General features: G+C 44.2%; 1 protein-coding gene and 2 long non-coding RNA genes across 8 annotated transcripts; 1 reads left to right on the forward strand and 2 right to left on the reverse strand.

The window, feature by feature from the left end:
- Positions 1-6,976: 6,976 nt before the first annotated feature.
- Positions 6,977-16,340, reverse strand: LOC139361367 (uncharacterized). Of its 2 annotated transcripts, none has more exons than XR_011618931.1 (3): positions 15,867-16,340; positions 15,143-15,279; positions 6,977-7,450 (listed from the first exon to the last, which is right to left on the reverse strand). It is a non-coding gene; the product is annotated as an uncharacterized lncRNA (long non-coding RNA). The 2 variants fall into 2 exon arrangements; XR_011618930.1 differs by lacking the exon at positions 6,977-7,450 and adding an exon at positions 9,629-11,176.
- Positions 16,341-26,002: 9,662 nt separating this feature from the next.
- Positions 26,003-59,977, reverse strand: LOC139361370 (centromere protein I-like). 5 transcript variants are annotated; one of them, XM_071090003.1, is made up of 11 exons: positions 54,686-54,782; positions 52,254-52,407; positions 51,666-51,809; positions 48,148-48,262; positions 46,403-46,492; positions 45,654-45,725; positions 44,727-44,847; positions 37,775-37,908; positions 36,696-36,820; positions 30,532-30,617; positions 26,003-27,136 (listed from the first exon to the last, which is right to left on the reverse strand). In XM_071090003.1, the coding sequence occupies exons 4-11, from the start codon at positions 48,148-48,150 to the stop codon at positions 27,081-27,083; spliced, it is 687 nt and encodes a 228-aa protein (XP_070946104.1). In that variant the 5' UTR covers positions 48,151-48,262; positions 51,666-51,809; positions 52,254-52,407; positions 54,686-54,782; the 3' UTR covers positions 26,003-27,080. The 5 variants fall into 5 exon arrangements, with proteins under 5 accessions (XP_070946104.1, XP_070946102.1, XP_070946101.1 ...); XM_071090001.1 differs by lacking the exons at positions 26,003-27,136; positions 54,686-54,782 and adding an exon at positions 59,845-59,977 and having other exon boundaries at positions 30,413-30,617; XM_071090000.1 differs by lacking the exon at positions 26,003-27,136 and having other exon boundaries at positions 30,413-30,617.
- Positions 30,617-46,526, forward strand: LOC139361371 (uncharacterized). Its single transcript, XR_011618935.1, has 3 exons — positions 30,617-31,014; positions 32,591-32,710; positions 46,417-46,526. It is a non-coding gene; the product is annotated as an uncharacterized lncRNA (long non-coding RNA).
- Positions 59,978-71,942: the final 11,965 nt, after the last annotated feature.

The following is a 71,942-nucleotide window of genomic DNA, read 5'->3' on the forward strand; positions in this document are numbered from 1 at the left end:
ACAGCACAAAGTCTAGGCGCCTTGGGAGCAGGCTTCGCTTCTCCAAGGTCAGCACAGGGTCAGCAGAAATGACCAGGAGATATGCAGTGAAGGGACCAGATGGTAGGGGACACATGTCTTTGATGAATGTCTACCCAGCATCAGTGTCTTCATATACGGAGGGCATAGGCCTGGGAAGAAATTCAGTGATTCAGCCCCAGGTGGATGCCTTTCTCTGTCCTAGGTCCCCAGAGGGCCAGATTTGTCCTGTTGAGTCTCCAGAGGAGTTGGTAGGAAAGTGTGAATCCCTGTCTTGAACTTGCACCCACAGCAACCTCCCCTGATCAGCAGAGGGTGAACTAACTTGAATTACACTTGAATTTCTTAGGAGAGCAGGTCACAAATGGCAAATGGTGGTCCAGAGACTGGAGTATCCGACGGTCTAAAATGAGCCTGCCATATTACTTAGGGTACATGCCTTAACACAAATTTCACAAAGGGTCAAACCCTTGTTTAAAGATAAATGTCAGCTTGGTGTGGAGGCACATGTCTATAGTCCCAGCTACTCAGGAGGCTGAAGTGGCAGGATCCCTTGAGCTCAGGAGTTCAAGACCAGCCTGCGCAACATAGGAAGATCCTATCTCAATTTTTAAAAAGAAAAAAATAGATAAACTTAAGCATATTAAAATTTTAAAGAGGGCATTTGAACAAACAGAGTTTCCTGGATCAGGCAGCTCCAAACTGGAAGTGATTGGAGGATATACTAAAGGTGTTTGTAGGGAACGTTTTATAGGGTGAATGTAGAAGCAAACTAGAGAAATTATTTGATCGGCAAAAATTTGTGCAATTGCATTATTTGAACTATCCAGGTGGAAGGTCTCTCATCACAAAGCTAATACTCAGCTGGCCACTTGTGACGGGTGAAGCTTGGTTCATTTTGTCTATGTAGGAACCCAGGCCATGGGAGCTATCTCAGCCTAATGCTCTCCCATGAAGTTATTTTACACCTTCTCTCTGTGTCAGTGTAAGTGCGGGTCTTCCCCACGAGGGTTCTTACCACCCTATTTCCCTCAGCAAAGTGAAACTGTCCCTTTTGCCTCTGTAGGCAATCTTCTGAACAAGGTTTTCCTAATAATCTTAATTCATATTATTTTATCTTATCCTCTTCTCTGTACCTTGTTTACATGTTTCTGGAACACTTGTGTGTCTTGCACGCATTCCCTGCATTATTTAGGCAATCCTAAAACAAGACTTCTAGGATGGATTGGTAAAGAACTGCTGACATATTGAACCCTCTCTCTTTGTACCTGGAACTTTCATAATTATCTTAGTTCTCCAGGCCAATTTTGCAATTATCTTTGTTCTCCGCTTCAAAATACATTTATCTCTGACAGAAGTTGAGCACATAAAAGGGACATTGTCCAGTGGTACATATGAGGCAGGAGACATGATATACTTAAAATTATAAACTAAAAGTTTTCTGACACCAAAAGCATGGGCAACACTTGAATTTCGTAGGAGAGCAGATCACAAATGGCAAATGGTGGTCCAGAGATCAAATTGTCCGACGGTCTAAAATGAGCCTGCCATATCACTTAGAGTACATGCCTTAACACAAATAAATTTCAAAAAGGGGTCAAACCCTTGTTTAAAGATAAATGTAAGCTGGTGTGGAGGCACATATGTGCAGTCCCAGCTACTCAGGAGGCTTGAAAGTAAAGCCCATCCTCTGACCTGTCTTCTCCTGACCCTGGTTTTAACCCCATGACTCTTCCACCTGTTTCTTTCCCACAGTTCCTCTATTCCATAAAAATTCAACTGGTGTCTGTTTTTCTTTACTCAGAGTCAAGCCCTCTGGAGACGGCAATAATAAAGCATGGGAAGGGAGAAGAGCATGAAGGTTGGCTGTATGGTTACAACAAAAAGCAAACAAACAACAATTTACTTGAAAGTAAATTGGATTTCATCAAAATTTAAAACTTGTGTAATCAAAGGCAACTTGCAGAATGGAAAAAAAATTTCAAATGATATCTTTGATAAGGCATCAATATCCAGAATATATAAAACATTCCTACAGCTCAGCAATAAATAAACAACCCAACTAAAAAATAGGCAAAGGACTTACATAGACATTTTCCCAAAGAAGATACACAAATGGCCATGAAACACATGAAAGATGCTCAACATCACTGATTAAGGAAATGCAAATCAACACCACAATAAGATACCACTTCATACTCATTCAGACGGCAATCATCAAAAATCCAGGAAATAGTAAGTGTTGGTGAGGATGTAGCCAATCAGAACTCTTGTGCATTGCTAGTGGACTCTACATTGCTATAGTCATAATGGAAAAGAGTACAGTGGTTCCTAAATTTTTTTAAAAAAATAAGGAACCTAGGCTGGGTGCGGTGGCTCATGCCTGTAATCCCAGCACTTTGGGAGGCTGATGTGGGGAGATCACAAGGTCAGGAGTTCGAGACCAGCCTTACCAACAAAGTGAAATCCCGTCTTGACTCAAAATATAAAAATTAGCCACGCGTTGAGGTGTGTGCCTGTAATCCTAGCTACTCAGGAGGCTGAGGTAGCAGAATCACTTGAACCTGGGAGGCGCAGGTCTCAGTGAGCTGAGATCATGCCACTTCACTCTAGCCTGGGCAACAGAGAGAGATTCCATCTCAAAAATAAATTAAAAATGGAACCTAGAATTACCGTATGAGTCAGCAAGTCAACTTCTGGGTTTAAACCCACAAAACTTGAAAGCAGGGACTTCAACAGATATTTGCAAAGTTATGTGCATAACAACATTATTCATGATAGCCAAAAGGTGGAAGCAGTCATTGACAGGGAAATAGATGAACAAAATGTGGTACAGACATACAGTGGGATATTACTTAGCCTTAAAAAGGGACATTCTGACACATGCTACAACATGGATGAACCTTGACATAATGCTAAGTGAAAGAAACTGGATACAAAAAACTAATACTGCATGACTCCACTTATATGAGGTATCTAGAGTGTCATATTCATAGACACCAAAAGTAGAATGATGGTTCCCAGGTACTTGGAGGAGAGAGTAATGATGGGATATTGTTTAATGGGTACAGAGTTTCAGTTTCAGAAATTAAAAAGGAAAAAGCTCTAGAGATGATGGATGGTGGTGATGATTGTACAATCAGGTGACTGTATTTAGTGACATTGAACTATGCACTTAAAAATGGTTAAAATGGCAAATTTTATGTTACATATATTTTGCCACAATAAAAATTAAAACCTTTTTTAAAATTAAAAGCTTTACAATAATTAATTAAAATAAACGTAATTAAATCTATTTTAAAATTAAAGCTAAAATGAATTCTCCCTCAATCCCAATAACTATGTGCCAAAGGTGCTATTTCTGCTCTGATCTTTCCACCTACTGTCAATATCCATGTGTGACTGTTTGGTTAGCTCATAAAATAAACTTGAATGAACATTAAATTTTTCTAATTCTGTTACTCTATCCACCAGCTACATTCTACATCTTACAACTTGCAGACCACACCTGATACAGATGAATCACTTTTCTGCTCCCTCTCTCAATTTTCTCTAGTATCTGTGACTTATATACCACCTCCTGCTGCTCTAGGTCCAATCTCTGTGCAGTTGGCTGTCTTGGTATTGGTAACTCTTGACCTGGGTAAGCAAGAAACCCAATGAAATTGATATTTTCTCTTTGAAGGTGACCCTGGAATAGGAGAATCTTTGGGTGGTCCAGCCATGTCCATTCGTTCCTATTAACAATTTTAAATATTTTCTGGCTTAGGACTTTAAAAAAGGAGAATTTTATTTAATTTTTTATTTTTATTTTATTTATTTATTTGAGATGGAGTCTTGCTCTGTCACCCAGGCTGCAGTGCAGTTGTGCAATCTTGGCTCACTGCAACCTCCTCCTCCTTGGTTCAAGCAATTCTCCTGTCTCAGCCTCCAAAGTATCTGGGATTACAGGTGCGTGCCACCACGCCTGGCTAATTTTTTGCTTTTTTAGTAGAGACGGGATTTCACCGTGTTAGCCAGGATGGTCTCGACCTCCTGACCTCATGATCCGCTTGCCTCGGCCTCCCAAAGTGCTGGGATTGCAGGTGTGAGCCACCACACCCGGCCTAAAGAAAGAGAATTTTATTAATTTATCAGCTGAACCAGCATTTACAGGGGCTTAAGAAGCATTTGCCATTGTTTGGGGTTGCAGTGAGGAAAATGTGAAACACTTGATGAAAATCTTTCACGAAACCTGGTCTCTGTCCAACAGCTTGGCTATGTGAGAATAGCTTTTATAACACGACAACTCTAAAAATAAAACAATTTTCAAGTTAAAGCTGTCCTTCCAGTTGCTGTTTCAAACCTTATCCCAAGAACTGAGGTGTCATTCAGTAAAAGACAACTATAGGCTTCTCAACAATAAGGCTAAGTACTTGTTTTATGTTTTCTGATGATGAATTTATTTCTTGTCTTTGAGTTTACAATGACAGCTATAAAAGTGGTTGTCAATAATATTGCTATAATTTAATTTCTAATAGAATGAGTGTTCTGTGTATGTGTTAGAGCTATGATATTTTTAATAATACCAGAATGTATTTTGTACTCTATGATGATGATATTAGTGAACTGTATTCTCAGCAGTATTTTGCAATGCTTCAGACTATTAATACACCTCTCTGTGTTTTTGGCTGGATGCTGTGGCTCACGCCTGTAATCCCAGCACTTTCAGAGGCTGAGACAAGTGGATCACTCAAGCTCAGGAGGAGTTCGAGACCAGTACGGGCAATATTGCGAAGGCCTCTCTCTACTAAAAATACAAAAATTAGCTGGGCGTGGTGGCGGGCACCTGTAATCCCAGCTACTTGGGAGGCTGAGGCAGGAGAATCGTTTGAACCTAGGAGGCGGAGGTTGCAGTGATGGAGATAACACCATTGCAGCCTGGGCAACAAGAGGGAAATTCTATCTCAAAGGAAAAAAAAAAAAAGAAAAAAAAGTAAATCGTAAGATCAGGCACAGTGGCTCATGCCTGTAATCCTAGCACTTAGGGAGGCTGAGGTGAGAGGATCACCTGAGGTCGGGAGGTGGAGACCAGCCTGACCAACATGGAGAAACCCCATCTCTACTAAAAATACAAAATTAGCCGGGTGTGGTGATGCATGTCTGTAATTCCAGCTACTCAGGAGACTGAGGTAGGAGAATCTCGAACCAGGGAGATGGAGGTTGTGGTGAGCTGAGATTGTGCCTTTGCACTCCAGCCTGGGCAACAAGAGCGAAACTATGTATCAAAATAAAAATAAAAATAAAAGAGTGAATAGTATTCTCGTGTGTGTGTGTGTGTGTGTGTGTGTGTGTGTGTGTGTATCACATTTTCTTTATCCATTCACCCAATGCTGGCCTCCTAGGTTGCTTCCATACCTTAGCTATTATGAAGAATGCTGCAGTGAATATGGTAGTGCAGTTATCTCTTCTGTATGTTGATTTCAATTCCTTTAGCTATATACCCACAGGTAGGATTGCTGGAACATACAGTAGTTCTATTCTGTTTCTCTGATGAATCTCCATATTATTTTCCATAATGCCTACATTAATTTACAATAGGAAATGTTACTTTTGATGCTGTTGGGAATTAACTGATTTATTCAATAAATTGTGTAAGGTACATTGACTAATAGTGTGTAGGAGTGAAGTTATATTTACTGAATTCTGTTTTGACATATAGTCAAAACAGACTGAATAATTAAATCTAAAAATGATCTGGAGAAAACCTTGGTTTTTGTTTTGGTTTTTGCTTTTGTTTATTGAGATGGCATCTCACTCGTTGCCCAGGCTTGAGTGCAGTGGCACGGTCTCGACTCACTGCAACCTCTGTCTCCCGGGTTCAAATGACTCTCCTGCCTCAACTTCCCAAGTAGCTGGGATTACAGGTGCATGCCACCACACCTGACTAATTGTATGTATTTTAAAATATTAACTTAGGAATAGATTTTTCTAAGCTAAACTGAAGAGAAATGCTAAGGAAATAGTGAGATTTGACTTGATAATTATGTGTCTCAATGAATCAGCCAAATAAAAAAATGGAAACAGGCCAGGGGCAGTAGTGCATGCCTGTCATTTCAGCACTTTGTGAGACCAAGATGGGCAGATCGCTTGAGTCCAGGAGTTTGAGACCAGCCTGAACAACACATCAAAACCCCATCTCTAAAAAAAAAATACAAAAATTAGCCAGGCATGGTGGCTCTAACCTGTAGTCCCCGCTACTTGGGAGGCTGAGGCAGGAGGATCACCTGAGCCTGGAGATGTCGAGGCTGCAGTGACATGTGATCATGCCACTGCACTTCCAGCCTAGATGACAGAGTGAGACCCTGGCCCAAAGAAACTAAACTAAAATGAAATGAAAACAAATACAAGATAAAAATTGTTTGACTTATTTTAACACATAGTATGATGAACACACATAGTTTGTCAATCAAACTCATGGTCATTAGTCTAAAGGAAATAGAAATGACTATAAATTCAAAACCATTTACATTAGAAATACAAATCATCATCAGTTTATCAGACTCACAATTACTTGACCTTTTAAGAATTCATCCTGCTCTCCATAATGAATAAGAAAATATTGATAACTCTTTTTCCCTTAACTTAGCCCTTTGTGCTCCTGAATCTCTGAATTTGTGTTCACATCTTAATTTTTTGTAATTATTTTCTGTAGCATTTTCTCTTCAGTTGAAACATCTCCTATATTCTCTTTACACTTTTGCACAAATGACCCAATTTTTGGTAAGCATCATTGATGAGTTCCATCTGTGTAATGATAGTTTAATGATAAATTATCAATGTGGTTTCCCTCCTGTCTTGATCATTATCCAAGTGACTCTTCTTGGTTTAGCAACAGGCCAGGAGGTATCTATGACATTTTGTTCAGGTTAAACAGTAAGAAGAAAACAAAATCTGCATTTTTTTTTCATATTTTAAACACAAGTCAACAAATAATTTGAAAGGACCCATGATTAGACAGTGAGGATTTTATGCTCCCTCAAGAGTAATTGAGATTGTTTAATTATATGGAAGAATGAGCATATCTCAAAGGGAAGCAAGAAAACATAATATTTAGATGACAGAATCATTAAGAAATGGCTTTGCACCCTGGCTACACCACTGTACACAGGAAATATCAGGGTGCAGTGGTGCATGCCTGTAATCCCAGCACTTCGGGAGGCTGAGGCGGGTGGATCACCAGGTCAGGAGTTCAAGACCAGTCTGATGAACATGGTGAAACCCCATCTCTACTAAATACAAAAAATTAGCCAGGTGTGGTGGTGCATGCCTGCAATCCCAGCTACTTGTAAGGCTGCGGCAGGAGAATCACTTGAACCCATGAGGCAAATGTTGCAGTGAGATGAGGTCATGCCGTTGTACTTCAGCCCGGGCAACAAGAGCAAAACTCTGTCTAAAAAAAAAAAAAAAAAAAAAAAAAGTTACTGCCCCACAAACCTTTTACATAGGATGATGAAGGATTCCAGAGCCCATGCAACCTCTAGGGGCTCCTACCCCTGCCACACCACACATATATCTTGCCTGTTACAGAGAAGAAAATGCCCAGTAAATTAATATCACAATCATTGGCACATACCCACCAAAAGACTCAAATTAAAATTTTGACAAAATTAAGTGTCAACAAGAATGCGAAGATTTGGGAATTATCAGACCTTGGAAGACTGTCGCTTGGTGTGTTAACACTGGGATAAAACCAATAATACCAAGTAAAACTGAAGGTATGTTTATCCTGTGACCTATGGTTTCATCTATTGCTTTATAGTGTACATAAATACACACTAATGGTAGCCAAATAGAAATACAAAAGTGTTCGCAACAGCATCACTTGTAACTGACAAAAATGAATACGACCCACATGTCCATCAACAATGAAGGGATACACACTAGTGTACTGTATTTTTTAATATATATTTTTTGAGACAGAGTCTCGCTTAGTCTCCCAGGTTGGAGTGCAGTGGCGTGATCTCAGCTGACTGCAATCTCTGCCTCCCGAGTTCAAGTATTTCTCCTATCTTAGCCTCCTGAGTAGCTGGGATTACAGGTGCATGCTGCCACTTCTGGCAAAGTTTTGTATTTTTAGTGGAGACGTGGTTTCACCATGTTGGTGAGGCTGGTCTGAAACTCCTGACCTCAGGTGATCCACCTGCCTTGGCCTCCCAAAGTACTGGGATTACAGGTGTGAGCCACTTCGCCTAGCTTTTTTTTTTTTTTTTTTTTTTTTGAGACTGAGTCTCACTCTGTTGCCCAGGCTGGAGTAGAGGGCACAATCTGGGTTCACTACAACTTCCACCTCCCAGGTTCAAGTGATAATCCTGCCTCAGTCTCCCAAGTACCTGGGATTACAGGTACACATCACCACACCTAATTTTTTTTTTTTTAAAGACAGAGTCTTGCTTTGTCACCCATGTTGGAGTGCAGTGGCCTAATCTCAGCTCATTGCAACCTCCACCTTGCAGGTTCAAGGGATTCTCCTGCCTCAGCCTCCTGAGTAGCTGGGACTACAGGTGCATGCTGCCACGCCTGGCTAATTTTTGTATTTTTAGTAGAGGTGGGGTTTCTCCATGTTGGCTAGGCTGGCCTGGAACTCCTGATATCAAGTGATCTGCTTGCCTCGGCCTCCCAAAGTGCTGGGATTATAGGTGTCAGCCACCGTGCCTGGCTGGTGGTATACTGTTCTAATAGAATGCAGACACAATGCTAAGTGTGAATCTTAAAAACTTAATATTGAGTAAAAGAAGGCAGCTGCAGCAGGATACAGACTATTACTCCAATTATGTAAAAGAACCACCAGGCAAAATCAGACTTTATGCTTATTAAAAATATGTAATAAGGACACTGAGGTCAGGAGTTCAACACCAGCCTGGCCAACATGCAAAACCCCGTCTCTACTAAAAATACAACAATTATCCAGGAGTGGTGGCAGGTAGCCCGTGCCTGTAATCCCAGCTACACAGGAGACTGAGGCTGCAGTGAGCCAAGATCACATCATTGCACTCCAGCCTGGGTGAAACAGCGAGGCTCCATCTCAAAAAAAAAAAAAAAAAAAAAGAGCGAGAGAAAAGAAAAGAAAGAAAATACATAATAAAATTACAAAGAGAAGCAAGGAGAAGATGGCAGATATCCACCGCTGGAAGTGGTGGGTCAGGCCTGTAATTTCAGCACTTCGGGAGGCCAAGACGGGACGATCATGAGGTCAGGAGTTCAAATTCAGCCTGGCTAGCACGGTGAAACCCCAAGTCTAAAAACAAAAAGAAAAGAAAACACTTTGGCCAGGAGTGGGGGCTCACACCTCTACTTCCAGCACTTTGGAAGGTGGAGGCAGGAAGATTGCTTGAGCCCAGGAGTCCAAGGACAGCCTACAGTCTGAGTGACATAGTGAGACACTATCTCCATAAAAAAAGAAAAGGCCAGGAGGTGGACGTGGCAGTGAGCTGAGATCTCGCCATTGCACTCCAGCCTGGGCAACAGGCCGAGACTCCATCTCCAAAAAAAAAATAAGATAAAGCAAATAATTTATGAAAGTAGGCACAACATTTAAAATGAGCTACTGAATGGGGTGTGAGAGAGAAAAGGTTACTTACCATTTTTATACCTATTGAATTGTATAACCTATGTAAGCATTACAAATTTAAATGTGCAATAATGCAGATAACTGAAATGTGGGTATGCTTTGATGAGGACTTTGCATTTCCCATTTGCTCAAATTCCTCATGATTCTAGATGCAAATGAATAGAAATGCAAAATGTAAGGAGACACAGGACTTCTGATAGCCCTTTCTTCTTTCCACGTTTTGTGTCTCTGCCTGTAGTTTACCTTATGAGTCCATATGGCTAATGAGCAAAATATTTTTCTGATGGATACCTGTGAACAAGCATTACCAAGTTAAAGATATTTCTGAATCTTGCACATCTTATTCACAGGGAAGCCTACTCATGCATAATAAAGCAGAGATGAATGCAAAAGGTTGCCACATAGATAATCAATTTCTAGTGAGCAATAATTAGAGGTAATGTAAAATGAGACAATTACTGCTTTTCATCATATCTTGAAAGAACTCCTACAGTCAATGATTTTGAAAAAAAAAATCTAAGTTCACTCTTTTATTTTCTATAATGAGAAGATATTATCCAGTAAAAGTTCAAGAGTCAAATCTGAAGGCAGCTTATCTGACCTGGCCACATGGTCTTACCACTTATTAAACATAGCTTTCTACACACTAACCTCTCCAGACCTCGGATCTTCAACTCTCTACAATGGAAGCCTAGTAGTATTTACCTCTAGAACTGCAGCTGAACTGAGCATTTTAGGAAAGGAACAAATACACACATGATATAGTCAGATTGTGAACCCAGCATAGCCCAGAATACAAAAATTTCTCAGTAAGAGAGATCCTCAAGAGAAAAATGAGATGTAGCCTATCTCAGTGGTCTTTCATGTGGCAAATGAAAAGTGAAAGTCCATAATGAGAAAGACATGGGCAGCCAGGGACACCATCCATTCAATGTAGATTCTGCAGACTAGCCTGGTTTGGGTGGGGATGTGGCTGTGAGGCAGAAGGCGGTGCGGGGCCCTGGCTGGCCACTGCAGGTGTCACAAGCTCTCTGGCGTTGGAGGCCCTGTGCTTGGCCTTGGTTTGAAGAGCTAGAGTCATCAGACCTCTGCAGTGGTCAGGTTCACCCCCGCTCTGCAGGCTTTGGCACTTCGGAAGATACAGAGGCCTGGGACCTCTGGGTGGTGTGGTTTCTGCCTTTTTCAGAAGTATGTCACCCAGCCTGGAGGTGCTGTGACCCACAGCCTGCATGTGAGGCAGTGGGGTGGGAAGAACCTGGGGCTTGACCCTATAGCCCACAGAGGCTGTCAGTACTTAGCCCAGCTGGGGCACGCCAGCCTTCACCTGGGGAGCCCTGGCCATTCATACACACCTCCAGGGGCAAATGAGAGTACGTGGTAACCTCATAGGACTGGGACTGCATAGGCAGAAATGACAAGTGCATTGATGGATCTGAGGTCAGTGAAGCGGAGTTCAGACCTGTAGGGGACTTCAGGGATGGCAGAATTAACCAGTCTGTGAGAGCTGGAGATGAGCTGTGCTCGCAGCCCCGCATCTGTCCCGTTCACCTGGGAAGGAGCACACCAGTGAATGAGAATTTGAGCACAAGATGAGAAAACGTGTTGGCCCCCAAGTGCCGGCGGGCTGGGATGGTGGCCACAGCACACAGGGACACCCCCATTATGCAGGAACCACTGCAAAGGGAAGGACCTGAGGGTTTGGGCCAGGGAGAGAGAGGAGTGTCTAGGAAGCTGGTGGCAAACCCCATGGCGGGAAGGGTGACCAGCAAGGCCCAGGCAGGTTTGCTGAGGTGCTGTGAGGCTCAGCCCAGTGGGAAATGGTGGGGCTTTGGGGACACATCCTTAAGAACCAACCAAGTGTGACTGTGGCCAGGGACTCCATGGGGAACACGGCCCAGGACGGATGCAGAGCTGAGGGAGTTTAGCTCTGCAAACCTGTAAGAAAATAGCCTGAGAGAGTTCCACCTGATTGCCCGGGGCAGAGGCAGGCTCAGGGGCAGACAGTGAGCCCGCCAGACCCTTTGGAAGGACCAGGTGAGGTAAGGCAAGTGTGCCAGCAAGGTAAGGCAAGTTTCTAGTTCCCACGTGGAGGCTGTCCCCTCCCCTGAGCTGCAGGGACAATGTCGAGATTCAGGATCCCAGTCCAGGATCAGAGGGAGGGCCAGGGCTGAAACTGGAGAAGGACCCCGGTCTAACTTCCTACCCAGCTGGTGCCCCTGTAGTCGGGCGGTATAGGTACAGCTATTATATTCCATGTTTTTCTCCTTTTTATTATTCTTTTTCCTTTTAGAGGGGTCTCCCTCTGTCGCCCAGGCTGGAGTGCAGTGACACATCTTGGCTTATTGCAACCTCCACCTCCTGGGTTCAAGCAGTTCTCCCGCTTCAACCTCTTGAGTATCTGAGAGTACATGCGCATGCCACCACACCAGGCTAATTTTTGTATTTTTAGTAGAGACAGGTTTTCAACCTTTTTTGGCCAGGCTGGTCTCAAACTCCTGACCTCAAGTGATCTGCCTGCTTCAGCCTCCCAAAGTGCTGGGGGTTACCGGCGTGAACCACCGTGCCCAGCTCTTCCTTCCAAAACAACGTAAATTTGTTGCCCAAAGACTTGAAGATACAGATAACTAGAAGTAAACAGTCTGGCACGTGGCTCATGCCTGTAATTCCAGTGCTTTGGGAGGCTGACGTAGGCAGATTGCTTGAGCTCAGGAGTTTGAGGCCAGTCTGGGCAACAACGGCAAGACCTGTCTCTACAAAAAAAAAAAATACAAAAATTATCCAGGTGTGGTGGTGTGTGCCTGTGTTCCCAGCTACTCCAGAGGCTGAAGTGCAAGGATCCCTTGAGACCAGGAAGCAGAGGCTATGATGAGCCAAGATCACACCACCGCACTCCAGCCTGGGTGACAGACCTTGTCTCAAAAAGGAAAATGCCTCCCACCCCATAGCTCCATCCTCAGACTCAGCCACTGATCTGTGGGGCGCCACCTGGACCCGTGGGGACGTTTTCCTGACAGGGAGACTTGAGTGGATGGTGATGTGGGCAGTGTCCCTTGCGGGGTCTGCATCATCCCAGGATACACCCAGAAGCCGCGCCCTGCACCAGCCTCAGCAGCACAGATGTGTTGAGGCCCAAAGGGCTGGGGGACAAACGTGGAGAGGTGAGCATGTCCACTCAGACTCACAATCCTGCCCTTAGTACCCCATTCCCCTGCTCTCATCCACTGGATGCTCCCACCTGCCCTTACAATACTGAGCAACCAGAAGTCCATGGCCAGCAAAAAGGCTTTCCTCTCAGCCTCGCTCTCCAGGACCCTGCTTATAGGTTGCAAATGAAAAGTTTGGCCTACATGCTTGACTGTGCTCCTCTGAGGGTTTTCCTGACCACAAATCCATCGGCAACGGAGTGATGCCCAGGGCTGGACTGAGCCTTTGTCTGGCTGTGTCCAGGAAGAGTAGGAGGTGGAAAGAATTTGGGAGATAAGCGAAGCCACTGGGTTATTTTTGAACAAGGTCTTCCTATGTCACCCAGGCTGGAGTGCAGTGGCACGATCCTGGCTCACTGCAGTTGTGAACTCCTGGGTTCAAGTGATCCTCTCACCCTAGCCTCCTGAGTCACTAGGACTACAGGTGTGCACCACCACACCCAGCTCACTTTTAACAATTTGTTGTAGAGACAAGGTATCCCTGTATTACCCAGGCTAATTTCAAACTGCGGGCCTTGGTGATCTTCCTGCCTTTGCCTCCCAAAGTGCTGGAATTACACGTCTGAGGCACCGTGCCTGGGTTCCTTGTGCTTTCTGTACACATTCAGGAGGCCGGTGGGAGACCCTGGATCCAGAGATTGAGGATGATGCTGGCCTTCTCCTACCCTGGGGATCAAGCAGTGCCCAAGGGCACAGCCTGGAGAGCTGTGGCCTGTGTCACCCACTGCGGGTGCACAGCGGTGTAGAAGCAGGGCTAGGAGATCCCCTGCAGATGTGTGTCTTAGTGAGCCCCCTGCAGGGTGGGCTCTGTGGGTGTTGGGCCAAGTACTTCCGTATCACAAGCTGGTCATAGTTCAGACCAAGCAGTGCAAGGCACGTCCACTGAGTGCCAGGCACAGTGGTACCCCAGAGGGTGCTCCCACTCTTGGCCTGGCTCGTGCCTCCTGTGGGGAGGCAAAGCCACCAGCCCGGGGCGGGATGTGGTCAGACCTGGAGAATGAATGCTGTGGATCAGCAGCCCTTCCCAACCCTGACCCTTCCTCCTCCACCTAGCAGTGGTTCAGGCCCACTGAGGAGCACTGCTGGTGTGCCTGCTGCTGAAGCACCTGCATGCTTTCAGAAACAGCCTGAAGCCAGAGCAGACCTCACCCACTTCCATGCCACCAGGTCCCTGGAGGAGTTCAAAGGGTGGGTGACCCTTGTGGCTTCCCGCCACTTTTGTCTCCCCTGCTTTCCTCTCCTCAGCTATTGCCCACAAGGATCTCACCCCAGGGCATAGCGAACAGGGTAAGTCCTCTCCTGCTCACAGAGCACTTGAGGCCTCTGGAGGGCTAGGCATGTGCCTCATCACCCCGACCAGCGGGCTCCCAGAGCCTCTCTCTGGCCAGACTGGCCAGAGGCCTCATCATGCTGCCATCTCTAGCTCCTCCCTACTCCTATCAGAAGAGCTGGTGTGGCCCTGACTCCAGGCCCACCAAAGTGGGCTGTCTGTGTAGGACTGAGATGAGGAGCATGTGGGAGCTGCGCTGGCTCAGGCGCCTATGTGCTGTGTCTCCTTGGGATGTTCACTGGCCTCTCTGAACTTTGATTTCTTCCTCTGAGAAACAGGGGCTGAAGCCAACTCTGACCTCCTGGAGATCCCCAGTGCTCTCCCCTGGCAGAGCTGACCCTCCTTGATGGGAGCCCTGGGATCATCTGTGAGCAGGGCCTCCTTACCGGGCAAGCAGCAGGTGACCCTATTTCCTGCAAGGCCCCGTCCCAACGTTTGTCCAGCAAAAACTTGACCTTTTCATGCAGCATTGCTTTGGCCACTGGCCCCTGGACACATCGTTCAAAACTCTTGAGTATTGCCGTGTTACATACATGTCTGTGTTCTCTATGTATCCTAATGAGAGTGGTCCCGTGTGGCAAATGAGAACAAGTATAGAGGAGGTGGAGAAGAGGGGACTGTTGGAGGGCCACACGGTTCTTTTAGTTTCCAAAGCAAACCCTCAGGTACCGGAAAGCCCTGCCCTGTCCCAGCTTTCTGGTGCCAGGCAGGTTCCTACCCTTACCTGTCCAGGGAGCACTGAGCCCCTTGGGCTGGGAAAAACCCACCCATGGCCCTGGCTTCTAAACGGCCACCAACAGAGCCAAACATCACAGGGCTGTGCACATCTCTCCTGCACCCTCTGGGGGATGGAGGAAGAGCCAGCCCCACCCAGCTGCTAGCTGGGACAGGGACTCTAAGCCACCAGAGGATTTGGCCCCCAGCCACTGGGCCCTCAGCTCACGCCCCCTCCCACAGGTCCTGGAGATGTGGCTGACCTACCTGCAGCCATGGCAGCATACTCCAACAAGCAGGCTCCCGGCAGTGACAGTTCCATTGACTCCCGGTGCGTTGGAAAAATAAGCCTCAGCCTCTCTCCTCACAGTCATGCCACTGGCTCCTGGGGATGGATGTTGCTCCTGTGGGCCAGTAAACCAAGCCAGCCGCCTATCTTGGGGTCAGCCTGGCCCTGGCCCCAGTGGTCTCCTGTGGTCTTCTCCCAGGCCTTCCCTAGTGAAGCACAGACCAGCCCTTCCTAGACTCAACTTTGCCGGGTCCTGAAACTGCTTTCTCATGGAAGCAGTGCACCAGTGACCCATCCTGCCCTGTCCCCTCCCACTTCTGGTCCAGATAAACATTCAGCAACACCCAAACTATCCCTTGACCCTCACCCGCACAGAGGAGAGTACAGCAGTGGCCGTCTTGCCTTCATCCCCTGCTTGATCCTCATGGCAGACCTCCAGGCTAACGTGGCACCTGGGGTGCCCACTAACCTCTTCTCTTCTTGCCCAAGCCCTTCCCCTTTGGATCCTCTAGGGGATCGTCCATTGGCCCCCACAGGCTGAGCCAGCCTCTGCCATGGTGGCCTCATTCCTCTTGGAAACAGGCCTCAGCCTTGCCAAAAATACAGTGTCCTCAAAGGGCCTGGGTGTCACCTGCCCAGATCTGGCCTGCTCTCCGTGCCCACCCACAGCCCTCTAAGCTATCATCTATGACATGTTATCACCTTGGCCAGAGAGTCTGGAAGTCCAGGGACGAGCAGCGGTCTTATGGGCACGGAGTGGTGCAGCCCCTGCCCCCATCGAGAGGGCTGATCCCAAATTGCCACCTCAGTCCCCAGGGCACTCTCTGTCCAGGAGAATCTGCTGATGTACACAAAGCCGTTCGTGGTCTTCCTGAACCGCGAGCTCTGCACAGACTTGGTCAGCCCCAAACATGCACTCATGATGTTCCCAGTGGTCAAAGTCTTTGCCCAGCCCAACAGTGACCGAGATAATCCAGGTAAGTCCTCAGTCTGGACCCGTCTGGCAGACCCCGACCCAGCCAGACCAGGCCAGGACCTTAGCTGGTGGGTGGCAGGTCTGCAGAAGGGAACCACGTGCTCAGAGTGGGCCCCAGCAAAGGGTGCTGTGGAGACTCCTGGGACACATCTGCACCCTGAAGTGTGAGACTGGCTGCACCCCCGCCTGCCCTGCAACCACCAGGCACTGAGTGAGGGACTGCAGGTGTGCCCATAGTGGGGAGCTGCACAGTCCAAGCTGTGGCCCCACTTTCTTGCTGGTGACTTGTGGCAGCTGCCTCAGGTGGTGAGCCAGGTCTCTGCTATGTGTTCATCCTGACTGGATTGGGCATTGGCTTCTGTCACCACTCCTGGTGTTTGCCACCTGTAAACACTGCTGGGGGCTCGGTGAGCCACCAGCTACCCCACCCGCCCTCCCTATGTCAGCCACCTACTGCATGGGAGACACTACAACCCAGGGCCTCAGGATGACACCCCTGAGTCATGGCTCCCCAGACACCTCAGGGACCACCCAAAGTTTTGCAGGCAGCAGCTGGGTACTTGGTGCCCCTGGGTGGGCACCAGGTTCGTCTCCTGCCTTCCAGGTGAGCAGCTGTTCCTGGAGCCAGAGCTTGTCATCCCTCCACTACCAGCACTGACTCTTCACAGCCCTGTCACTGTGGCTGCCAGCAATCACTGATGCGTCCTTCGAGGTGAAGAGCCACGTTTACAGCCTGGAGGTCCAGGACTGTCAGTACACTCTGATATTTGTGCCAGAGGGCCACATCCTGGTGAGTGATCACCAGCGCCCATCCTCAGGGACCCTGGAGCCATGGGACTTAACAGTCCCCACAGAGTGCTGTGTTCTGGTGGGAAGGGTCAAGGCTGGGCTTAGGGTTAAGGCTGTATCTCCTTCCCCCTTTTCAGTAAAGTCTGGTTTTTCCTGATAACAAAGGCAGTGTTGTTCAGAATATTTAACATTTAGAAGATCATCCTTTAGTCTTTAAAAGTTCCCTGGCAGAAGCTGCTCCTCCTGGCACTCAGCGGTCTGGCTGCGGATTGGTCTTGCGGCCCCCGGGCTGCCTACCTGGGTGGCAGCACAAGCCAGTCTGTCAGTGACCTGCCTGCACCTCCCACATAGGCCCTGCGCCTTGCTCAGCTCATTATGCAGACCAAGCACACAGTCAAGTCCATCTTGGACCAGTGTGGAGAGTGCCCTACAGCTGCTCCTTCCTGTCCTGACTGGGCTTTGGCCCCATGAACCCCAACGGCTCTTACCCAGCCAATGACCTGGACAATATGGGGCAGGATGGTGTCCAGCAAACAGAGTACCACCTGGAAGTGGCCCTGGAATACCTGCGCCAGATATTTCAGGTACAAACTATGGCTGTTTTCCGGTACAAACAGCCATCAGGGTCCCCTTCCTCAAAGGATTCGTTCCCCCTCAGCCTGTGATCAGCCAAGTGCCAGACCCAGGCCCCACTCAGATGGAGCCAGTATTGTGGGAGGCAGGGCCACACCCCCATCGCCTTGTTGGCACTGTTAGAGGCCTGTGGGGTGAAGACCACTCCCCTCCCTTCACCTTGATGCTGAGGGCAGAGGCGCTTCTCTCTGGCAACTCAGTAAGTTCAGCCCACACACTTCACACTCGCCTGGGGCACCACCCAGAATGAGAATGAAAATAAGCAGCTCCTCGAGGGCATCACGGGTGAGGATGGACTCATTCTCCCAGACCTGGGTCAGTACCAGCTGAGAGGTCCCTGTCCCAGAGGTGCATGGGTTGGGCCCTGACCTGTCCCCAGCTCCCTCCTCCCCTGTGAGCAGAGGCAGCTCCGCTCCTCTGAGTTGTGTGTGAGCTGTGTTTTCTGACTTGTCCCTGCAGCCTGGGTTTCTAAATCATCAACGTGCTGTCAAGGTTTGAAATTTTAGTACCAGGGGAACCCAGAGCTGCAGTCCATCTTAGACTACGAGATTGCCAGCTTGGTCTGTGCACTCTTCTGGTGGTCGTCTGCCATCGACTGCAATGACTGGGCAGAACGAACCTCGCTTCTTCAGAGGATTCTGGATGCTCCTGTCCAGGGTGCAGTCCCAGGGTGGCCTGTGGGGGTGGGGCACTGTTGTCCTGTGATGCCACCATCCCAGGCCTCCCTGCCTTGATGCATCAGTTTGCAGGCCAGATGGTGGGTGACTCTGCATTCCTGGGACGACTTCCTCAGCAGTTTCTCTCTCTACCATCTCACGAGCTTGCGCTGGCCAGCAGGCACCTGGTAAGCCCCATGGGTAGAGACTGGCCACCAGCCACTCCCATGACCCCAGGTTCAGCCTGCACCTCCTGGGTAGCTACCAGATGATGCTCTGGCTGCTGCTGGCTGCCTTTGAGGCCTCCCTGTTCTGAGTTCGGCCCTCCCTGGCACTGCTCCTTGCCCTGGGCTATGTCCTTTATGCCTCAGCCATGAGGCTGCTGACTGAATGGGGAAGCTGCAGCAGCCCTGATGGTACTGGCTGCTGTGTTCAGAGCAGGCTGGGGGTACTTGCCACACAACCCTTGGGCTTGGGAGGTGATGGGAGCACACCCTCCAGTGACACTGCAGCCGCACCTATGAAAGCCCACCACACTTCAGCAGTGTGAAGTTCTCATCTGCCAGCTGTGGAATGTCAACATCCAGCAGGCCCAAGAGGTGAGGCCCTGGGTGGTGGGGGTGGCTGTGCTGATGTCCCCGTCTTTCAGCTGCAGTACCTCAAGTCCGAGTAATATTAGTACCAGGGGACCCAAAGCTGCAGCCCAAGGGAAAAGAGCCAGAGGCCCCAGGCGGCCCCAAAGGAGGCTGGATCTAGTTCTTCCAGGTGAGTGTCCAGTCACCCGTGCCTCATCCCTGGGGCCTGTTTAGGGCTCATTGCTGACTCTTCCTTCATCCAGGGACCAAAAAGCCATTCAGTTCCCCAAGGTCTCCACCAAGAGCCTCTCCAAGAAACGATAAGTCCCATGGATGTGGGAACAGCGGGGCAACCCTGCCACCTGGGCCGCAGACAGGGAGTGGTGGAGGGGTGGCAGCGCAGAAGCAGAGGCGGCCATGGCCTCACTGGGTCCCAGTGAGGGCCATACAGACCCTACTCCCAGCACGCTCCACTCCTGGGGACACTGAAGGTGACAGTCTCTCTATCCACCCCCAGCCTGCTTCTGAGCCCCAAGCCTGTGGCAGCATGTGCCATTCTGCCCACGCTGAAGCAGACCCTGAAGAACAACTTTGCCAAGTGGCAGAAGAGGCTGCAGGTTCTGCAGAACTGGCATTTGTAACGCTTGGTGCTTTGAGACGCCTGCATCTGTGCCCGCAGCTGGTGAGTGCCAGGCACACCTACCTGCAACTGGAGACTGGCTCTCTCTAGAATTTCCTGATAATTCCACTACTTTTAAACCCAGCTAAATTCCAAGACAGGTAACACTCAAGAAGAAAAAAGGACTTGATCTCTAAACTGACAAAACTGTTTACATTCTAATATTTTGCTATTTGCTATTCACACAAAAGCATATGATGAAGTATCACTCTACCTGTTGAAAACTGAAAATAAAGCTTGTTTCTTTCCAAGTCACATGTGTGCACCTTGTTCCTCACCGGCTATCAGGCATTTCTTCCCAGTCCCTGGCCCCTAGCCCAGCCCCTGCTGCTTCAGGGACCTTCCTGGGCAGCCAAGGACTCTTGCCCATCCTGGGACCTGGCAACTGCCCTGGAAGAGAGGCATTGGCAGAACCGCACACACCTCCCTGGCGGCGGGAGAGCCTCCTGGTCCCCTGGCTGGGCTGGAGTTGCCTTCGAAACACAAGATCACTCTGGGTCTCCTGCCCAGACTGCATGCTCCTGGGGGCAAGACACTGTCCTCTTGCCCTGACATAGCAGCCTTGACAGGGGTCCGGCCAGGCTCACCTTTCTCCTCAGAGAGCAATCTTTAGAGTGCCATGGCCACACCCACACCAACCCTCCCACCACAACACCGCTGTGTCTCGGAGTAGCCAGGTCAGTGCTACCCTCACCCAACAGCACAGTCCTCCCAGGCCCGTGGCCCCACTTCCTTGGCATTAATCTCAGCCTCTTCCTGCTTCAGGGAGCAGGAACTTTGCCAGGAAGCTGAAGGATGAACCAGGACAGTATGTGAGACAAGGATAACTGAGGTCTGGGCTGACCAGGGCCAGACTGGACAGTGCCAGCTCCAAGGCTGACAGCATTCAGACGACAGCAGGCCCAGGTTCATGGAGAAGTATACACAGTGACAACTACCGACAGAAACAATTATAATAATCACAGATGATGGGGTAGTCACCAGAAGGCTGCAGTACCTCAAGTACCTCCCATGCCCAGAGTGGCAGGCAGCACAGGGAGGCACTCACTGCCTGGCCCTGCCAGCCACCAGGCCCACTCTTGATGGGTGGTGCAGTGCAAGGTATTTTGAGGACACATGTCCTGAGGACCTTGCTCTTCATCCTTCACAGCGGGGACATGGGCCCCATGTGAGCAGCACAGGTATGCCTGCAGCAGGATCCCTGATGCCACGGCCCCCTGGGTGCCCTGCAGTGCTCAACAGGAATGCCACGAGGGCTGAGGCCCAGCTGGTGGTGGGAAGCCAGCAGTGCCCACAAGCCAGCCCTTCCTCTGAGGGGCAGCCTTTGTGTTATGGACTTGGGCTTCCCGGGGCGGGGGTGCCCCACTTACCCAAAGCAGCTCTGCCTGGACTCAGAACTGTGATGAGAAAATCACATGCATGTTTCAAGGGTTTCCTATGCCCTGTGTTCTCCTACATTTGAGTAGGGGCGTGTTGACCACACACAAGATGCTCTAACACCAACAAGTGCACCCTCACAGAGCTGAGATGAACCTGGACCGTGGACAGGCCGAGTGGCCCAAGGATCTGGCTCCCTGAAGGAAGTTACATGGAGAGCCTTCTCTAAGAACATGGCCAATGCCTCCCAGACAGCCTGCTCCACTGCCTCTGTTCCAGTTCTGTCCAAGTGTGGGATTTCGTTAAGCAGGAACTGGGCAGCCCCAGCAGTGCCCTCTACCCAAGAAAATCATGCTGTCCTGACCTGGTCATCAAGCAGACAGACCTGTCATCCATCACCTTTACTGGTTCCATTAACATATATATTAATAAGTCTGCTAATACACAATTCACCAACTTAATGCATGCCATGCATTGGTTTTTTGGTATTACATTCAGAATTGTGCAGCACTATCAAAATCAATTTTAGAACATTTTCTTTTTTTTTTCTTTTTCCTTTTTTTTTTTTTTTTTTGAGATGGAGTCTCACTGTGTGGCCAGGCTGGAGCGCAGTGGCATGATGTCAGCTCACTGCAACTTCCACCTCCCAGGTTCAAGCGATTCTCCTACCTCAGCCTCCTGAGTAGCTGGGACTACAGATGTGCACCACAGCTCCTAATTTTTGAATTTTTAGTAGAGGCAGGGTTTCACTATATTGGCCAGGCTGCTCTCAAACTCCTGACCTCAAGGGATCCACCCGCCCAGGCCTCCCAAAGTGCCAGGATTACAGACGTGAGCCACTATGTACAGCCCCATTTTAGAATATTTTCATCACGCCAAACGAAAACTCCATTTCCCCCACAGCATCTCTGGCCCTTGACAATCACTCATCAACTTTCTACCTGAAGTAGGCTAAATAACGGTACTTAGAGAGATCAGGTCCTATTCCTTGAAACCTGTAAATGTTACCTCATTTGGGAAAAGGGTCTTTGCAGGTGTGGTGAAGTTAAAGATCTTGAGACAGAGTGTTATAGAGGTGGACCCTAAGTGCAATTGCCACATAAGAGGGAGGCAGAAATTCACACACACACAGGAGAAGACGATGTGAAGATGGAATATAGAAAGAATCTACTCAGTGATGCTGGCCTTGAAAGACTGGAGTGATACAGCCACAAGGCAAGGAGTACCAGCAGTGACCAGAAGCTGAGAGATGTGAGAAACAGGTTCCTCTACTATAGCCTTCCTGCTGCCACTGTGATTTTTGCCCATGGTACTGACTTTGAGAACTTCTGGTCTTCAGAATTGTGAGAGATTAAATTTCTGTTCTTTTAAGCCATCAAGTTTGTAGGAACTTGTTAGAGCAGTCACAGGAAACATATGCATTTTTTTCCTACCAGGAGTGGGGTACCTAAAATGTGGCAGTGGCTTTGAAATTGGATAATAAAGTGGTGATGGTAGAATTGTGAGAAACCATGATAGAAAAGGCCTAGGTGGCCTTGAAGAGGCTGTTGGTAGATACGTGGATGTTAAAGACTCTGTCACCCACACTCTGCCTTAAACGAATTGAGGAAGTTAATAGAAAGCCTGTGTTATTTTCAAGAATACATATACTGTCACAAACAGAATGTTGGTAAACACATGAACATTAAAGGTGATTCTAAGGGCACAGAGGAAACAAGGAACATGTTACAGGAAACTAGAACAAAGATGTTCTTTGCTATAGAATAGCAAAAATTTAGTTGGATTGTGTCCTACAGCTGTGTGGAAGGCAGAATCACAAGCAATGAGCTTGCACATTTAGCTGAGCAGACTTGCAATCAGAGCACTCAAGACTCAAGCTTTGTTTCTTTTTCCCACTTATAGTAAATGTAAGAGGCAAGAGATAAATTGAGGTACTGTAAAGAATAAAAGTACAACAAAATAGATAAACTGAGGGAAGAACTGTTATGCCAAAAAGAACCTAGACTTGATGATTTGGGAAATTCTCAGGCTATTCACATTGGAAAAAACCAGAATACTAAAACTAGGAGATCCAGTTAGGAAAGCGTGTTCTGTAGAGAATGCCAACGGTGTGACATGCCTTGCAAATTTTCCTAGTGCCAAAGATATTAAACATGTGACTCATGAATCCCCTCAATCATCTCACAGAAGTGAGGCAAAGAAACTAAATTATCTAGGAAAGATCTGTGGAGAAACCTCATCTAACGCCATGAATTCCATCATATACGCAGAAATTCCACAAGGATTTTAGAATGTTCTATGAGAAGAAACACTGCCATCTTGGACTAGAAAGTTTAGAGACTAGACAAAATCATAGAAAGTTTAGAGACTAGACAAAATCAAAGAACTCCCAAAATTCAGAGGCAGAAAATAGGCTGATAAAACTACTCAGTCTCAAACACGTGCTACTCTTTAAGAAAAGGAAAGATGACCATGAGAGCAGTCATGGGGCTCAGAGGCCAAAGCCATGGACCCAGAGATAGAAGCCTCCAACTTTATGGTATCTTGTTATGGCAGCCATGGGAAACAAACATGCTATTATAGAGAGTATCCATCTTTGGCATTTTTTTTTTTTTAATGGAGTCTTGCTCTAAGCCCAGGCTGGAGTACAGTGGTGCAATCTTGGCTCACTGCAACCTCCACCTTCTGAGTTCCAGTGGTTCTTTTGCCTGAACCTCCTGAGTAGCTGGGATGACAACTGTGCACCACCATGCCCGGCTAATTTTTGTATTTTCAGTACAGATGGGGTTTTACCATATTGGCCAGTCTGGTCTCGAACTCCTGACCTCATCATCTGCCTGCCTTGGCCTCCCAAAGTGCTGGGATTACAGGTGTGAGCCACTGTGCCTGGCCTCTTTGGAAATTTTATAAAAACGCAATGTGGTCTTTTGTGACTGCTTCATTTACGTAATGCTTTAAAGCTTCATCCATGTTGTAGCATCTATCAGTCATACATTCCTTTGTGTGGCCATACGATTTTCCATTGTGTGGAAATTCCACACACTGTTCATCCATTCAACAGCTAGTAGACATTTGGATTGTTTCCACTTTGTGCTATTAGGAATGATGTTATGATGCTACAACAGTCTGTGTTATGTTTTTGTGTGGACTTGGTTTCTTTTCTCTTGAGTATATACCTAAGAGTAGAAAACGTCTGGGTCATACGGTAACTCTACATTTAATTTCTTGAAGAATTGTCATACTGTCTTCCACAGCAGCTGTACCATTTCACATTCTCTCCAGCAATGTATGAGAACTCCAGTTTCTCTGCTAGGTGTGGTGGTTCACACCTGTACTCCCAACACTTTGGGAGGCCGAGATGGGTGGATCACCCGAGGTCAAGAGTTCGAGATCAGCCTGGCAAACACGAAGAGGCCCCCCCCTCCCTGTCTCTAGGAAAAATACAAAATTAGCTAGGTGGTGTGGGCCTGTAGTCCTAGCTACTCGGGAGGCTGAGGCAGGAGACTCACTTGAAGCTGGGAGGTGGAAGCTGCAGTAAGCCAAGATTATGCCACTGCACTCCAGCCTGGGTGACAGAGAGGGGCTCCATCACGAGAAAAAAGAGAATTCCAATTTCTCTACATCTTTGTCAATACTTATTATTGTCTATCTTTTTTTAAATCACAGCCATTATAATGGGTACGAAGCGGCATCTCATTGTGGTTATTTGCAATCCCCTAATGATGCTGAGCGTCTTTTCATGTACTTCTTGGCCATTTTAATCTCATCTTTTTGGAGATACTTATTCAAATATGTTGCCCATTTTTCAGCTGCATTTTTTTTTTGGCGTTGAGTTGGAGAAGTTCTTTATGTATTCTGGATATTAAACCCTTACCTAATATATGAGTTGCCAATATATTCTTGTTTTCCTTATTTTGACAATGTCTTATGACGTACAAATTTTTAACTTTGATGAAGTCAAATTTATCTACGTTTTTTTTTGCATGTGCTTTTTTGGCATCACATCTAAGAAACTGCTGTTGCCTAATCCAAGGTCATGAAGATGTATGCCTTTGCTATCCTCTAACATATAGTTTTAGCTTGTAAATTTACATTTTTGACCCATTTTGAGTTAATTTTATGAAAAAAAGTTGAAAATAATTAGCCAGGCATTGTGGTGCACACCTATAGTCCCAGCTACTCAGGAGGCTGGGGTGGAAAGATCACTTGAATCCAGTAATTTGAGGCTGTAGTGAGCTATGATCACACCACTGTACTCCAGCCTGGGCAACAGAGCAACACCCTGACAAAAAAAATAAATAGATAAATAAAAAGCTGAAGGTAGAAAAATATCTCCAATCATCAGAGGCATGTGAGCATCTCTGTCCTCTCTTGCTCTCCTGGGGAACAGTTGGGCCTTTTTGTCCCTTGATTCTAGCTGGTTGGTGGCTCAGCCCAGGCCTTCCTCTCTGATAAATTCCAAAGTGGCTGCCCCGTTCTGATGCCGCCTCAGCCTCCCTAGTCCCTGAGTTTCACCTTTGTTCTCTAATCAGGGTTCAATTCTGTACAAATAGTTTCCAAACTGGAAACCAGAAACACATACTACTTTTCCATAATGCTATGTTAAGTGCAAAATAGATAGGTATTTAATTTTAAATGGCCAAGTAAGCAAATGTCCAGAAATACATCCAGTTCCAGTAAATATATCTCCACACTGTCCCTCTAGGTGCTGACACAGAGGTGTCATTCAATAGGTACCAAATCTTCTTGAACCTTCCCTTCAGGAAGTTGGCTGGAAAGTTTGGAGATGCCGTTATCAGTATCGCCTATCACCCCCAGGCATAGCTATTTTTGTATCCCTGAGTCTCCCTTAGACAGAGAGTAGTCCCACCCATAGAAATTAAGGTGTTTAGAAATTAAGGTGAGTGTTGGGTATCTTTTGCTTTCAAAGATTCAGGAGTCAGTAAGAGATGTGACTAAGAGCGTGGGCTCTGACATCATCAGCAAAGTGACATCCTGAGCAAAACAATTAGTATCTTCATGCCTGAGTTTTCTTGCCTGTAAACTGGAATGAATGGTATTGCAGCTGAGTAGGGATCAAATGAGTTCACACACATGAGGCATGCAGAACAGGGCCTTGCAGGCAGACATCACTGTAGATAGAGTGCACAAATGGGGTCCAGCTGTGAGAACTGGAGCCAGGCAATGAGAGGATAAGGAGGGCTTTAACTTGGGGTGCTAACACCCACACTGAAGGCATGAGCTCACTCCAGACAATTTGGTTAATTCCTTTAAGACAGGTACACGCAAAGCTTTCCTTGCTTTGGGGTATACACTAGACAGCCTGAGGTGCCCATTAGTGGCCTGGTTTCTTTTGTGATGGGCACCTCTGGACTCGGAAGCCTGCCAGGATTGCAATGGAGGGTCATCCTCCTCCTCCATGACCCACAACCTCCCAGAGTTTCTTGGGATCTGGAAACACAGAGAAATTACTCCTTCCTATCCTCTTCCCTGCTCACGGTTTCACGTTTTACATTCATTCACAGTTGTTACAACAGGGTCTCAGGGAGCAGGGGCACGTAACAAGTGTTCCCAGGCTGCATCTGACCCAGAGCGTGTCCTACCACAGTCCACCTGCTGAGCTGACCCTCACAGCACTAGCTGGCATTCCCTCCACGTGGAGCTTGAGCAGTAAGTATAAAGATGGCCACCAGACAACAATATCCCAGTAAGATGTCTGCCTCTGCAAAAATGATGTAGAACATTTCCAACACAGCTCTTATAAATATTTGTCTTCCAATTAGACATAGCTTCTTCCTGGAGTTAGGAATTTAGAACCAGCTTGATAAAAATGGACTAAAATCATTAAGGCACAGTGTGTGGGCTGCAGTAATTTGGGGGCCAAGGCAGAGCAAGCTGTCATGGAGAGGGGCAGGAGTTCTGCTGGACGCCTCCTTTGGGAGAGAAAGCTTAATCCTCAGGTGGTGGGAAGGTCTCTGTGGTAGCTAGTCTCCATGATGCTCCCAAGATGATCAACGGTCTGCCTGTACCTATAGGCTGCTGCTCTTATCAAAATGTGAAGGTGAGTTACCCTCCCCTGAATCTGCACTGGCCTTTGAACTTACTGTTTCCAAGTGTTGTTCTAGGAGCTGTGAGGACTGGCAGCTGCCATTTCTTCCTTCTCCTGGAAGCCAGCTGCCATGTTGTAGGAAAGTCCAGCTATGCTGCTAAAGATACCACGTGGAGGCCGTGTCAGGAAAGTTGACGTGCAGCCACTTGAGTGAAGGCTATATGGCCTTCCCGCCTGGCTGGAGGGAAAACAGCCACATGGGAAGTCACAAGTGAGACCGGGGGAACGGCCCAGCCATGTAATCCCAGCTGCCCCAACTCCTGACCCACAGATGCAGGAAAAATAGTAACTCACTGCTTTAAGCCCCTAAGTTGTGGGGTAGTTTGTTATGAAGTAAGTAACAATGCTCAATGAGTAAGTGTGCCTTTCAAAAATCTGAGATAGTTTAATAAGTCCTTATAAAAGTTCATTTAATTGTAAAAAAATACCAACTAACAAAAACAATTTAAAATGTTATTTTTTAAAAAAAACAGAGACAAAAAGACCAGAGTCAGTGTTTGCCAGGCATAGTGGTTCAAGCCTGTAATCCCAGCACTTTGGGAGGTCAAGGCAGGTGGATCAATTGAGGTCAGGAGTTCTCTACTAAAAATACAAAAATTAGACTGGCATGGTGGCGGGCACCTGTAATCTCAGATACTTGGGAGGCTGAGGCAGGACAATCACTTGAACCCAGGAGGCGGAGGGTGCAGTGAGCTGAGTTCTCACCACTGCCCTCCAGCCTGGGCAACAGAGCAAGACTCCGTCTCAAAAAAAGAAAAGTCAAGAGTGAAAGTCTCACTGTGTTGCCCAGGTTGGTCTTGAACTCATAGGCTCAAGCAATCCACCAGTCTTGGTCTCCTAAAGTTCTGGGATTACAGGAGTCAACCACTGCGCCTGGCCAAAAATTGTTAAATTTTTAAATTAAAAAATCCCTCAAAATAGGCCAGGCACAGTGGCTCACACCTGTAATCCCAGCACTTGGGGAGGTTGAAGAGGGTGGGTTCTTTGAGGCCAGGTCAACACCAGCCTGGCCAACATGGAAAAACCTCATCTCTACTAAAAATACAAAAATTAGCCAGGTGTGGTGCTGCAGTCCTGTAATCCCACCCATTCGGGAGGCTGAGGCAGGAGAATCGCTTGAACCTGGGAGACAGAGGTTGCAGTAAACTGAGATCACACCACTAAACTCCAGCCTGAGAAACAGAGCAATTCTGCCTAAATTTAAAGAAAAATTCCCTCAAATAATTGCAAATTATATATCTAATAAGAGACTTACATCCAAATGCATAAAGAACTATTACAACCCAACAATGAAAAGAGTAACAACCCAATTTAAAAATGGACAAAGGATCTGAATAGACACACTTCCAAGAAAATATACAAATGACCAAAAAGCACATGAAAAGATGCTCAACATCATTAGTCACTAGTCAAATACAAATGAAAGCAATGAAACACCAATTCAATGGCTACAGATAAATGGTAACAAATACTGCAGAGGATGAGGGGAAACTGGAACCTCATTTAAGCTGCTGGTGAGAATTCAGAATAGTGCAGTTACTTTGGGAAACACGTAGCAATTCCTCAAAAGGTTAAACACAGAGGTACCATATGACCCGGCAACACTACCCCAGGTATATACCCAAGAGAAGTGAAAACACAGCCCCCACAAACACTTACACATCAACTGTTATTCTGCTTATTCATAATAAGCAAAAAGTAGAGACAATCCATCTATCCACCAACTAATGAATGGCTATAATAAATGTGATATACACATCCATACATGGAATCTTTGACAATAAAAAGGAATAAAGTACATACCAAACATGCTTCACGGACCTTGAACCTTGAAAATATTATGTTAAGTGAAATAAGCCAGCTGTAAAATAAAAACATGGACTGTACAATTGTATTTACATGGAAAATTCAGAATAGGAAAATCCATGCCAGTGAAAAGTGTAAGTGGTGGCTGAGAGTTGAAGGAAAGGGGAGTGTGTGACTGCTAACAGTTACAAAGTTCCTTTAAAAAATGCAGACTGGGCCAGACGCAGTGGCTCTCTCATCTGTAATCCCAGCACTTTGGGAGGCCGAGGCAGTCAGATCACCTGAGGTCAGGAGTTTGAAACCAGTCTGCCCAACATGGTGAAACCCCATCTCTACTAAAAATACAAAAATTAGCCGGGCATGGTGGCATGTGCCTGTAATCTCAGCTAACCAGGAGGCTGAGGCAGAAGAAATGCTTGAACTTTGGAGGCAGAGGCTGCAGTGAGCCAAGATGGCGCCACTGCACTCCAGCCTGGGTGATAGAGCAAAACTTAGTCTCAAAAAAAAAAAAAAAAAAAAAAAAAATGCTGACTGGTCATGGTGGCTCACACTTGTAATCTCAGTACTTTGGGAGGCAGGAGGATAGATAAAACCTGGCAACATAGTGGGACTCTGTATCTACAAAAAAAAAAAAAAATTAGCCCGGTGTGGGGGTACATGCTGGTAGACCCAGGCCTGGGATCATGCCACTGCACTCCAGCCTGGGTTACAGGGACACTGTCACCAAAAAAAACAAAAAAAAAAAAAAAGTTGTAAACTTAGGCTGTGTGGCTCACACCTGTGACCCCAGCACTTTGGGATGCCTAGGCAAAAGGTCTGCCATGAGGCCAGCAGTTTGAGAACAGCCTGGGCAACACAGTGAAGCTGCACTTCTATTTATTTATTTATTAATGAATATTCCAAAATTAGATTTTGATGACAGATGCAGAACTCTGTGAATATCCTAAAGACCACAGACACGTAAACCTTGAAGTGTGAATTACATAATGCTCTTAAAGAAAAAGCTTATCACATGCATGCATAGACAGAGCCCACTCCACCCACCTCAGCCCCTGTGCTCTTGCAGCTCTATCTTGCACACACACGGGCACACAACTGCTTGTATGTTTCATTCATTTCTGGTAAAACGGTTCTGTTCCAGGGAGCACACACAGATGAAGGGAAGTGGTCACATCAGGCCCTCAGTGTGGTGCTGGCCCAGGGAGAGAGCCTATGTGGTAGAAACCCTTATCCTCTACTCCACCCGGGATGAATCCTTCTAGATAACTTAGCAAAAAGGGACAAGGATGCTTCTGGCTCATGCCTCAGGGCACTGTGGGGCTTCGGTAAGGACCCCTTGGAGGGGCTGAGAACAAACGAGATTCTTGCTCAGGACACTGATCCCTTCCACAGGAGCAACTGGGGGTCTAAGTGAGCTCTCTGTAGGATTCACAGGGGCTCACCACAGATGGAAGGTGCTGGCTGTGAGGTCTGGGGCCAGAGGCTGGGCCTGCATCCCAAGTGTCCTCCCTGTACCATGGACACACAGGAGCACCCAGAGTGCTGCAGGCAAAGCCAGCTGTGCCTGTGATCAATGAGCAACCACCCCACTCCGACTCCTGGTGATCAACCAATGTGCAACGCCCCCACCCCGACTTCCTGTGATCAATCAATGAGCAACCACCCCACCCACACTCCCTAGGACCCCCCAGAGAAGGATTCCAGAGTCTGTGACACTCTCCTTTCCAAGCCTCTCTGGCAGAGGGGCTCCACCCGCTAAGGTCTTACTTGGGGCTTGGCCTTCAGGAACATGGCTCTCCATATCGTTGCTGGATTTACTGTGCGCCACGCTAGCTTTCCTCATGGCATTCTCGCTGAAACACAAACAGAGAAGAGAGGTTTGGTTACACCAGCGAGTCCAATGCTGCGGGGCCCTGGCCAACAGGTCCTGCAGAGCAGCTGCTCCTGGTAACAAGGTGCTGTCCTCAGCACACCAGTCTGGCTGAGGTCCAAAAGAGGCATGAAGAAAGGGGCACTCAGCAAAGAGCAATGACAGGCCGCTGAGCCAGGGAGAGTGACCAGGATGATGAAACAGAAGGGACTGGAAAAGTGGTCACCATGGAGCAAAGAGGGAACCATGGCACGAAGGGGTGGGGGGCTAGTCCCTACATGATGAAGGAGGTATGCATTAGACTACGGCGGCAGCTGGTCTCTAGTTCCTAGTTCCTGTTCTCTTGAGTGGCCTGGATCCCCACCAACTCTGCCAGCATGGTAGGACCCAGATTTCTCCTCTGTAAAATAAAGGGGCCACGAGAAGTCATCATTCAGTCCCTCCCAAAGCAAGGGTTTGACCCTGTGTGGGACAACGCAGGTCCTATATGTGGGATCAGAGAGAAGCCCCAACTTCAACACCTTCTAGCTGGGAACAAGAGGAGAAAGAAGACAGAAACATGAAACGTTATCTTTAATAACATTTACCAACAATTCTGTACTGAGAGATGGAATCCTATGAAAGGTTTTTCATCACACTTCTGCTCCGCAGAGACAAAGAGCCACGTGCGTCAGTTAAGCTGGAGCCAGCTTGAATGCAGCCCACATTGCCCCTGACATTCACAGGGCAAGACGGGAACAGGAGTGCATCTGTTAGGAAGGCCTGGCCTGTGGCTCCCAGGGACTGGCTGCCCTGGTCTGCTCATGGCCTGCCTTCTTCCCAGGAGGAGAGGTCTCTTCCCTGCCTGGTCTCCGTGCAACAGCTTTGAGGTGGCGGGATGACCAGGTTGAAGAAATGTACTTGGTGAGCTGAAGGCAAGGCGGCACCAGACACCAGTGGATTTGCTGGTGGACAAGCGCTGTCCTCTCCTGGGTAACATCACAGATGACATACACACTGTGGGCACCAACTGTCAGCAACACTGGGCTTACTGATAAAGAAACAAGCGAGTGTGCCAGGGCTCGGGGGCCTTGTCTCGGAGTGAACTGAATAGGCCCAGTCCAGCTGGTGCTAGAAATAATTCTGATCACTCCAAACAGTAATCAACCAACCCCAGGAAACAGAAGGACTGTGCACACGGGGCTGCAGCAACACAACTGTGATTCCTCAAGACATCACAGAAAGGAGACTCAATGCTGAGACGCGCACACATCTGTCTTCATGTGAAAAGAAAAACAAAGCGACACTGTCCTACCCCTGCTCAATTCAAAAAGCATGCTTGCAGCTCCCACCTCCCTGGGTGCTTTCTGAAGCCTCAACTGAGGCGACAAGGCAGCAAGAGGTTCCTGCTCACCAGGCATCCATGGGTGAAACAGAAAAATAAGGGGAAAGGTCACTAGGGCCACAAGAGATGAGAATTATTAGTTCAGGAGGATGAGAACCAGCTCACACACAGTGCAGGGTCAGAGTCCTGGTGAAGCCAGGCAGGGTAGGCGGGGAGGACCCTGTGCACATGGTCTGGGGCTGGCAAGGGGCAGGCTCTCCAAACCCAGAGGCTGAGAAGGGAGCTGCTAGGCCCCAGGAGTCACTGAGCATTTCTGATAGAAGTGGCTGCACAGGCCTCTTTTCTGAAGGATGCCTCACCTGTGCCCCCCCCACCTCAAGAGCATACCTGTCTTTCTTCCCACCTTCCTTTTCTCTTTTGTTTTTTGAGACAAGGTCACAGGTACAGCACAATGGCACAAACAGCTCACTGCAGTTGTGAACTCCTGGGCTCAAGTATCCTTCCACCTCAGCCTCCCAAATAGTTGGGACTACAGGCATGCACTACCACGCCTGGCTAAGTTTTTTGGTTTATACTTTTTATTATTTATTATTATTATTTTGGTAAAGACAGGGTCTTGTTTTATTTTCCAGCCTGGTCTTGAACTCCTGGCCTTCAGTGATCCTCCCAACTTGGCCTCCCAAATCACTGGGACCAATAGCAAGACTCAGGAGAGAGCAGCAGAAACAGCAGCAAAGCGGGACAATATAAAGGTTGGCTGTGTGAGGAGTGGGGAGGCGGTGGGGCGCATGTGGCCAGGAGTCAGAGAGGGAGAGTGGTGCACAGGAGTCTGAGGGTGACATCCAGTTACACAGATTGGCTCTATGACCTACAGCAACAATCACGGAAGGCAAAGCCAGGCCTGATACAAAAGCAGTCTTTTCAAGCTGCTACTGGCTATTTTTGAGTGTGTCCGCACACTAGCAGTCCCCAGTCTTGGTGCAGCAGAGACGCCTGGCACAGTCACAGAGACAAGATCCAGAAACACGGCTTAGTGCAATAGCTTTGGGGTGGTGGAATGACCAGGTTGAAGAAACCGTGTTTGGTGAGCTGAAGACAAGCTGGCATCAGACACCAGGGGATGTGCTGGTGGATGAGCCCTGTCCGGTCCTGGGTAACGTCATAGATGACGTGGACACTGGGCACTTACTGTCAGCAAGTGAAAGCCTGAGGAGCATGGAACAAACTGGAGGCCGGAAACAGGCATGTCTTGACAGGCCAACACCAGGAAAACCCAGCTTATGTCAACGTCCAGTCCTGGCTGAGCTTCAGCGGGTTGGAGTGGGGCTGAGAAGCAATAGGTGATCATCCTGCAAGGCTGCGGCTCTAAACAGCAGCACCGTGCCATGTCACTCGCCAGCACCGTGCCATGTCACTCGCATGTCCTCTATGCAGCATTCACCCAAGAAGGCCCTGCAGGTTTGGTGGCTGGTAAACAGACACCCTGCACCATTTTCAATTCTGTGAATAATATTTTTGAAAATGTCTTTGCTCTTGTTTCTACTTTGAAGATCGTGTGCCACAAAATAGACACAGTGTAAAAAAAGCACCCAGATACCCTGCAGTGAAACCCCCACACTTCCCCGTGGAGGCTGCCCTCTCCTCTTCAGCTAGCCCAGCGCTTTCCAGAGGCATCCCTTGCCTGGACACTGACTCCACCAGGGCACTCATTTCACATTCCTGCTGAGATCCACTCCCCCACCTCCTTCCTTCCTCAGACCTAACATGCCTGCTGCAGGGGCCAACTTTCAGAACAGCACCAACTGCTCCCAAAGCCCCCTTCTGATCTCAATGAGCTGGGCTCTGCTGCCAACCCCAGAATGCCTTCCTGAACAGTGAGACCCGACTGGCCACTCCTCAGCCTCGGTCTTGTGAAGACAAATTCCCTTCGATTCACTGTCATGAAACGAAGGAAAACGATTGTACGAGACAGCTCCAAACACGGAGCAAGGAGTATAGCTTCAGACAAAGAACAGAGAACCAACCTGTCATGGTGAGCTTTACCTCCACCCAAGCAAGCTTGGAAAACGAGGGTCTGCCCAGCCAGGGGCGGGCAGCGAGCAGACTGGTGTCAAGCTCAATGGCTGTCCTGCCATAGTCCCATCCAACATAAGCAACAGGCTCGCAAACAGTAGGAGCCTATAAGGCAGCCACCAAGGAACCCCAGGATGCCTGGATAGTGCTTACACTAGCTGAGGAAGGGGGCTGGGGGATCACTCCCTGCTTGCGACCAACCAGACCTCTGGACACAAGGACTGTCACCTGCTCAGAGCACACAACCACTTGCCGTGACCTGGGCTCCAGTGCTCTGCCTAGGGCCATGCTCTAGCTGGCTGCCATGGGCATGTCTGTGCACCCAATCAGGGTTCAACTCGTATCTGGTTTAAAGTGAAGCCTCTCGAGGGACCTTACTGTCCAGAACTGTCCCCAGAACATGGTATGTCTCAAAGGCATTGCCTGACCCTTTCTGAGCAGCCTGCAGGGACACACTAAGAAAAGCTGTTGTATTTTCATTGCCCAGCACCAAGTGCCTATGCCAGAAATCTGCAAACCCCCTTTACTTTCTAACTGCCACCTCCAATTCCCCAAGTTCACATCTCTGCCACAGCTCCCACTGAATCTGTGGCAATTCCTCCCACTGGGCCTGTCTCCAGTTCCCCTTCCTACCCCCACACCCTTCCCAGCACCCCAAGTCACAGGACTGCCAGTGAGCGTGGGAAGCAAACTGGGCCATATCCCTGCCTGCCTCGAGGTCCTTGATCCTCACCTCTCACCAGGAGGGCAGGCAGCCTGTCCTGGACCCCACCAAGGCTGCTCCTATGCCTGCCTGCACACTGTCCCCAGGACCCTGGGGATGGTGACCTGCTGCCTCGCACACTGCCTGACCATCCCATGACTGCATAGAAACCCTGTAGCCACCTCACCCATGTCTGTGGCACCTCCTGGAGAGATCACTGGTTCTTGTGTACCAGTCCCACTATACTCTGAACACCCTGTGAGTAGAGACAATGGCTGTTCACCTTTGTGGGCAGCAGACAGGCATCACTGCCAGACAAAACTACTGGCTCTCTTTAGCACAAGGAGTGGAAACGCCATGCATTTTGATGAGACATGATGTGCAGAATGAAAAATCAGCATGGCAGCCATAGGAGCAAACCAGGCCTAAAACAGGCATCTCCTGGCAGTGAAGACCAGGGTGCCCAGGGAAGGTGTGTGCTGGGGCAGGCAGCTGGGCCTGGCAGGAAGCAGAGAAGGGAAGAAGGGCCTGGGCTTAAATTCCAAAGTGGCCGCTCACCAACTCTGGGTCCTGGGAGAGGCACTCCCTCCCCCAAAGCATGGCCCCTTCATAAAGGAGGACTCTGAGGGGCTGTGGCCAGGATGAAGGTTCACAGAGAGGACCAGGCAGTGAGGACAGAGCCGGCGTTGGCTGGGTCTACAGGGCTACTGTCCAGCAGGGGCTTGTGGTTCCTCACCTCCTTCCTGTACCCAAATTGGGAAACTCTTATCAACAGAAGTCCACTCTCAGTCTTTACAATCTGAATGAGACTAGGATAAACCAAAAACCTGGCAAACTGAGTACCCTAGGGAAGGAACACAGGGCATCAAATGCAAAGCCTGCTAAGGTCAGCGAGGCCCAAGGCAAGCTGCCCCGTCTGCCCTCACCCAACTGGCAGTGCCTCCCCGTCCTCCCTTTGCACACAGGGTGGGGACAGTGCTGACCTCACGCAGGGCTCTGAGGTTAATTATCACTTAATATTATAAGGCACTGGACACACAGGAAGTGCAAGAGATGCATTAAAGAAAGAAGTCAGGTAACAGCCTGCTGAACTGTGCAGTAGGACAGCATCCCAAAACACCTCTGCCACGCATTGAGGTTACTGTCACCCCCTCCACAGCAGATGATGGAGTGGTGAGCACCAGCAGCTTCCTGAGGCAGAGCCACCCTTCCACTGGAGCTCTGAGTCCCCTGCAGTGTACCGAGGGCCAGCTCTACAGCCCGCAGGAAGGACGTTCACACAAACGTGGAGGAGGCCTGAGCTGGCCTCCCCGCTCCCACTTCTGCTCCATGCCCTGACTCTTCCTTCCACAAACACCCTGGTTCCCACTGAGGACCCTCTCTCCTCTCAATGAGGCCTCTCCCCGGCCCCACCCTCTTCACCACTGTACCCCCGCCACACTGCCAGGCCCCTTCCCTGGTCAAACTGCTTTCCCTTTGCTGAATGAAGGCATGAATTCCCAGGACAGCCAACTCCTCCGTCCTCCTGTGGTGTCCTAAAGAAGGGGAGCTGCTTTCCTCCCTGGGTCACAGACTCACCCTCCTGACCTCAGGGGGACAGGATGATACCTCCCAGCTATATGTGGGACAGATTTATGTTCTGCTCAAAGGAAACTTCTGTGGGTTTCTTCTAATTTTGAGAGGCACAACACCCACTAATCAAGTGAACTCTCATGGTGCAATAGTACCACTGCACAACAGGTCCTTAACTATGATTTTTTTTTATTCTGTAGCCACACCAGTGGAGGATTTAAAAACACCACAGCTGTCATGGCCCCATATTGGAATCTCATGTCCAATAGCAAGCCTGATTTCCAGAGGCCCTGGCCAAAGACAAGTAGGAATATTTTTTGTATTACAGCTGAAAGATGAAGAGAAAATTATAATATACCATTTCATAAAATGGTAAAAAGGCTTTGTACCTGCTCATAATAAAACACCTCTGGTTCAGGATGTTGGCATCCAGGCTGAAGAGTACAGAATATAAGATCCCAGGAAAAGACACCACCACTAATGGAAGGTTATAATGTATATATGTGTCACACACCTTTGAGAAAGAACGATAACATCAGTATATAGACTATTCCCCAGAACTTCTCAACCAAGTTCACCCAAAGAATCATCAGTATAAGATAATAATGTAACATTAGCTTTGGACATGCCTGACTCCTAAACAAACAGATAACTATAAGCTTGCTTAACACAGACTTCACCAAATATCAGTCATACTACAGAGGATAATTTCTAAAAGACCATTACTTGAATCTTTCATTTCTTCTAGGGAAAGGTCTTACAGTTAGGGGGACAGGGTAAAGGAAGGAAGGAGTTCTTTCCCCTTAAGTCCCAAAATACTTATTTATCATATGAGTTAGCTGTCAACCTAGAAAACAAAGGAGCATGTTTCTAAGCAAATGCGTAACACAAGACAAATAGGTATTAGCAGAGGAAGCTGGGAAAAGTGAGACTATCATGGACACTTCATGGATATTAAGTTGCTGCAAAAGTAATTGCAGTTTTTGCCATTGAAAACAATAGCAAAAACCACAATTACTTTTGCATCACCCTATAGTTCTGCCCAGGTTATATACTGTAACACAATAAAAGGGTACTAGGTACCAAGAGACGTAAGGCAGTTGAAAAGTAGACATGGAGATCTGAAGAAACAACAAGAAATTTTTGGTTTCCACCAGGAGTTAGGAATGGAAGGAACAAAAAGTAATGCTAACAACAGACTTCTGTCTAGGACCAGTGTTAACACAGGGTAATGCTGTGGTGCCTGGACCTTAGGAAAAAAAAAAAAGCATTTGCTTTTCCACGTGGTTTATGAAAGTCAATTGTTCTGGAGAGAAAATAATCATGAACTTCAAAATGTAAGGTTACTTTAATGATGCTAATGAGATCACAGCCTACCTTAATATTTGTGCATAAAATTTAAATACTATGCCAATAAAGTGAATAGCCTTCACAAAAATCCCAATGGGGAAACTGAAACATGTTTTACCTTCTCATAGAAATCCAAAATAAAGTGCAGCAAGAAAGTTCTGTTGCTCTCCACGTGCACTGCAGTAGTGGACAGCCACCCTACATAGTGGAGCAGTTTAGACACAGAGCTCATGGATCCACCCAGTTCTCTCTCTGCAATAAGAAACCATAACATTCAGATACAGAGTAGCAAAAGTGTTCACAATTTCCAAGCTAAAGGTGAATAATATAAAGGAAAAAGGTGGTGAAGGTTTAAAAACTATCAGTGCTCCAATGTATAATTTACTTTTTAAAAAATCAGTGGTTAATCATAAAACTACACACAGCCTTCCAGGGAATCATTAAGACGAAATCACATAGAACATTCTAAACAACCAGACTCTACTAGTAAATAACAGATAAATACAGTATTAAGCTCCAAGCAGTTATGAAAATTCTCAAGTGAGAGATATAAAAACCACTAGAAATATAGGTATTTCATTAACAGTTAAGGGGAGAAAAAGGTTCACATAAAAGTGACATGAAAAATTCATGGCCAAGCACAGTGGCTCACATCTGTAATTCCAGTACTTAGGGTGGCCAAGGCAGGCAGAGTTCTTGAATCCAGGAATTTGAGACCAGCCTGGGCAACGTGGCAAAAGCTCTTTACAAAAAATACAAAAATTAGCTGGGGTGGCAGCACACACTTCTAGTTCCAGCTACTCAAGAGGCTGAGGTGGGAGGATTGCTTGACGCCCAGAGGCAAAGGTTGCAGTGAGTGAGACTGCACCACCGCACTCTAGCCTAAGTGACAGAGCAAGACTGTTCAAAAAAAAAAAAAAATCAGGCCATGTGCAGTGGCTTATGCCTGTAATCCCAGCACTCTGGGAGGCTGAGGTGGGCAGATCACTTGAGGTCGAGTCTGAGACCACAGTAGCCAACATGGTGAAACCCCGTCTCTACTAAAAATAAAAAAATTAGCAAGGCGTGATGGTGGGTCCCTGTAATCCCAGCTACTTGGGAGGCTGAGGCAGGAGAATACCTTGAACCCAGGAGGTGGAGTTTGCAGTGAGCCAAGATCATGACACTGCACTCCAGCCTGGGCAATATAACAAGACCCTGTTTCAAAAAAACAAAAAAAAATCAGGATGAAATGTGAAAATGGACAAAATGATACAGTAAACTAGAAAACAATGACAACTAATTTATTCGAACCAAATCAAATGTGGTTTAAAGGAATAAACATTAAAATGACTTTAGGAATCGTTTCCTATACTGTCAGTAACATTGTAACACAGATGCACAGAAACCTACCCTACACAAATCAAAACTCTGTTTTGCCTGAATTCCTGAGCTTTATAAAACGCTGTTAAACATATTTTCACTTGAATTTGGCGTGGCACAGTGACTCATGCCTGTAATCCCAGCACTTTGGGATGCTAAGGCAGGCGGATCACCTGAGGTTGGGAGTTTAAGACCAGCCTGGTCAACATGGTGAAACCCCACCTCTATTAAAAATAAAAAATTAGCCAGGTATGGTGGTGCAAGCCTGTAATCCCAGCTACTGGGGAGGCTGAGGCAAAAGAATCCCTTGAACCCAGGAGGTGGAGTTGGCAGTTAGCCAAGATCATGCCACTGTTAAACGGATTAGGAAAAGACTTACAAATGTGAATTCACAGCTTTACTCTCCTATCTAGGCAGTCAACAATGGTTATGCACAAGGAAAAGAACATGTATAATCTTAGAATTTCAGAGATGATGACGACTCTACTACTGCCCACCACCATGATAGTTCAGTGTCAGGACAATCAATGATCAGGAGACCATTCAAATATGCAAGCATCCACACATAGCCAGTTGGCTACTTGCAAAACTAAGTAGTTTTTTGTGGGTTTTTTTGTTTTTTTTTTTCCGAGATGGAGTCTTGCTCTGTCACCCAGGCTGGAGTACACAGGTGCGATCTCAAATCACTGCAACCTCCTTCTCTGGGGTCAACCAGTTTTCGTGCCTCAGGTTCCTGAGTAGCTGGGATTACAGGCGTGTGCCACCACATCCAACTAATTGTTATATTTTTATTAGAGACAAGGTTTCACCATGTTGGCCAGGCTCGTATGAAACTCTAGACCCTCAAGTGATCTGCTGGTCTCAGTCTCCCAATGTGCTGGAATTACAGGCGTAACCATATCTTAACTATGATTTTGGGTAGCACTTGGCAACTGTGTCAATTTGAAACAATGACGATTGCTTCAAACAGTCTCTTTTGAAGTGTTTTTCCACACCACACTATTGGCATTTTGGATCAAACAATTCACTGTTCAGGACTGGCTCTTACTACCCACGCAGCCCCTGAAGCACACTGAGCATCCCCACCTCCCACATATTAAATGACAGTCGCAACCTCTTCCCGGTCACCATGACACCAGAAATGCCCCCTCCCTTCAAGAACCACTGCTGAGTAGTTTTCTACCCTTCTCTTCTTATGATAGATAACTACAATTTACTCCCTTTTTGACAATGATATGGCATATGGTCACATGACAGAAATATGGCATTACACCTATATTTACTCAATTATTGAAAACTTGAGCTATACTATATAATGCCAAATATTGTTATGACAAGCAAAATTATCCACATGTCCATTAAATTTTAGAAAGCAGAATTCCTTTTTAAATTGTCTCCCTTATGATACTAATAAAAGGAAAGATAATACAGAAACTGTAAGGCAACTATTTCAAGGGTACCGGAGACTTACACTGCAACTTGGCCAAATATTGTAGATGCAAACATACTGTTTTGTTCAATCTTTTGCTCATCTGGGGAATAGAGAATGAATAAACATGGGTCCAGGCACAGCAGCTCGAAGAGGGGAATGCAGGTTAGGGATAACCACAAGTAAAAGAGAAGAATTTCAGGCTGGATGTGGTGGCTCATGCCTGTGATCCCAATACTTTGGGAGGCCAATGCAGGAGGATAGTTTGAGCCTAGGAGTTCAAGACCAACCCAGACAACACAGTGAGACCTTGTCTCTACAACAAAAATCAGCCTGGCATGTTATATTGGTGCACACTCTTGGTCACAGCTACTTGGGGGCTGAGGTGGATCGCTTGAGCCTGGGTGGTTGAGGCTGCAGTGAGCTGAGACTGCGTCACTGCACTCCTGGGAGACAGAGAAAGACCCTGTCTCACACAAAAGTGGAGAGGGGTAATTTCAAAGGTACAGTTGTTGATGTAATTTAGGTAGAAGAAGTTAAACATTTAAGTGGAGTTTCTTTTAAATAGTGGTTCTCAAACTTCAGCATGCACCAGAATTATAGTAGTGTTTAATTACAGAGCCCTAACTCCAGAGTTTAATTCAGTAGGTCTAGGCCAAGACCTAAGATTTGCATCTCTAACAAGTTTCCAGGTTATGCTGATGATCCAAGGACCGTATTTTGAGAAGCATAGCTTTACAAGATGTTTACTACCCACTAATGCTCCATTTCCTTCTAAAAGTGATCAGGTGTATCTGGAAACAATTTAATAACGAATATGAAGAATTAAAAACAATTTTCCAGGCCTAAGTAGCTTCTACTCTCTATTCTACCAAAGTAAGAAACCACTATAGGGATAAGAACATACAGAAAAATGAGTCTGGGCTCATCTGTTAACCAAGCTAACCACTAGCTATTTACAACTGAAGCTAAGGGGAATTTGAACATTGGTTAGATATTTAAAGATACTAAGAACTATTGGCTTGGCACGGTGGCTCACGCCTGTAATCCCAGCACTTTGGGAGGCCAAGGTGGGTGCATAATTTGAGGTCACAAGTTCAAGACCAGCCCTGGCCAACTCTGTGAAACCCTCTCTCTACTAAAAACACAAAAATTAGCTGGGTGTGGTGGCACATGCCTGTAGTCCCAGCTACTCGAAGGCTGAAATACGAGAATTATGTGAATCCAGGAGATGGAAGTTGCAGTGAACTTTCATCAACCCACTGCACTCCAGCCTGGGCAAGGGTGAGACTGTCTTTTAAAAAAAAAAAAAAGCTTCTAATTTTTTAGGTGTCATAATAGTACCATATTTTACAGTTGAAACGGGAGCTGAGTTTTGCTTTAAAATAATGGAAAGGAAAGGTGAAATGTATTATAGATGAAAAAAGGTTAACCAAGAGTTGCTAACTGTTGAAGATGGGTAATGGGCACAGACGCGGAATACTGCAGTATTTTCTCTACTTTTGATTGTATTCGTAATTTTCTATAATATGGTTTTTCAAATGCCAAAAAATTACGTGGCTGATAATAGAATTTACGAGAAGCAGCCAGGCACAGTGGCTCACACTGGTAATTCCAGCACTTTGGGAGGCCAAGGCGAACAGATCACCTGAGGTCAGGAGGTTGACACCAGCCTGGCAAAAATGGCAAAGCTCCATCTACAAAACAAAACAAAAACGTAGCTGGGTGTGGTGGCACATGCCTGTAATCCCAGCTACTTGGGAAGCTGAGGCAGGAGAATCATTTGAAGCTGGGAGGTGGAGGCTGCGGTGAGCCAACATTGTACCACTGCACTTCAGCCTGGGCAACACAGCGAGACTCAGTCTTAAGACAAAAAAAAAAAAAAAAAGAGTGTAAGAGAAGGCAAAAAACTTTAGGTAGAAAGAGTCAAAACAATCTGACTATGCAGTTCCTTGAAATTTAGTCTTTTACTTTGAAGGTAAAGCACACATATAACAAAAATTTAGGGTTCTTATTTTAAACTCCAAAGTTAAGATAAATTAATGCATATAACCAAAATAAAGGATACGAACATACTGTCCAGCTACCCTACCCTCTATTTTTTTTTAATCTTCTGATATCTCTGCTGTCTATCACTTGGAAGCTCATCCAGATTCACTGAGGAGCTTAGAACTCTGTATCATGTCCTGCCATCAACATCTCAGTTACACCAGTGTCCATGCAAATGATCCCAACATTTCAGTTTCAGTTTCTTGACTTTGAATCAAATAACCTTCACCTTCACTCCACCTTAGTTACCCAGTCCCACAGATACACACTAGATTCTGTCATAACCTGAACTGAACCACACTGGGCAATAACTGAAGGCTCCTTGATGGCGCTGATACCTAAGCTGCAGCTTAAAATACAACTCAGGGTTACCCAGACCAGAGTGTCCACTGGCTGGAATTTATTTGATGCTCAAAAAATGTTTGTTGATTAAAAGAATATAATAGTAGTGACCTTATGAAATTTACATTACTAATTCAATTACCTGAATACATTTAATTATATCTTCAGTTTGTCCTCCTAAACTACAGGTTTTTCCCTTTTATTTGCGTAATGTAACATATTCTTTCTTCAAATCCAACAGTGTAAAGATAAAACTCCAACTCAGCTCTCTTTATAAAGAGTTTCAAATTGAACAAATTGAACAAATATTATTTACAAATGATGTCAGGTACTTAAAAAACGTTTTTGTTGTTGTTTTTGAGACAGGATCTCACTTTGTCACCCAGGCTGCAGTGCAGTGGCACATCTACAGGTCACGGCACCCTCGACCTCCTGAGCTCAAATGATCCTTCTACGGCATCCTCCTGAGTAGCTGGGACAACAGATGCATGCCACCATGCCTGGCAAAGTTTTGTATTCTTTGTAGACATGGGGTTTTGCCATGTTGCCCAACCCGCCTCAGCCTCCAAACTGAAACTGCGGCAATTACAGGTGTGAACTACCACACTCGGCCAAGAAAAAGACTGTCAATGGATATCTAAATAAATTTTAGTAAAGAGTGGTGGAGTGTGGAAGAAGCAAGTGAAATCTTACTTGTAAGAAGGACTCTGCCCTCACAAAGTATCCAGGAAGTTGGTAAATTCTTTTCCATGTTTGTAATTATTCACCTTGTACCAAATACATTCTAGAGCAGGAACACTAAATATAAGCATCTAGCTGTACCACAATAAAAAAGTGCACAAAACAAAATTATCACCAAAGTTACAAATAAGTGACAAAGTAAAAAAGCCACTAGTCTCATACATCCTGACTAACTCATAATGTAGACGAGAACAGACAGATGGAGGTGACAGTGAGATGTTCCTCAACAACTTGGTAATCTAGGGAAAAGCTTATAGTGAAAAAACAAGTGGAGAGAATTCACATATAATGAATAAGATAAACTTTGTATCACAGTCATCCAAGCAAGTTATAAACATCTGAATTGAAAGTTTTAGAACACTCTAGACTTCAATTAGGGTAGGCTGGGTATAACGTAAAAAAGATTGAAATTTAGTAAGTGGAAATCTAATAAACTGTATCATATTCCATTTAAAAGATTCAGAGTAGAAGAAGAATTGGCCTGGAACCAATCAAAAGCAACTTTAACCACCAGAAGAATCGGAAGTTGCTTATCCAGTAAAGAAACACTTAATTTGGTCAAAAGAAATGCTATCTTCCCACTGCCCCCCACCACTGGAGGAATGAAATGCCCAGGCTTTACTATGGCCTGGATGAAAGACTTCTCACTGCCATTTCCTCTAATTCTATAATTAAGAAACCTTCTACTGACAAATCTTGTTCCCATATATGCAGATAGCACAGAGGGGATATTCTAGTTGGCAGATATGAGCATTACGCTTACCAGAAATCATTCATTTTATATTAAAACTGATATCCTGGCTTATACATTCATCTCCTCTGAGTTTCATTACCATTAACGGGATGACTCTGGGGGCCTAACAGCAAGTTTCTGGACATATAAAGATGAAAAATCCTTGGATTGTGATAGTCATCAATGTAGAGCCACCCAGTGAGTTTTGGTGGCCATCCAGTAGTGTTTCCTTAACATAATCCCTCTCCCTTCTTACTACCTTAAAATTACAACAGAAACATTCATGCTCTAAATATATGATTACCACAGACATAATTACAGCATACGAAGGCTCCTCTTATCTTGAATTTGGCACTCCCTTATAAAAGAAATTCATTTGTAAACTATCTTGTCCCTTCCTCCCTCAATTCTTACCTTCTTGTAATATTTGACTCAACCCGTAGTAAGACCTCAGCGAGACCGACTCATCTATGACACAGTCAATATACTGAAGCAGCAGAGAGTTGTTTAGCACTGAGCCCATCTGAGAACGCAGCTGCAGTAACAGAACCACCTATCAACTTCTGAAACTAAAGAAAATATGTAACAAAAAATAGGCTAGGCATGGTGGCTCATGCCTATAATTGCAACACTGTGGGATGCTGAAGCAGGAGGATCACTTGAGCCCAGGAGTTTGAGACCAACCCGGGCAACGTATTTTTAGATTTTTTTTTTTTTTTTGAGACAGTCTCACTCTGTCAACCAGGCTGGATGGAGAACAGTGGCGGGATCTTGGCTCACTCCAACTTCTTCTCCCAGGTTCAAGCAATTCTGATGCCTCAGCCTCCTGAGTAGCTGGAAGTACAGGTGTGCACCACCATGCTCAGCTAATTTCTGCATTTTTTGGTAGAGATAGGATTTCACCATGTTGGCCAGGCTGGTGGTCGTGGTCTTGAACTCCTGAAACCTCAAGTGATCTGCCCGCCTTGGCTTCCCAAAGTGTAGGGATTACCAGTGTAAGCCACCGAGGCTGGCCTGATGTAATTTTTTTGAAAAATTAGCCAGGCGTGGTGATTCACATCTATAGTCCCACGTACTTGGAAGGCTGAGGTGGAAGGATTACGTAAGCCCAGGAGTTCAAGGCAGCAGTGAATCATGACTGTGTTACTGCCTGGGTGACAGAGTAAGACCGTCTCAAAAAAACAAAAACAAAGGCCATACAGTTCAAACAGAAAATGCGAAGAAGCACATGGTCCAGTCACACACCTCTAAGCAATGGATATTCTGTAAAAGTTGGGGAAAGCTTTGAAGCTGTTGTAGTGGAAATGATCCACTTCTATTCAGACAATCAGAAAGACTCACCTCTTTTTTTCCATATTCTTTAGTGTAGCTACTGGAATTGAGCACTGGTATAACTGAGAGAGAATTCAATTTCTAAAGAAAGATAATAAAACAATCTATCAATGGACAAAACAAACTACAAAACACAAATATAAAAGCAGCTGTTAATGTGTTTCAATTAAATGGGAATATGGTTTACACAGAATCCTGGGTAACTGACATGTATTTAAATATCTATAATCTCCTCTAAGATCTGAATGGTTATTATTTGGATTTAACAAAAGAAAGCCATGCAACTTGTTTGAGCTTTAGATACTATTTTTAGAGGACGAACACTAGCTGGACCTAACATCAACTTCCGAGGTTCTGGAGAAAGTCCCTGTTTTCTTCACTTCATGGCAAGCAGAGCCATCTTCCATATATTCTCTGAATTCTTAAAATAGATCTATAAATTTGGATATAAAGTACAAGAGAGTAGGTACCCACAAATTGGAGTGATGTAAAGTCTAAAACTGCTCATTAATTGAATATATATTATGAATTCCTTTACATACAAATGCATTTATTTTTCTGATCAGCAATCTATTAAATGCACCAAACGGGATCAACACGAAGTGCCAATCCCTAAAAAAAACTTCCCCAGAGCAGTACCACAATACTAGATAGTAAAACAGTAGGCTGTAAGCATTTTAGTTGAAATCTGTAAGCTAACTTTAACAAAAATAACATATTTCAGTCTCAATATGATTTCTCTCTCCTTAATCCCTTACCTTTTTCCTAACAGGCAAAGATACAGAAATCAGAGCAGAAGCAAAGAACCTATACAGCGACAACAAAGCCTGAAGATGAAGCTGCATTCCCTGAAATAAAATAAGTTTTCCATTTTCAATTCTGTGGCTACTAAGAAACTGAGAAAACAAATACCAGTAAGAAGAAAGAAAGTATATTCAGACCATAATTTCACCATGAGATATAGCTATAGGAAGATGCTATCAAAAATCAAGGAAGGAGTAACCAGACATTTAAGTCAACCACCATAAAACAATCCGCTCCAAACTGTGATCTTCTCTCTTACTACCATTACTGACTTTAGTTCTTTCTCGTATTTTCTCTCCTCTTCCTGTACCTTAGGCTTAACAGTCATACTTACTAGCATTGCATAGCTTATTCTCACTGGTAGCATACTCAGGACTCAAAGTTTATTCATCCTTGATTTACACATCAAGGAGATACGACCAAAAGAGAAGCTAATACCTGATTATTATAGTTCTTGGAAAAGTATCTAGGAAATTACAATTGGCATGCCATTATCAAGCAGCTTTGACATAACTACAATCTTAACAAAGCACTAATTTCACAATGAAAGAAGTCATTACTGCTAGACACCTGCATCTGACTATGCACAGAAAGCACACCACTAAAACGAATTCCGAGGAAGTAACCAAATTGTTTTGTAATACTAAAATTTTATTATATCAAATACTGTACAAAGGCAGGCAGTAAATGAGGCTTAGAAATAATTATTTTTTCAGATGGAGCTTTGCTCTTTTTGCCCAGGCTAGAGTCAATGGCATGATCTCTGCTCACTGCAACCTCCCCTTCCCGGGTTCAAGCGATTCTCCTGCCTCAGCCTCTCCCAAGTAGCTGGGATTAAAAGCAGACACCACCACACCCAGATAATTTTGTATTTTTAGTAGAGACGTGGTTTCATGTTGGCTGGGCTGGTCTTGGACTCCTGACCTCCAGTAATACACCCGCCTTGGCTCAGAGAAGATGTCTATGACCTAGAATCAGGTACACGCTGGAAAGAATCTCAGAGCATGTGCCTATTACCTGGAATCAGGGCATAGGCTGGAAAAAAGCTGAGATGCAAAGGCAGGTGCTGCCTCTGGGGAGAACGGACAGAGTAGGAACCACTGTAGTTTCTTGCCTTTACAGTTGTGTACATATACTACTTTGATAAAATTTATATTAAAAAATTAAAAATTAAATGAGGTCGAATGTGATGACTCATGCTTAAGCCCAGGAATGCAGGACCAACCTGGGCAATATATTGAAACTCCATCTTTATAAAAAATACAAAAAATTAGCCACTCATAGTGGCATATGCCTGTAGTCCCAGCAACTTGTGCAGAGCATCTGCTATCAAATCTAATATACAGGCAGTGAGCTCCTGGGATATGAACCATTTTCTTTAAATTTACAGTTGTCTCTGCGTAGCTGGACTGTTTCCAGACTTTCCAGCAGTCCATGAGGCAGGAATCTTTAAACCCATGAGAAAGCCTGGCTCTTCCCTCCTCTTCTAACATTCCTTTTTTTTTTTTTTTTTTTTTTAAGACTAAGTCTCATTTTTGTCACCAAATCTGGCTGCAATGGTGCAATCTCGGCTCACTGCAACCTCTGCCTCTCAGGCTCAAGCGATTCTCCCGCCTCAGCCTCCCAAGTAGCTGGGATTACAGGAACCCACCACCACGCTCAGTTAATCTTTGTATTTTTAGTGGAGACAGGATTTTACCATGATGGGAAGGCTAGCCTCGAACTCCTGACTTCAGGTAATCCCTGCCACCTTGGCCTCCCCAATGTGCTGGCATTATAGGCGTGAGCCACTGCACCTGGCCTCTTCTAACATTCTAAAGAGAAAAAGAGAAAGCGATTTAGCTTAGCAGCCAAGGAAAGAAAAAACAACGTATACATTAAATTGCCCTTTAATTTTTTTCTTTTTTTTTAAATTATACTTTCAGTTCTAGGGTACATGCGCATAACGTGCAGGTTTGTTACATATGTGTACTTGTGCCATGTTGGTGTGCTGCACCCATCAACTCATCAGCACCCATCAACTCGTCATTTACATCAGGTATAACTCCCAATGCTATCCCTCCCCCCTCCCTCCTCCCCGTGATAGGCCCTGGTGTGTGATGTTCCCCTTCCCAAGTCCAAGTGATCTCATTGTTCAGTTCCCACCTATGAGTGAGAACATGCGGTGTTTGGTTTTCTGTTCTTGCGATAGTTTGCTGAGAATAATGGTTTCCAGCTGTATCCATGTCCCTACAAAGGACACAAACTCATCCTTTTTTATGGCTGCATAGTATTCCATGGTGTATAGGTGCCACATTTTCTTAATCCAGTCTGTCTCTGATGGACATTTGGGTTGATTCTAAGTCTTTGCTATTGTGAATAGTGCCGCAATAAACATACATGTGCATGTGTCTTTATAGCAGCATGATTTATAATCCTTTGGGTATATCCCCAGTAATGGGATGGCTGGGTCATATGGTACTTCTAGGCCCTTTAATTTTCTTTCTTTTTTTTTTTTTTTGAGACGGAGTCTCGCTCTGCCGCCCAGGCTGGAGTGCAGTGGCCGGATCTCAGCTCACTGCAAGCTCCGCCTCCCGGGTTCACGCTATTCTCCTGCCCCAGCCTCCCGAGTAGCTGGGACTACAGGCGCCCGCCACCGCGCCCGGCTAGTTTTTTGTATTTTTTAGTAGAGACGGGGTTTCACCGTGTTAGCCAGGATGGTCTCAATCTCCTGACCTCGCGATCCGCCCGTCTCGGCCTCCCAAAGTGCTGGGATTACAGGCTTGAGCCACCGCGCCCGGCCGGCCCTTTAATTTTCTACAGCTTGCTTGCAGTATGGTAACACTACTGGGGCTTTTAAATGCTTCATATCAGTGGTGATCACAAACATTTTAAAATTCCTCTATTTAAGGGTTTTTTCTTCTTTGTTGTTAGATATATTTGCTTTTGTTTCGTTTTCGCCTTTTTCTTGGACATGAAGCAGAGATATATTTTCATTTTTCCCTATTTTTTCAAGGGAGAAGCCCAACTGATATTCAGGAAAAGACCTGACCAATTCTCATTTAAAGTTACGCAAAACAGTGGCTTGTGCCTGTAATCCCAGCACTTTGAGAGGTCAAGGCAGGCAGATCACCCAAGGTCAGGAGTTTGAGACCAGCCTGGCCAACATGGTGAAACCTCATCTCTACTAAAAACACAAAAATTAGCTGGGCATGATGGCACATACCTGTAACCCCAACTACTTCGGAGACTGAGGCAGGAGAATCACTTGAACCCGGGAGGCGGAGGTTGCAGCAAGCTGAGAGCATGCCATTGCACTCTACCCTGGGCATGACAGAGAGACTCTGTCTCAAAAAAAAAAAAAAAAAAAAAAAAAAAAAAAAAAAAAAAAGATACCATGAAGGGACTTTAAGACTGGCCACTTCCCAAATCCCACAGGATAAGTATCCTGTAAAAATTTGCTTTTGTTGATAGGTACGTGAAAACTCCAGGATTCGACATATCTACTTTTCCTGTAATTTTTACTAAACAAAGGTGCCTTTAAAGGTTCTCTAACCTGCTATAATTGAACTCTCATGGAGCTTGAGACTGTGGAACACAAACTCTTTTAAGACTTAAATCTAGCTGCCGTGGAATTCTTTTATGCTTTCACAGCCCCACTATCCAGTACAGTAGCTACTAGTCACATGTGGCCATTTCAATCAGATTGAATTTAAACGAAGTAAAATTTAAAATGCCTTCTCAATCACATTAGCTATATACATGGCAGGTGCTCAAAAACAACCTGTGGCTCTGGCACTAGGCAGCACAGTTTTCTCCTCACTGCAAAAAGTTCAATTCCACAGCACACTGCTCTAGAGAAGCCCAGGAAATCTTCCCTTTTTGACCGATTTTTTAAAAAGACAGCTTTAGTGCAACATTATTGATATGATAAATTATGCATATTTAAAGCATACAACTTGATAAATTTGGACATTTGTGTATACTCATTGTTTCCTTTTTCTTCTTCTTTGTAATCTCTCAGTTTCTTCCCCAGATGATCATTTATTTGCTGCCTGCCACTAGAGATTAGTTTTATATAAATAAAATAACATAGTATGTGACCTAAGGAGAAGCGGCATTAAGTATTTTGAGATTATATACACACTGCTCTATGTAACAATAGTTCATTCCTTTTCATTGCTGATTAGAGTCTTTCCTTTGACTATATCACAATTTGTTTATCCATTCTCTTATTGATGAAGATTTAGTTTGTTTCCAGTTTGGGGCTCTTCTAACCCAAACTGTTATGAACATTAATATAAAAGTCTTTCTAAGAGCTATGCTTTCTTTTCTCTTGTGCAAATACCTAAAACTGAAATAGTTGGATCATATAGTAGGTCTACGTTTAACTTTTTAAAAAACAACCAAACTGTCTGCCAATGTCATAGTATTTCACATCCCAACTATCAGCGTATGAGAATTTCAGACCCATTTTGAACTGAGCTCTTGACCCATGGGGAAATTTACTCTAACCAGTTCCTATAAATCTACAAAGCAATTCTACAGCTATCTAAAATTTTGACTCCCAAGTCTTTCTCTTTTCACAGTTACATAATTCTCGCCAAAAATCATTGTCATAAAAGGAGTACTAGGAAAACAGTGTGGCGATTCCTCAAGGATCTAGAACTAGAAATACCATTCGACCCAGCCATCCTATTACTGGGGATATACCCAAAGGATTGTAAGTCATGCTGCTATAAAGACACATGCACACGTATGTTTATGGCGGCACCATTCACAACAGCAAAGACTTGGATCGACCCGAACGTCCATCAGTGACAGACTAGATTAAGAAAATGTGGCACCTATACACCATGGAATACTATGCAGCCATAAAAAAGGATGAGTTCGTGTCCTTTGTAGGGACATGGATGCAGCTGGAAACCATCATTCTCAGCAAACTGTCGCAAGAAAGAAAACCAAATACCGCATGTTCTCACTCATAGGTGAGAACTGAACAATGAGATCACTTGGACACAGGAAGGGGAACATCACACACTGGGTCCTACTGTGGGGATGGGGGAGGGGGAGGGATAGCATTAGGAGATATATCAACATAAATGATGAGTTAATGGGTGCAGCACACCAACATGGCTCATGTATACATATGTAACAAACCTGCATGTTGTGCACACGTACCCTAGAACTTCAAGTATTAAAAAAAAAAAAAAAAAAAAAGGAGTACTAGGCTCTCACCAGAAGAAAACAAGAAGAGGGTTCCTGAAAGGAAGCAGCATCCATTGCCTCTCATCAGGGAACAGCCTGCACTTCCGGTCTGGTGCACCACATGGGGAATAGCCCACCTCAGCAGAAAATGGACACTGGATTTCAAGCCACAAGCTGAAACATGAAACCATCATCATGCCTTCAATTATCTGAATGGTATGATAATTGAATGGTACTGTCAATTATCTGAATGGTATTATCTGAATGGTATGAGAGCCAAACTTAAAATTCTCTCTGAAATCATCTTTTTATAATCCTAGTCTGCCCTCCTTCACTAAAAAATGCTACTTAAGACGCAACATTATTTTACTTCATGCTGGAATGGAATACACCATTTATATTAGTTACTATTAGCTGGCAAGGATTGAGGAGACAAACTAAAATGGTAGGTTTTTAGTAGCATTATGTATCAGCATTTTTACAGCTGATTGAAAATGAACCCCTGCTAAACGACTGCAGTTAGTCTGCAAATCCAGTTTACTTCAGTGAAAGCAAACAGTTGCCCTGTGAAGCGGGTTGGCAAAAAAGCAGTTCACTTTGGCACACCAAGGATTGTACCTGGCTGGTATACAGTCCCAGCTGCATTAACTGAGGCATCAGGGTATCGACCATGATCTGAGTCTGCAACTTTCAATGCGTCACGGAGGTCAGCAAAACTGGAAGAAGGTGACCGAGCATAGTAGCCTTAGTAACTTCTTCCAAGCCTTTTAACCTACAGAAAGTTCAAGAAAAACACTCAGCCTAAGCAATGCCCAACCACCACATGAGAAGCAACTAATGTCATCTTTATCTGACAAATTCTCTTAAACTACATCTCCTTAAACTAGTTAAGCACTTTCAGCAATAGTAATTCAGCCCACAATTTCCCACCTTCTGCCACTGATGAAGAGGGAAAGAGCAGAAAGCTATTAATGGACAAGCTATTAATAGATACCATCTCACACCTATCAGAATGGCTATAATTAAGCAGAAAAAATAACAGATTCTGGAAAGGTCGTGGAGAAGATGGAATACTTACACAGTGCTAAAGATGTGAATTTGTTCAGTCAGTGTGGAAAACAGTGTAGGAATTTCTCAAAGATCTTACAAAAGAAGTACCATTTGACCCAGAAATCCCATTTTTGGCTGTATACCCAAAGGAAAATAAATCTTTCTACATGATTAATGCATGATTCAGATACATATATATGTGTGTTAATCACAGCACTATTCACATTGGCAAAGACTTGGAATCAACCGAAATGCCCATCGACAGTAGACTAGATAAACAAAAAGTGGTACACATACACCAATGCAGCCATAAAAAAAGAACAAGATCCTGTCCTTTGCAGCAACATGGATAAATCTGGAGGCCATTATCCTAAGCCAACAGTCATAGGAACAGAAAATCAAATACTGTACATTCTCACTTATTAGTGAGAGTTAAACACTGAGAACACATGGTCACAAAGAAGGCAGCAACAGACACTGGGGCCTACTTGAGGGTGGAGGATGGGAGGAAGGAGAGGATTAAAAAACCACCAATTGGGTACTATCCTTATTATCTGGGTGACAAAATAGTCTGTATGCCAAACCCTCATAACATGCAGTTTACCTATATTAACAAACCTGCACATGTACCCCTGAACCCAAAAGTTAAAAAATAAAAACCCCCCTCCAAAAAAGGAAGTGCCTTAAGTGCTTTAGAAATATTATCTTATTTGATCTAAACAATAACCCTGCAAGGTAGACTATTTTCCTCTTCACTTATGATGACCACAGAGATGTTAAGTAACTTGTCCAAGGCCACACAAGTTACCAATGGAGGAACAGTGTTGGGGGTTGAGTTCAGACAATGCAGTTCCAGAGTCCGTGTTCCTAATCATTAAGCTATGCTGTGCTGTTTCTCAAAAACTGTAACAGGTCACACACACATGGCATTTACTCCATGCCAGGAATTGCTCTATGCACTGACACATACATAACAATGTAACCCCCAAGGTCACCCATGGGAGGCAGTACAGTGCTCAGGAAGGCTCCCCCATTGAAGTTGGGAAAGGAAGGGGTGGGAGGAGCAGACTCTCAATCCCACACTGATGAACACCAGTTTCTTAGACACTCACTTCATTGTTTCTAAAACATTCAACTTCTTAATGGCACTATTTCTTGTTTTTTTTTTTAATTCCTATTTCGTCAGTTATGGAAGATTTAATGGTATTATCACAATGGTAAGTACCAGTTATAATTAACAAACCGGTTTGGGAGCAAGGCTGACTCCTGGTGAGCCTGCAGCTCTCCCCTGGTGAGAGCAGCAGTGCACAGATGTATCAAGCAGAGCCGACCAGCCCCGTGGGTTCAGTGGGCCATGGCACTGGCCTGGACATTTTATTGAGTGAATGGAGAGATCTAATCCATCTGGCAAGTCAGTTAAGAGAGCTTCTACCATTTTTGTTGACATGTAACACTGTAATAAAACTCACTTGTAATACTGTAAAGCTCTGTAAAAAAATTTTAAACTAGCCTATTTCTTTAAAGGAGATGTTAAGCAATTTGTGCTCCCTTGAACCTCTTCATTTTTGCTTTTAGAACAGTAGAGCTCAGTAACACAATCAGTTAGTAAACACAATCAATTACTAAAATAAATATTATCAACAGTAACCAAAAAATTCAACTTAAGGCTATCATACCCGAACTCAAATATCCAGAAGCCAATTTAAGTAATCCATGCCTCCTTGGCAAGAGTGTATGGATAATACCTTTTCTTTGTGATAGTAAAACCTACCTATTTTCTCACCTTACCCAGTATCAGGTTTTATGCATCTACAGATAAAGCAATCAACATACTGCATAGAAATCTTGAGCTCTTAATTGAAAGGTACACCAGAGTTATATCTAAATCATTGGCTACAATGATCTAAAACACAGTTACATCTAAATCTTTTGTAACTATGATCTAAAACCACTTCAGTTACATCCTAGTATTAATCACAGGATGAAAACTCTTACATTACCTTTACTTTCAGAACTATAGCCAGTGTTGCTATCTTGTGCAGGCAACATGTCTTCATAACCCCACAATACTATGTGTTTTCCCCCAAGTAAACAGGAGGGAGATCCAGACGTCCCTTCCAAAAGCAACAGCTTGGAGGAGAGAAGAAAAATCAGACACTTAGACCATTCAATTCAGCAAGAAGTGAACCTGCCACCCCAAAGGGCAGAAAACAAAATCTTAAAATTAGTATTTTATATATTCATCTCAAGTTATTGCAATATTTTTAAACAAAAAATTACAAAACCATGTTTCCAAAAATGTTACAATAAAACTATATCTGTGTGTAAAGTGTATAGATTTTATGTGTACATCTGTGTGTGTGAGAGAGGAGGTTATGAATTAGGAAGCATATGTACCAAAACATTAGAAATATTTGGGTAATGAGATTATGAATGATTTTGACTTTCTTCTTTACACCCTTAATATATCATCATCTCAAAATTTACAATCAGAATTCATTATAAGCTATTGTATTTTTATTTATGTATTTATCTCTTTATTTAAAGATACGTTGTCTTACTCTGTCAGCCAGGATAGAGAGTGCAGCTGCGCTCTCAGCTCACTGCAACCTCAGCCTCCCAGGCTCAAACAATCCTCCCACCTGAGCCTCCTGAGTAGCTGAGACCAAAGTTAAGTTTTCCTCGGTTTAAAGTAACTTGTTATACTTATGTTGTTTAGCCTCATGATAACCAGAAAACAAAAATCAATAAACACCCTAAACATAAAAAGTAAGGAATTAAAACACACACTACCAGAAAAATACTACTTCACTACAAATAAAGACAGGAAGGAAGGCAAAGAGGAAAGAAAAGAAAGGAAGAAAAAGAGATCAGAAAGAAGGGAAACAGGGAAGGGAGAAATAAAAGAAAAAAGAGTAGCAAAACCACCATAAAACAAGTAAAAAATGGCAGTAGTCTGTTTTTACCTGTGATAATCCTGAATATGAATGAATTAAATTAAGACACAGTGGCTGAATGGATTAAAAGACCCAGTTTTATACTGCCTACGAGAAACTCAGTTCACCTTTAAAGACATACACAGACTGAAAGTGAAGGGATGATAAAAGATACCCCATACAAATGGAAACAAAAAAAGCAGGAGTAGCTATACTTAGATAAAATAAACTTTAAGTCAAAAAATAGAAAATAAAAATTATATAATGAGAAAGAAGTAAACAGCTGCCTAACAATAAGTGCATGTGCAACCAACACTCAAGCACCTAAATACAGATGCAAATATTAACAGGCCTTAAAGGACAGATGGACTGCAATACAATAGAGTACCTCAACACTCCACTATCATCAGCACCCCACTACCGTCAATGGACAGATCATCCAGACAACAAAACGTCATCAGCTAAACTGTACTCTATACAGAATGGACCTAACAGACATTTTCACAGTTTTCCACTCCACAACTGCACAAAGCACATTCTACTGAGTAGCACGTGGAGTATTCCACAGGACAGATTATGTGTCAGGCCAAAAAACAAGTCCCAACACATTTTTAAAAACTGAATTCATATCAAGTATCTTTTCTGACCTGAGTGGAATCGTATTAGAAATCAGTAACAGGAAGAAACTTTAAAAACTGTACAAATACATGGAAATTGAAATACATGCTCATGAGCCAATAAACTAAAAAAAAGGAAATTAAGTATTTATTGAAACATAACAATAGAAACACAATAAATCCTGTGGGATGCAGCAAAGGCAATTCTAAGAGGAAAAGTGCATAGCTATAAATGCCCACATCAGAAAAATAGAAGGATCACAAATAGCCATCCTGACAGTACACCTCCAGTAATGAAAAAAACAAGAACAGTCGAATGCTAGAACTAGTGGAAAAAATACCATAAAGATTAGAGAAAAAATTTTAAAAATAGAAACAAAAAATACAAAAAGTCAATGGAACAAAGAGCTGGAGTGTTTTAGAAAAAATAAATTCAAAATTGACAAGCTTTGACTAGACTAAAGATATAAAGAAGAAAACAAAATCGTAGATAAAAAAGGAGACATTGCAATTGATAACGCAAAAGTATGAAGGACTGTGAGATTTAGAAGTGAATAAATTTCTAGACACAACGAATTCCCAAGATAGAATGATAAAAAAATAAAAATAAAAAAATCTGAATAGACCAATAATGAGTAATGCAATTAAAGCGGTCATAAAAAGCCTCCCGGCAAAGAAAAACGCTAGAATCATGGTTTCTCTGCTAAATTACCAAACATTTTAAAAAGAGATAATACCAATTTGACTCAAAATATTCCCCCTAAAATAAAGAGGAAGGATGGCTTCGAAACTTGTTCTATGAGGACAGCGTGACCCTGGTACAAAAACCAGACCGGGACACAACACAAAAAGAAAACCACAGGCAAATATCCCTGATAAACATAGGTGCAAGAAATTCTCAACAAAATAGTTGGAAATTGCATTTGACAACACAATAAACAGATAACCTGCCATGATCAAGTGGGTTTCATCCCAGGAATATGAGGACGATTCACTAAACACAAATAAATGTGCGACATCACATTCAGTAAATCAAGAACGAAAACCATATAATCATTTCAGTAGATGCTGAAAAAAATAAAAATCAACATTCCTTCATGATAAAAACAACATGAGTAACAGAAGGAACATATCTCAGCACAATATAAGCCATATATGAGAAACCCACAACTAACATAATCAATAGGGAAAAATTAAAAGCTCTTCCTCTAAGCTCTGGAACAAGCGTGGCTACCTTTACACCACTTTTATTCATCATAGTACTGGAAGTCCTAGCTAGAGCAATTAGGAGAATGCAATAAAAGGCATCCAAATTGGAAAAAAGGGGAGTCAAATTGTGTCTGTTTCCAGGTGACATGAACATATATAGAGAGGACCCTAAAGATTCCACAAAAAACCTACTAGAAATGAGAAATTTAGTCAAGTTCCAAGATACAATATCAATATACAAAAATGAGCAGCACGCCCATGCACCAGTAGTGAAATGTCTAAGAAAAAAATCAAGAAAGCTATTTTATTAGAAAAAAAGATATCTAGGGATAAAGTTACCCAAAAAGGCAAGAAATCCCAAAATGAAAACTATAAAACATAGACGAAAGAGATTAAAGCAGACAACACAAGTAAATGGAAAGATATCCATGTCCATGCACTGGAATAATGTTAAAATATCTGTATCACCCAATGTGATCTACAGAATCAATGCAATCTGTGTTCAATTACAAAACACTTTCTTCATTGAAATAGGAAAAAACAATCTTAAAATTCACATGGAAATTCAAAATGCCTCAGATAGACAAAAGTATCTGAAATAAAAAGAAAAGCTGGAGGCATCACACTACCTGATTCAAAATATACTACAAATCTATAGTAAGCATGGTACTATCAATAAAAGGGGTTGGGGTGAGAAAGAGACAAATGACAGATACAGACAAGTGAAACGGAATAGAGAAATCGGAAATCAACTCACACATTTACGGTCAACTCACTTTTAACAAAGGCACCAAGAACACACATTGGGGAAGGATAAAGGCTTCAATAAACTGTGCTAGGAAAGCCCAACACCCACATGAACAAAAATACATCTAGGCTGTTATCTTACCATATACAAAAATCTACTCAAAATGAAGATTTAAATGTAGGACCCGAAACTATGAAACTACCAAAAAAGAAAACATAGGATAAATGCTTCATGAAATTGGTTAGGACGACGAATTTTCAAGTAAACATCAAAAGCACAAGCAACAAAAGCAGAAATGTAATTACATTAAATTAAAAGTTTCTGCAAAGCAGAGGAAGCAATCAGTGGAATGAAGGAACCAGAGAATGGAAGTATTTGCAAACTATTCCTCAGGCAAGGGGTTAATACACAAAACACATAACTCAAACTACTCAAAAGCAAAAATACAAATAATCTTATTTTTATAAATCTACCCAAAACTTTCGTTCCCCACCATTATTTCCCCACCTTCTTTTCCCGACCGCATTTGGCCCCCTCCCTCTCGCCACCCTTTTTCTTCCCCCAACCACCCGCAAACTTTTTCACCATCATTTTTTCCCTACCGTCGCAAAGCTTTCTCTAGTCTCCTGCTCACCGTGCTATTCCCCATCCATCTACCCAACACTTTCACCACTGTTTTTTCCCACCGTATTTTCCCCTTCTCCCTGGCCACCCTCTTTTTCCCCCTCCCGCTCTCATCACCCCCTTTTGCTTCTTCATCTAAGCAAACACTTTTTCCCCGTCTTTTCCCAAAAACTTCTCCCCACTCCTACTGCTCACTACCCTCTTTTCCTCCTTCATCTACCCAAAAACTTTTCCTCATCGTCTTCCCTCGGCTCCTCCTTGCTATTCTCTTTCACTTCTCCAACCACCCAAAAACATTTCCCCAATCTTTTCTGAAAGTCTTCTTCCCATTCCTTCTCACCTCCCTCTTTTCCCCCTCCATCTACCCCCAAAATTTCCCCCAATGTCTTTTCATGAAGTCTTCCCCGCTTCTTACTCGTCCTCTTCTCTCCCCTATCCTGCTTGCCACCCTTTTTGCCCTCTACCAACCATAATTTTCCCATCTTTTCCCCAACCTTCTTTCTCGCTCCTTCTCGCCACCCTTTTTTCTCCTCCTCCTCGTCACCCTCTTTCCCCCCTCCATCTACCCGAACACTTTTTACCCACCGTCTTGTCTTTTCTTTCTTCACCATCTTTCTTTTCTGCCACTGTTTCTTCACTAAACCTTCTCTTCCTCCAGTTGGCTACCCTCTTTTTCCTTCCCCCATTTGCTACCTTCTTTTGCTTCTTTATCAACCCAAAAACTTTTCTCCCCACCATCTTTTCTCAGAATCTTCTCTCACTACTGCTCGCCCCCGTTTTCCACCCATCACCATCTCTCTTTTTCCTCTCCCATCTACCCATAAACTTTTTACTCAGTCTTTCTGCAAAACCTTCCCTCCCTCCCGCTCCCCATCCTGTTTTTCCGCCTCCATCTACCCAAAAACTTTTTTCCCCACTCTCTTTTTGCAATGTCTTCTCCTCACTATCCCTTTTTCCCTTTCTCACTAACCGCCCTCTTTGCCTCACTGCATGTATCTATCCCAAAACTTTTTTCCTCTTCCTACCGCTCCAGCCTCTCCGTCACCGCCACCATCAACCGCAGCGAGGCGAGCAGCCCCATAGGGTCGCGACTCAAGCCTCCAGCACGCGGCGTGCTGCTCCCTTCTCCTCGTCTTCTAAGTCGGGAACTGACCAGCTTCACAGGAAGACACGGAAACTAAAAAAGGCTGCGGCGCTTTCAGCATCATTTATATACTGACGTCATGGAGGTGGAGCTTCTTTGACTGCATGTTCTGATTGGATGAGAAAAAACCTCCAGGCTTACTCGGATTGGACTTTATTATCGTGTTCTGATTGGATGAGAGCAAGTCTGAAGACAACCAATCACAGCATGAAAATAAAGCCCAATCATAGTAAGCGTAGAGGTTTTCTCTCATCCAATCAGAACATGTATTCCAGCATCCGCATGTGCGCGACCTCAGTATATAAAGCATGTTGACGTGGTCTGAGGTTATTTCAGACTCCTGTTTGTCAGCGTGCTGAGCTGTTACGTCCCAGCTTAGAGAACTGGAGAACTGGAAGGGGCCGTCACTTGCTGCCCGCGGGAGCCTGGAGCCCAGAGCCGGGAGCCCAGAGCCTGAGGCCCTGCTTCGCTGCTGTTGGTGGTGGTGACAGAGCGGTAGGAGGGCAGCTAGCAGCGGGAGTTTCTCTTGCCTAGCTGGAAGACGAGAAGCAGCACCACTGCATGCTGGAGGCTGGAACCTGTGCCACCGCAGGTCGCCTCGCTGCAGTGGGTGGTGACATCGGAGACTGCAACTCGGCCAGAGTGGTAGAAATGTGGTGGGATAGGTGAGTTATCCAGGGCTGCACTGTCCTCCTGGGCAAAGGTTGGGTGACCTATTGGGGCTCACTGCCCAAGGCTAACTATCTGTGGCATTGGTCTGGTTGGGGGCACTCTCTGAGGTTACATTGCTGGTGGTGGAGTGGGGGCTACGGTGGTGGGGGTGGTCACGGGAGGCAGGTCGTGCACACTAACGTGTACTGACGGTGGCAGTGGATGGGTTAAGGGCACCATCTTCTGGTGCACTGCTCGTGGCAGGGGGCGGGTTCGGTGGAGCTATCTGGGGCTACAGTGCTGGCAGTGAGGGGTGGTTCAGGGGCATCATCAGGTGCTGCACTGCCCGTGAGTGGGGGTGCACTATTAGGAGCTGTGCTGCTCATGGTGGGGTGGGGGAGGGCAGGTTTGGGGCACTGTCTAGTGCAGTAACACCCGTGGGTGGGTCAGGTTGTGGGCACTATCGGGTGCTAACACTGCCTGCGGGCTCGGAGCCTGGGGGCGGGGAGGGTATTGGGGGTTACATTGCCTGCAGCTGTAGGGTGTGTTGAGTGTGCTATCCAGGGGCTACAGGGCTGGCAGCAGGGGGCAGGGTAGGGGTGCTATTGGGGGCTATACTGCCAGCGGGGTTGGCAGGCTGAGGAGGCAGTGACATTGGTGGCCTCCTTCTTTCTGGTGGACTCCAAAGAAGGGATCGTTCTGCTCTTCCCGGACTTAAAGCTCTAGAGGGTGATCTCCTCCTCCTGTTCGAGTACGCTTGAGCACTCTTGAGTTCAGCAGGGTCCCCACACCCACTGTGGTTCCCTGGCCTGGACACTCACGTTCTGTGTTGCAGAGACCACCTGGGACTAGCACACAGGGAATAGTGGGCACCACAGGGAGAGGGGGGAAAAAGGGCACTGTGTGTGGAGGCGTCAGGAATGGGAACCAGCACTTGGGTGGGGAGGGCTGGGCTCCGTCTGAGTTTCTCCTACTTGGGCTCCCCAAGGAGTGCAGTGCAGATGGGCCCAGCAATTCCTGGCCAGCTGGACCTTTTGCTAGAAGCAAAAGCTGGGATTTGGAGGGTAGGTTTGAGTGCCTTCACTGAAACTGGTCCCTGCCTCCCAGTGGCCAGCGTGACAAGGTGAAGCTTTAACACTTCCACTCAGTGCTTCGTGTTCTAGGCTTTTCTGGCTTGGGGAGCTTAGCCCTCCTTCAGGCTCTGTTGTGCGTCAGCTGAGGCTTGGGACAACCTAGGATATGTAGAGAGTTTATCAAGCCCACTATAGTAGCTTACATCCTGGAACTCCCTGGAAATTCCCTGGCTGTCACCTTGCTGTTTGCGTCAAACAGGATTTCAATCTCAGGCTAATACAACTGCTGGCCCTGCATGTTCATGTGTCACTGAGATCATCACTTTAACTGACAGTGCTTTAAGTGAGTCCCCACTAGCAATAGCAATTAGACTGCTAATTTGCAAGGTCTGCTCTTCCTGGTTGAACCCCTTTGCCAAAAAAGATGAGGTGTGGATAGGAACATCGTCAATAAAAATGCCACATGCTCTCACTGTTACTATTCAAAGTTTAGTCATTTTTGTGAATAAACACTCCTTGATTTGTTATGTACCTCTTTTATAGTTCCCAAACATTTAAGTGACTGTTTTTGACAGTTTTGTACAGCTTTGTAGTGATTTTCTATGGTGAGAATTTCTCAACCTCCTCCTTTCATCATGATAAAAGTGAATCAGGTTCGCTTTTATTTTCCTTAAGGACCATTCCTATAAAATTCATCAACGGGCAGTCTCTCTAATAACTGACTTAGTATTTTTTCTCAGTTTTGCCATGTTAATTCTACACATACAGTATCTTCACTGTGGAGATAAAAGCATTGACATTACCCTTTTGTGTTTAAGAATTTTTGATCATTAACTGTGGTTCCTTATTTGGTTTTAAGCAAGGAATATTTACACATCTGCTGCTTTGAAATTGATCTTTCTCTTTTCTCAGCTCATTTGTAATTTATACAAACCTTTCTCCTTCTTAGAAATATAATCAAAACTTTTATATGTTTCTATCACAATTTTTAAAAAGAAATTAAAATATATTGAAAGCAAATGGGAGACCACAGTATTTAGGAAGTATTACAGTTTATCACTCTGCCGTTTCCCTTTCTGAGGTTTAAATCTATAGAGGTTTTCTCTTTTATTTTCTTTTTTTTCCTTTTCAAGGAGGGGAGTGAATGATAATCAGAGTATTTTGGGGTATACATTGAAGGTAATTTATCCAAGTCTTTACATGATTTCTTGAGACAGAAAATTGTATGGTGACAACTACCACTGCTGAAATTAGTGTACCATTCTGCTAACATCTACTAAAATCAATTTTATTGGAGTCAGAGACTCCAAATATAGTTTCAATGATATTGTATAGCCATTCAGAGCTCTAATTTTTAATTTTTAATTTTGGGTTTATGCATATTTTTAAAGTGGTTAGATAATAGCTATAGTAATTTTAGAGAAATTGCATGAAAAAAGATCTGTTTATTAAATAAGTGTTTTTTTATTACTATTGTCTTAATGTAAAACAAATACACATTTTCTAATTACATAATTCATGAATTTGTACTTAATCTGCTTCCTAACAAAATTTCTAATGATGTAATTCGTGAATTTCTACTTAACCTGCTTCATAGCAAAAGATTCAGAAGAGAAATAAAAAATGAGAACAATTGCTTAAAGTATATACAATAATATCTATTGATTTAGACTAAAAAGTTATTTTATTCAAAATAAGAACGTGAAAGGCCAAAGACTATTTTTGCGAACTTCAGTTTTAATATTTAAAAATACTTTAGAATAGATTGTCGCAAATAGTACAAGTAGAATTCTGATTTATTTTAATTAAAATAGTTAAGTGTATTATGCATTGAAATTTATTATTGAAAATAATATATTATTTTTATTCAGTAATTTCAATAATGTATTCAATAATACATTAATGTAATGTATTCAATATATTACATTAATATTTGTTAATATACATATATTTTCAATAATATATTCAATATTTATACATTATTGAAAATAGATGTATATTAACAAATATTAATGTAATATATAAATGTATACAATGTATATGATAGACAAATATGTATATATACACATTAAATTGGTAGCTCACTACAGGGTTGACATGTGTCTTTCTTTCAAATGACATCAAATTATGATTTTTAAAATGAGGGAGATTTTATAACATAGCAAATAGTTTTGGCTGAGATGTCAATGATAATCTTTCTGATTCAATGTAAATCACCATTTACCCATTATATTTTGATTTTTCCTCAGGATTTTTATAAACATTTGCTCTAGAATAGGATTTTTACAGAAAATTATAATCCTGCTGGCTATCCAGCATGTTAGAAGCATCTACTCCACTAATCTTAAATTTACCCTTTTTCACCAAGTCACATTTACATGCCAAACTTGACAAATACCTCTGTAAAAGTTTTCTTTTAACTTGCAATAGTAGCACTACACTGAGTTGTTTAAAAGTAAATGACTATGAATTTACTAACAAAGAAAGAGTGGACTTAATATTTTATAAGTGCCATTATTTCTATTAAAGCCAGTTCATGCTCCTTTTGCACTAAACTTGGCTCCCATAGTTCTTTGGACAATTGGAAGCATTAAATCTACCATCAGAGGGCAAAGAGCTAGAATCATTAAGGATATTCAAAAGCATATGCCAAGACGCTAAAGGCAATTCAACACCAATTCAGAAAATTTCGACACTGGTATTGTTTTGATTCTGCAACACTCTTTCAGTTACGTACATATAATACATTTCAGGTATGTACATATAATACATTTTTAATGAACCCATTTCTACATTTTAATGTCCTGTATTTACATTAAGGTGTAAGAATTAATCAGCATGAAATACTTGGGAAGCAAATGGGGGCTGGAATATTTGATACTTGAGTCCATGACAATATGTGTCCAGGAAGAATTTTATAATATAGAACAAATGATGTACCATCTGTCTTTAAAAATGAAATTGTTCTTTTACATGTTAAAAGTAAATGGGATATTAGGAAGTGATTATTATGCTGTTTTTGTGTTACTGTTGTTTCTTTTCCAAAAGAGGAAAGGAGGTCTGGAAAAAAATGCTGATGCTAATGCATATTTGACAATTAAAAGTACACACAATATAGTATCTGAAAATTAAAAGATGCTTGTTACAAGCACTTTACCATTAACAAACTATTACTTTCATCACCCCAAAGCATCAACATAAAACTGAGCATCAACAAAAATGGAGTAAAAGCTATCCAAAGATTAGTCTAACACCCCAACTGTTAATTCATTGCTGCCGTTTAATCTTCAGTAATTTGCTCTGCTGTGGGTTTTTATCACTGGTATGAGTTTGAAATGAGTTTCAAAGTACGATTTAATAATCTATTAACTTAAAGTTTGAAATAAAACTCATAGGATGAAATAAACTAACATAAAAGATACTGCACCATAGCAAAAACTTTTAAATGGCTTGATGTTAGGGCTGTGCCTATAAAAATTTATTAGCAAATATTCTTTTTTAAATTTTTTTTATTTTTTTATTTTTTAAAATTATTATTATACTTTAAGTTCTAGGGTACATGTGCATAACGTGCAGGTTTGTTACAGATGTATACTTGTGCCATGTTGCTGTGCTGCACCCATCAACTCGTCAGCACCCATCAACTCGTCATTTACATCAGGTATAACTCCCAATGCTATCCCTCCCCCCTCTCCCCTCCCCCCTCCCCATGATAGGCCCCGGTGTGTGATGTTCCCCTTCCCGAGTCCAAGTGATCTCATTGTTCAGTTCCCACCTATGAGTGAGAACATGCGGTGTTTGGTTTTCTGTTCTTGTGATAGTTTGCTAAGAATGATGGTTTCCAGCTGCATCCATGTCCCTACAAAGGACACAAACTCATCCTTTTTTATGGCTGCATAGTATTCCATGGTGTATATGTGCCACATTTTCTTAATCCAATCTGTCACTGATGGACATTTGGGTTGATTCCAAGTCTTTGCTATTGTGAATAGTGCTGCAATAAACATACGTGTGCATGTGTCTTTATAGCAGCATGATTTATAATCCTTTGGGTATATCCCCAGTAATGGGATGGCTGGGTCATATGGTACATCTAGTTCTAGATCCTTGAGGAATCGCCATACTGTTTTCCATAATGGTTGAACTAGTTTACAATCCCACCAACAGTGTAAAAGTGTTCCTATTTCTCCACATCCTCTCCAGCACCTGTTGTTTCCTGACTTTTTAATGATCGCCATTCTAACTGGTGTGAGATGGTATCTCATTGTGGTTTTGATTTGCATTTCTCTGATGGCCAGTGATGATGAGCATTTTTTCATGTGTCTGTTGGCTGTATGAATGTCTTCTTTTGAGAACTGTCTGTTCATATCCTTTGCCCACTTTTTGATGGGGCTGTTTGTTTTTTTTGTTTGTTTATTTGTTTTTTAATTTATTTATTATTATTATACTTTAAGTTGTAGGGTACATGTGCATAACGTACAGGTTTGTTACATATGTATACTTGTGCCATGTTGGTGTGCTGCACCCATCAACTCATCATTTACATCAGGTATAACTCCCAATGCAATCCCTCCCCCCTCCCCCCTCCCCATGATAGGCCCCTGTGTGTGATGTTCCCCTTCCTGAGTCCAAGTGATCTTATTGTTCAGTTCCCACGTATGAATGAGAACATGCGGTGTTTGGTTTTCTGTTCTTGTGATAGTTTGCTAAGAATGATGGTTTCCAGCTGCATCCATGTCCCTACAAAGGACGCAAACTCATCCTTTTTGATGGCTGCATAGTATTCCATGGTGTATATGTGCCACATTTTCTTAATCCAATCTGTCACTGATGGACATTTGGGTTGATTCCAAGTCTTTGCTATTGTGAATAGTGCTGCAATAAACATACGTGTGCATGTGTCTTTATAGCAGCATAATTTATAATCCTTTGGGTATATACCCAGTAATGGGATGGCTGGGTCATATGGTACATCTAGTTCTAGATCCTTGAGGAATCGCCATACTGTTTTCCATAATGGTTGAACTAGTTTACAATCCCACCAACAGTGTAAAAGTGTTCCTATTTCTCCATGTCCTCTCCAGCACCTGTTGTTTCCTGACTTTTTAATGATTGCCATTCTAACTGGTGTGAGATGGTATCTCATTGTGGTTTTGATTTGCATTTCTCTGATGGCCAGCGATGATGAGCATTTTTTCATGTGTCTGTTGGCTGTATGAATGTCTTCTTTTGAGAAGTTTCTGTTCATACCCTTTGCCCACTTTTTGATGGGGTTGTTTGTTTTTTTCTTGTAAATTTGATTGAGTTCTTTGTAGTTTCTGGATATTAGCCCTTTGTCAGATGAGTAGATTGCAAAAATTTTCTCCCATTCTGTAGGTTGCTGGTTGCTATGAAACCAAGTCTTTTTCCTGGGCAAACCTACACCTCCACAGGGTCCCTCAAAATTCTATTTTTCCCATGTTATGTTCTCAGCTGTGGATGGGGAAAGGTCCAACTTAAATTAGCTAGCAGTGGACAGTAGCAACTAAGTTTTGGCTTATGAATTAGTCAACCTGATTGGCTACTCAGCAGGGTGATGGGCCAAGCAGTCTTTATTTCAGAATATATGAGATGCTGTGCCAACAGTATTTGGGAATTGCTTCTATATAGTGCATTTTAGTATTTGTTGAGCTACCTCATGCACTGGAAATTATCATATGTAGAAAAGAATTAAATATGTAATTAATTTTAAAATTAATTTTAAAATTACCTTTTTTTTTTTTTTCAGATGGATCTCTCTCTGTTGCCCAGGCTGGAGTGCAGTGCTGCAATCTCAGCTCACGGCAACCTCCACCTCCACCTCCCTGATTCAAGCAATTCTCTTGCCTCAGCCTCCCAAGTGGCTGGGATTACAGGTGCCCAACACCATGCCCAGCTAACTTTTGTGTTTTTAGTAGAGACCGGGTTTCACCATGTTGGCCAGGGTGGTCTTGAAATCCTGACCTCAGGTGATCCACCAGCCTTGGCCTCCCAAAATACTGGGATTACAGGTGTGAGCCACTGTGCCTGGCCAAAAATTACCTTTTGATTAAAAAACATATACATGGCACACAGTCTATACATCAATGTAGTTCTCCTTCTTTTAAGTATTTTTTTTTTGGCAATTTGCATGCATATTTTATATGTAAAGCAGTAAAATGCTATAATCATTCTGATTGGGAAATTTTATGTGACGGCATAGTTATTTTACTGCTTTTCTCTTCTGTTGTAGAACAAGGCAATACATCTGCAATAGTTACTAGGGCTGCCATATCACAGCACCACAAATGAGTAGCTTAAAACAACAGAAACTTACGATTTCTGAGTTCAGGAGGCCAGCAGTCCAAACTCTGGGTAATTGCAGGCCTGCACTCTGGGTAAAATCCCCCTGGTCTTCTCCTGTCTCTGGTGTCTCCGGCACTCCTAGGCATTCCTCGGCTTGCAGATGCAGCTCTCTGCTCCCACAACCGCTTCCCCTCATGTCTTCATATTGTCTTCCCTCTCTTCTTTCTGTGCCCATCAGTGTCTGTTTTCTCTTCTTATGAGGGTGCCAGTTGTGTGAGTTTGCTGGGCTGCTGCAACAGCATACTCAGATAGGGTGGCTCAGACAGAAACTCACTCAGTTCTGGGGTTGCAGATGTGAGATCAGGTGTTACAGGGCAGCTACTCCTGAGACTGTGAAGAACACCTGCTTCCAGCTGTCCCTACTCCTGGCGGTCTGTGGGGCACGCCCATGTGCTGAAAGTCAGGGCACTGTAGGTGAGATGAGGCATGGAAGTCCTAGACTCCTGGACATTTTCGCAGGAGGAAGAGATCAGGACCCAGGTTCTCAATCAAATCATCTGAGTCCCCTTGCATTGCACTGTATTTTAGAGGGAAATAATATCAGGGAGGAAGACAGAGATACTCTGGCAATCATTCTTCCTTTGAAAGTCATGATATCTTCTTGTGTCTCATCAAGGTGTGTCACATACAAGGCATTGTCACAGCAAGTGGGCTCCAGAGGGAAACTTTCACTCAGCAGATGTCTCTCACTCACCGATCAATGGTCTGCACACCCACCCATCTTCAAGTTCATGGTGGCAACTCAGAAGCAAATTGATGTGCTGAGTGAAATTTCAGGATTTAGCCTTGGTGGGATCTTAGAAATCACTCCATGCAAGCCCCTAAGTTTATCAGGATTGGAGGGGTAGAATTGAGATTTTAAAAATGTCATGTGAGCAACTTGAGACTGCTGTTTTGAGACAGCAGGTCAGTGCACCTGTCATGATGCCAGGGCTCAGGGCTCCCTGGAAGGACCCTGACATCTCTTGGGATATCTCTTATCTTCAACACTCTCCATCCTGATCACACAATCACTGTGGCTGAGGCTGCATTTGGGGCTTGGATTCCCACTCAGCACTGAGTGGGACAGCAGGTGGAGGTGAGACCTCTGTTGCTGCTCAGGTATGCCCATGCATGACTTGAGACACAGCAGGGCAGCTGGGGGCAGGGGGGCTGGTGTCTGTCATTAAAGAGTAACCCTATAAGACTCTGGAGAGGTAATTCCTGATGGTGTCAAATATTTCTGCATCATCTTGTGCAAATCACTGCAAATACTACTCACACTAGCCTTGCTTTCACGCACCTGAGTAATGCAGTATTTTTTATCTCAGTCTTGTGGAAACTGGAGAATTTGAATTGTGAGGAGGCAAGGGACAGATGATGCTGAACAGAAATCAACTTTAGTTTTATTAAAATCACAAGTTAACTCTTGGATGTAAAATTTTGGATGCTAAGATAATGCATAGATGTTAGTTTCCATAACAACTGAATCGTGGGATGAGAGTCAAGGGAAGAATTAGGAAAGGAGGTCTCCAAGACCTCACAGCAGTCTGAGAAATTTCCTGCAGCTGGAAGGTGAAGCCTGCTTGGTTTCTGAGTCTCGTGGTGATGTCACCCATGGAGCATCTCTTTTTTGTTTGTTTGTTTGTTTTGAGACGGAGTATCACTCTGCCTCCCAGGTTGGAGTGCAGTGGTGCCATCTCGGTTCACTGCAAGCTCCGCCTCCCAGGCTCTTGCCATTCTCCTACCTCAGACTCCTGAGTAGCTGGGACTACAGGCGCCCAACAACATGCCTGGCTAATTTTTTGTGATTTTAGTAGAGACGGGATTTCACCATGTTAGCCAGGATGGTCTCAATCTCTTGACCTCGTGATCTGTCTGCCTCAGCCTCCCAAAGTGCTGGGATTACAGGCGTGAGCCACCGCTCCCGGCCAGAACATCTTTTAAAAGAAGTGCTTGAGATCAATTCAGCCCTAAGATCCTCGTGGGCAACTCCCACCAGTCATCCAAATATTCCTGTGCATATTTAAATATAGAAAACATTATTGCTAATAACAATAAAATATTTAATAAAATTTTAAACCAAAACATTCATTTCATATTATATTTAAAATATCTGCATGAGCTGTGGGAAAGTTTCTAATCTTGTTAGACACAGACACAGAAGAGCCACTGATTTTACTTAATTGTGATTTTATTTTGTTATTTTTAAAGAGATTGCCTGTTGGCTGTATTATATGTTAAAATTAAGCGGAAACCTTAACTACAGAAATTATAAACCCCATGGAGAGTGAACTGTGCTGATCAACGTCTTAAGTACTCTCTTAAATAAGTCTAGGTATTGCTAACTACACTGAAATATGATTTTTAACCATTTTTGGGCCACCCACACATTCTCCCCCATTCTTCTTTTTGATAAAACTTCATATTCTCACTTTAGAAGGAAGTCTCCTAATACTGAACTCCTTTGAACATGGCTCAGTCTTTTTTTTTCTTTTTTTTTTTTTTTTTTTTTTTGCGGCGGGGGGACAGTCTTGCTCTGTTGCCCAGGCTGGAGTGCAGTGGCACGATCTCAGCTCACTCCAAGCTCCGACTCCCAGGTTCATGCCATTCTCCTGCGTCACCCTCCCGAGTAGTTGGGAGAACATGGTTCAGTCTTACTGGTCTCCTTCTGGCATTAATAATGGGCTTAATAAAACAAAATTATGTCTTCCCATTTTTTATTTGCGGAAGAGAAAGTACAGGTTGTATCTAAAAGGAATATTTCTCTTGAAAGCAAAAATATAGGACTAACCTATCTAAATTAGAAAAGTCAGTTTTAATTAAAATGAAAGTTTCAATTTGCCAAGTACATCTTAGCTGGGCCCATCCTCTCAAAGATACAAGACATACACACACACACACACACATACACACACACACACACACACACGCATGATGCTCATTTTTAATCCACAAGACATCCATCTACTTTTCCATAGCTTTCAGTTCACCTTCTATTTTCAAAGCAAGAGCTATACAAACATGAAGGAAGCTCCACCACCTCTCAGCTCACTAGTCCTAGGTTAACAGACAAATTCATACAACAATGGATTGATCAAATCTGACCAAACTCAATTTGATAAAGTCACTCTTACAGGTGTCACTCAAAACCAACAACTCAGTCCAGTGCAAGGGGTGAAAAAGCATGACAGAAAATATACACATGAGCCTCTGTTACAGATTCCAATAGTTATTACCACAAGATTACATAAAAATTATTGCAGTGTGAGGTAGGTTTGTCTAAATTGACTTTTCTTTCAGTCTCAAGATGACGTGACCTACGAAGTTGATGACATTTTAGAGCCAGCACTGTCTCACAGGACAAAATGTGGACAGTGACCAGAGGCACATACTTGTCCTGACGCCCTCCCACCACCACAAAATAATTTGTCACTTTGAGCAAGACATTGCATTTCTCTAGCTTTAATATTGCCATCTATACAATAAGGAAATGTGTCTTTATTTCCTTGTGTTGTAGGTTTGTTAGAATCGAATGGAATCTGTGTTTCAGCATGACATCATATGGCTGACTTTCCTTGAGCTCTCCATATATTGTGAAGGTAGCTTCAAAGGAAGAGTTCACAAATTTGAATGAAGACTAAATTGTTGGAATATTTAGATATGCTCAAAAGTGATGTCTTTTTTTTTTGAGACAGAATCTCTCTCTGTCATCCAGGTTGGAGTACAGTGGTGGGATCTCAGCTCACTGAAAACTCTGCTTCGCAGGTTCAAGCAATTCTCCTGTCTTAACATCCTGAGTAGCTGGGATTACAGATGCATGCCACCACACCCAGCTAATTTTGGTATTTTTAGTAGAGATGGTGTTTCACCATATTGGTCAGGCTGGTCTCAAACTCCTGACCTCAGGTAA

The sequence above is a fragment of the Macaca nemestrina genome, unplaced genomic scaffold, assembly GCF_043159975.1.
Source record: "Macaca nemestrina isolate mMacNem1 unplaced genomic scaffold, mMacNem.hap1 Scaffold_45, whole genome shotgun sequence".
NCBI classification, from domain to species: domain Eukaryota; kingdom Metazoa; phylum Chordata; class Mammalia; order Primates; family Cercopithecidae; genus Macaca; species Macaca nemestrina.

What these genes read in the sequence shown, in the direction of transcription:
- LOC139361370 (XM_071090001.1), bottom strand. An exon ending in GAGTCAAATATTACAAGAAG is followed by an intron (nt 37,909 to 44,726) that starts GTAAGAATTGAG and finishes TTCTTATTGCAG; the next exon opens with AGAGAGAACTGGGTGGATCC. An exon ending in AGGTGTTTTATTATGAGCAG is followed by an intron (nt 30,618 to 36,695) that starts GTACAAAGCCTT and finishes TTTGTGTTTCAG; the next exon opens with CGAGAATGCCATGAGGAAAG.